The following is a 71,034-nucleotide window of genomic DNA, read 5'->3' as shown; positions in this document are numbered from 1 at the left end:
TCTCTCTCTCTCTCTCTCCTTTCCTATTTGAACACTGACTTTATCATGAAAGGTGATTCCAAATGCAAACACTCTGGGTAAAAGACCACTTAGAGGGCATTTAAGAAACATACTAATTTAGACCTCAGTAAGAGAGCACCTAAATACCAAGCATAATGATATATACCACAAATCAAATATTCACCATGTCTATTTTAAATCTGAGAGGAACCAGAACTCTGTATTCTTTTAAAATATATATATATAGGTTAGACACAATACCTTTATTTCGTTTACTTATTTATTTTTATATGATGTTGAGGATCTAACCCAGCGCTTCAGGCATGCTAGGCGAGTGTTCTACTGCTGAGCCACAACCCCAGCCCACCAGAACTCTGTATTCTAATCTTGCTGTAAAGACTTTGGTTCATGAACTATGAGATCTTGTTAAAGGATTAAGATGAATGCATCCTTTCCTTGGTATGTACTTAAAACTAAATAAACAACATGCTTATGACTGCAAACAAATAAATTAAGTGGAACAAGACAGACAGCATGGACTTGTCCATGTCTTTGTTTTTGAGAGCCTCTAATCCTGGAAAAAGGAAGGTACTGAGATGAGTAAACGGTCCTTGTATATGTGAGCTCCCAAGGGGTTCAGTCTGTGCTGAGTAGTGCTAAGAAACTCAGAAACTGGGACATCTGCAGACCTTGCAAGTGTCTAGAGGAGATCTCTCTCTTCCATTGTCTCCTCTATGTCCTGCTCATCTGAAAATCCACTATTGCTTTAGCATTTGGGACCCTTAAGTTGAGAAGGGAGGGGGTAGAGAAGAACAATTCTTCTCAGAGTCTTTTGCCGAATTGTCCCCTTCAACCACTGTCCCGGTTTAGCCTTCATCAGCTGTCACTGAAACTTTCACAAAAGACAAAACTCTTGAAGCTTTCCATGAAATCCCATCCAGTGACATTTTACCCAGGGGCCACACATGTGCCCTCTGTCTTCGTGGAATGCTGTGTGAGCCAAAGATGCCAGCAGTTCAACAGCCACAACCTGCCCCAAATATTTGTTTATTGGGAAGCAAAATGGGGAGTGGGCTACAAAACTGTGGCTAGGATTACTAAGACCAGATTGAAGAGTGCCATAGCTGCACTTGGGTGAACATCACTGGTGTAAAATAGTGAGAAGACTGGGGTGTCATCGACTGCCCTTCAGAACACACATGATTTAACCACAAGCAGTACTTTATGAAGTCTTAAACTGTAACCTGAAAAAAAGCTCACCAACCTCTTTAGCTTTTGAATTAAGCAGAAAATTGTACATTTTTCACAAATTTTCTTGCAATAGAATAGCACACAATAGATATGAATTGTTAAACTTCACTTCAAAAAAACATACATTAATTTTTTTATATTCTTTTTTTTTGTACCAGAAATTGAACCCAATAAGCCATATCACCAGCACCTCTTTATATTTAATTAGAGATAGGGCCTTAGTTGCTGAGGCTGGCTTTGAACTTGTGACTCTCCTGCCTATCCCCCCAAGCTGCTGGGAGTACAGGTGTGTGCCACTGGCCTTTGCACCCAGCAATGCTTTCATTTTATATATGTATTCTTTGAGATGGGGTGTCACTCACATGGTACATGATTCGCCTCAAAATCCTAGAATTGTGATCTTCCTGCTGAGCCTTCATCGCAGCTGGGAACATAGGTTACACCATGCCTGCCTGGCTCAAAACGTACTGCTTTTTATTAATTTTTTTTTGAGGAATAAATTATTTCTTTATATTTATATACTTCTACAAAGTATAAATGCTAATTCAGAAAGTAACTTTATGGAAAAAGACTCTCTTAAGTGATACACAATTTTATAAACACTAATTATTCTTCCAATTCTGGATATCCTGGAAGTCAGGTCACTCACAACTAGGCTTGTCTTCCACTTGAAGGTTGGCCTATTCCCCAAGTTGAATTTCAACTGGGGGAAATATATAGAACCCACCCCCAAAAAAAGAGAAAAGAGAAAAAGAAAAAATTGAAACCAGGGGTGCTCTACCATTGAGCTACATCTCTAGTCCTTTTCATGTTTTTTGTTGTTGTTGTTTTGTTGTTGTTGTTGTTATGAAACAGGATCTTGTTAAGTTGCCCAGGCTGGCCTCAAACTTACAATCTTCTTGCCCCCAAGTCACTGGGTTTACAGGTTAGTGTCACCACACAAGGCACAACACCAAAATTTGTCCAACATTCTGATAGTATTTTATTTCAAACTCTGATCTCTGCCCAGTGATTACAAAAAAAGTTGCCTATTAGCTCGCACAGTCTCTGCTGTGAAAAAAAACTATCAGATGTTTGTTCACTGAAACATATTTTCTCTCATCTAGACTCAGAAACTAGACATATGATTTTTTTGATAATTTTTTAATGTTTATTTTTTAGTATTTGGCGGACACAACATCTTTGTTTGTTTGTGGTGCTGAGGATCGATCCTGGGCAGCACGCATGCCAGGCCAGCGCGCTACCACTTAAGCCACATCTCCAGCCTTAGACATGTGATTTTAAAAAGAAAAAGGGTTCATGGCTATGCATACTAGCCAACCACCTGGGCCCAGCCATCAGACATGGTTGAACAATGAATCTGCTCAAAAGATCCAAGCAGGGCAGGAGGAAACAGGGGTGGTCTGAAAGAGATGGATGGCTTCACAACGTCCAGCCTCATCATCACCAGGGTTTTACCCCAAGAGTCATTTTTGTCATCAGGCTAGCTGCGACTTATGGTCTTCTCTTTGTGCCTCTTCACATTTTCCCCAAGGTTCCTGCTGGAGGCCAGGAATCCATCATCACCATCTTAAGGATGAGCTGCTTAGGGGGCGCCCACGGGGGAACAATCTTGCCATGCATTCTCCAGCTCCCGTAGGGTTCACCAGGTGTTTTTCAAACACAATATACCCCAAGACATCCTTGGCACATTCTTGTCCATACATCAACCGCCCCAACCGATCATAGATGGCTAGAGTCTGCCGTGTGTGCTTGGGGACCACACATGTTCCTCTGGTTCACCAAACTCTAGCAGTGAACCTGCACCACCTGGGCTGGCTCTAAAGATTCCAGAAAGCCCCAGTGGACAGTCTTATACTCCATGTCCCAGACCATAATCCAGAAAATAGTGTTCCGTTACCAAAGTGTGGTCTGAGTTGTTTGGACAAAGGTGAGCTTCTATGAAGAAATCCTTAGCTTTTTCAGGGAAGGCCTCTGTTTTAAATTAGCATCAAATTCTTTTATCTTCTGAATTGACAATTGTGGTGCTGCATTTTTCTTCAATTGTTCAGTTCTCTCTTTCAGTCCTTCAATTCAAACAGATGACATTGGAGCATCACCCTCAGGAGGAACATAAGCATCAAAGATACCAACTGTACAGGCCACATGTCTGGGCCAGTCCAAACGTTCTGGGGAATAACCAATCCTGCTTTCCAGGCATGTTCTATAAACTCCTTTTCTGTTTTGTATTTGGGTTCATAAGCAGGAGGTGTGAAACGTTCTTTAGTTCTTACTGGAATGACAGCTATAGACTGAGTCATCAAGAGGGACTGCTGAGACCACCATCCCTAAGCTTTGGATAAGCAAGACAACCTCTGAGGCATGGGGACTGCCGTTTTGTTCACGCAAAGGCCATTGGGATGGGGGCTCTGCAAGAAGTGTGTGAGGTAGGAGAGAAGGCGAAAAGGGTGGAGCTGGCTTAGTAGTCAAAACACACTGCTTTTAAATATGAGAAAGAAAACAAAAGCTCCATTGCACATGAAGAATCCTATCAAGCAGGCCATGGTGGAACAGGTTTATCATCCCAGCAATTTGAAAGGCTGAGGCAGGAGGATCACAAGTTTAAAGCCAATCTAGGGATCTTGGTGAGGCCCCCAGCAAATTAGAGAGACCCCATCTCTCAAAATAAAAAAAGAAGGGCTGGGGATATATCTCCTTGATAAAGCACCCCTGGGTTCAATCCCAAATACAAACAGCAATAACAAGAAAAATATGGAAATCCAATTGCCAAGTTTACTTCATAAAAGACACATGAAAATGATTACACAACCTTCCAACATGAATTTTTAAAACAACTGATGACACTTTATAAACAGTAGCAGTTATGAAGGAAAACTGTAAGTCAGGAATACCAGAATTCTCAAATGAAATGGCCAAACAAGAGGAGTAGTAGGATGTACATAATTCATGAGTAAGTTAGAAGAAATATAGATAAGACATGCTGGGCATGGTAGTGCATGCCTGTAATCTCAGAGATTCAGGAGGCAGAAGCAGAAGAATGGAAAATTCAAGACCAGCTTCAGAAATCTAGTGAGACTGTTCCTTCAAAAAAAGGGGGGTAGGGAGGGGGCTGTAAATGTAGAGCATTCCCAGGTTCAATCTCCAGTACCACAGAAAAGAAAGAATTGAAGGAAAGTAGGAAGGGAGGGAGGGAGAGAGGGAGGAAGGAAGCAAGAAACAAAGGAAGACATTTTCAGATAAGAAGCACAAGAAAGTGGATACCACAGTAGGTAATTAAGGAACAAAATTTTTAAATCAAAGAAAAAAAGGAATCATAAGGAAATGCAGCATTGTGTGTGTATCATTTGGGAGTAAATGATTCACATGCAAACAAAGTAGGAAAGACCCCCATACCCATACTTGGAATTTCCAAAGAAGGAAGCCAGACTTTGGCAAGTAGTTAATATTTTAAAATAGACCTACATACTTATGTGAAAAGAGGCTCAATATCATTAATCATCAGAGAAATACAAATCAAAACTACAATGAGAGAGCATCTCACATCGCCCATTAAAAATAACCAGATTATGTCAGGTTGCCTTTTTGTGGGAGGATTAAGGCTGAGGCACCTTCATCACCATGCCAATTGAAACTGGCCTCTTTGGTAATTTGGCATTCTCTCAAATCCTGATTACTGGGCAGGTCAGACAATCCACTGAGTATCAGCTTGGTGGCTTGGAACTTCTGCATGAAATTTCCTGTCACAGGAAAGCAGGGAGCTGAAACTCCAAACCTTGGATCTTGGGTTCTGACCAAAGAAACTTTAAAGTCAGACCCCAAAAGCCATGGCTGAGAACTTTATTATCAGTGAAAGTAAAGAGAAAGTGAGGTGAAAAAAGTAAAAGCTGGATGAGGCTCAAGCAGACAGCACTCTCAGGACAGGGGATGGGGGCATCTCTGAGCAGAGAACCAGACAGGAGCCAATGTTGTGTCCAAATTGAGTACTGTTTCATGGTTGACTTGAAAACTCGGGTCCCCCTCCAGCAACATTCTCCAACCAGGTTTTTAACTTCTTCACATTGGGTGGTGAAGTTTTGACTTAGTTGGTCCTCTCCAGAACTGTCATGGTGGCCATCCTATTTAGGAGGGCTTCATCTACAAGTCAATCCCATGTTAATGTGGACACTGGGGTCAGTAACCGGTCAGAAGTTACCTTACTTCGCCTGCACTACTAAAGGTGTCTTCTTTCCCAGACACTTGGAGACACTTATAGCCGAAATTTCTAACTTCACATCAACCTCAGTGGACCCTGTCTGTTAGTCCTATTAATGCTTTGCTCATGATGTGTTTTACAAATAGCTTTTTCCTTTTTTCTACAGATTAACTGCCACCATTTGATTTCTTAAGTGAGTCTAAAGAAGGACCCTAAAGTAATTTAAAAACCCTTTATGACCTTACCATGCATTTCACTGCTCATTGCTAGCCCCTACCTGAAACTCCATTTTGGTCTTCATCTCAGTCTCTGTAGGAGCTTAGTTCAAAACAATGGCCTCTTCTCATTTAACACAACCTATAGCATCTCCCAAGCATCGAAGAGCTCAGAATATTGTTTGTACACTTTCTGTTACAATTCATAGAAAGGCAGTCGTCTGAAAACGACTTTTGGAAGTGAAATTGTAACATCACATCATGTGACACTCAGGGGTGACATATGTGACAGAGGAGAAAAACTAGAAGAAGTGAAGCATTCTAGGCAAGAATGATCCTACTTAGAAGACACTTTCAGGTGTAACAATTTTTGCATGTGTCTACTTTATTTAACACAACTATGCACATAGTGGACAAACTTAAGTTCTTATTTCAAACATCTAGTCTTTCTAGATATGGACAAGTGCACAAAGTATGTTAAAAGTAGAAGTAGTAAGTAAGACATGTCCTAGATATCTTTTGGTTAAATTCATGAGGAAATATCTGTCTTGTGCCAATGGAATGATCCAAAGACTTCTCTGAGCAGGACATATTATGTCAGTGCTGGTTCAGGAAAGAAGCAGGAAAAGAAAATATAAAGGGCTTATACCAGTGTATTTTCTGTGAAGCACAATTGACCATTGTCCCTTCTATTTGTGAGTTTTGTTTTACTATTCTGTGTAAAGAGTGTATATAAAGGACAAATGAGTCCTAATTTACGTCTAGTCTATCTAGATGTTAAAGAGTTTGCCAGTGTAGGATAAGAGTAGAGTTGGTAAACTACCACACTGAGTACATGTTGTGTTAAATTCATAGAAAAGACTGTTCTTAAAATCACTTAGGAAGTGAAATTGTTAAAGTCATCTGTCAGCATTACAGATGCAAATATTGACCTGTGGGTTGATAAGACTAGAAAGGGAAGGCTTCTAGGCCAGAAATGTTACTGTTTGGAAGAAACTTTCAAATTCTCTTCTTTAAAAAAAGAGGGAGTTTTGCTTCAAAGTATAGCCTTTGTTAATTAAGTGCTGCTGTTTCTTCAGTGCTACTGTATGTATAGTTGGAAAGTTCAGTCCTTGTCGGAAACATCTAGTGTTTCTAGATGTTTAGAAGCTCACAAGACATGGTAAAAGTAGAGAGCTAAAGTAGTACCCCTTAAGTATGTGTTGTCACTACATAGGAATGGTTGCCATGTGGGGGAATGGAGTCGTTGAACTTGATGTCTTGGAGGGTAGGTTGAAAGTTCACTGGGTGGGGATGGGGAAAGAAGAAAGTATGCATAGAGAAGCATTCTGTGCCCCTTAGATTAGTTCAGATTATCTAGCCATTGTTACATGTGCATTTTAGTTAATCTTGCTGGGTATTAAAGGATAACTCCTAATCCCCAAATGTGTTAGAAGTATCAAAATGACCCTGTATCAAATCCTTTTGTTAATCTTGAGGAAGAACTGCCTTCTGAGAATGACCCTTATTAATCCACACTTTGGGGCTAGGGGTAGTCCTGAATTTAGTCCCTGGAATGGGGAAGCAGGAAAAGAGGAAGTGTGAGGGAAGTGCTCTTGGCTACTGTCTCCATATTTGGATACAGGTTTCCTTATAACCTAGATCAGCCATCTGTGTATTTTTGGGAAACTGTGTTCATTGTGCACAACGTTCCAACTTCATTTCACAACATCTAAGCTTTCTAGATGTCCTGAGGTGAAGTGAATCATAAAAAGGAGTGCTAGTGGGCTGGGACTATAGCTCAGTGGCAGAGCACTTGCCTAGCATGCATGAGGCACTGGGTTTGATCCTCAGCACCACATGAAAGTAAAAAAATAAAATAAAGGCATTCTATCTGTTGAGAGCCACAGCCAAAGGGGCCCCAGCAAACTTCCAGCTGCCGGCTGATGATTGGCTCACAGCGGCCCCAGCAACATCTAGCTGATTGGCTCCTCTTCAGTGATGTTCATTGGGCTGTTTCCCTGCCCTTCAGACTGCCAGCTGATGATTGGCTCACAGCGGCCCCAGCAACATCTAGCTGATTGGCTCCTTCTCGGAGCTGCTCATTGGTCTGTTTCCCTGCCCTTTTAGACGACGGAGCTGCTCATTGGGGGACTTCTTTGGCTCCACCCATGCGACTCAGCCAATCGGCCTCAAGAGCAGGAGGATTGTGGGAGGTGGTGAGGTTTGTGTGGGGGAGAGGCGTGTGGAAGCCGGTGGTGGCAGTTGGGCTCTGAGGGTTTTTTTCCTGAGGAGCTGTTTTGCTTGGTGTTTGTAGTTCTAAAAATAAAGATAGTTTCTTTTGACAAGTGGCTCCTGAATTGTGCCCAGCCAGACTGCGGCACTATCCATATACAACTGTAAAAAAATTAAAGAAAAAAAAAATCCTAGTGAATTAATCAACTTAAAAATTTTATTTTGTTATAATTGATAGAAAAGATCCCTCTTGGACCTGGAATTTCTTTAAATGAACTACAATACCCCAGAGGGGCATTGTGTATCAGGACTTGTTCTTTAGGCTGACAGCAGAGGGGCACAGGGAAACAGACAGGGAAATATGGAAGCAAGTGCTCAAAGATTTATGTTTTGATGTGAGCCACTGGTGTGTGTGTGTGTGTGTGTGTGTGTGTGTGTGTGTGTGTGTGTGTGTGTGTATTCTAGGAATACTTTAATTCACTGGGAACATGCATTCTTGCAAATATTTCACTAGTAGAAATCTAATAATTAAACAGCCTTGGTGTATTCTGTTGTGGTCTTATTTTAAATTGAGCATTGAGAATTGCATTATTTTAATTGTAACTCTGCCAATATGTCTACCTAGAGACTTGTGGCCATTTCGTCTTCAGTGAAATTTTTGTCTCCAAGAAAGGATAACAGATTGAGTTGGTGTAGTGCATTCTTTGTTACCAGAAAAATACCCATGTAGCTTTTTAGGATTTTGAATTGGTGAATATTCATGATGTGAGGAAAAGCTTGATACACACTACCATCTCAATCACCCAAATGGGATATTGTTTATATACGCTCACAATCTAGTGGACCAGTTCAACTAAGCTGCTTGAGACTAGGTGACTTTGTTCTTTGCTTGTGTTTTTATTTTCCTGTAATTACAATTAACTTTTTTTTTTTTTATTGTTGGTCGTTCAAAACATTACACAGTTCTTAATACATCATCTTTCACAGTTTGATTCAAGTGGGTTATGAACTCCCAACTTTACCCCGTATACAGATTGCTGTTTCACATCAGTTACCCTTCCATTGATTGACATATTGCCTTTCTAGTGTCTGATGTATTCTGCTGTCTGTCCTATTCTCTACTATCCCCCCTCCCCTCCCCTCCCCTCCCCTCCCCTTTTCTCATCCCTGTTTAATGATTGTTTAGGCTTCCCTCCACTTGACTGCACTGTCCCGCTTCTGTAACCTGGCTTGCTTGCAAAGGCTAGACCCCTAACATCCCTTTTGCGGTTTTCAGGCTTATAAGGAGTGCCCTTGCAATTTTTGGGGGCTGATCAGGGGAACAGCTTTATGTTCTGGTCAGGGGACACCGGTGTGCTTCAATAATTAATTGTGTTATTGAGTTCTATAGTTTCTTTATTTAACTTTTGTTTGTAAGATCTGTCCAGTGGTGAGAGAGGTGTGTTGAAGTCTCCCATGATTATTGTATGGTGGTCTATTAGACTCTTGAACTTGAGGAGAGTTTGCTTGATAAACACAGCCGCACCATTATTTGGGGCATATATATTTATGATTGTTATGTCTTGTTGGTGTATGGTTCCCTTGAGCAGTATGAAGTGTCCTTCTTTATCCCTTTTGATTAACTTTGGTTTGAAATCTATTTTATTAGATATGAGTATGGACACTCCTGCTTGTTTCCGCATTCCATATGAGTGGTATGATTTTTCCCAACCTTTCACCTTCAGTCTATGAATATCTTTTTCTATCAGATGCGTCTCCTGTAGGCAGCATATTGTTGGGTCTTCTTTTGTGATCCATTCTACTAGCCTGTGTCTCTTAATTGGTGAATTTAAGCCATTAACATTTAGGGTTATTATTGAGATATGATTTGTTCTTCTAGCCATATTTGTTTATTGATGTTTCTAAACCTGATTTGTTATCCTCTTTGACTATTTTTCCCCCTTTACTGTCCTATCTCCCATTGTTGGTTTTCAGTGTTATTTTCCATTTCCTCTTCCTGTAATGTTTTGCCAAGGATTTTTTGAAGAGATGGTTTTCTAGCTGCGAATTCTTTTAACTTTTGTTTATCATGGAAGGTTTTAATTTCATCTTCTATCCTGAAGCTTAATTTCGCCGGATACACGATTCTTGGTTGGAACCCATTTTCTTTCAGTGTTTGAAATATGTTATTCCAGGATCTTCTAGCTTTCAGGGTCTGTGTTGAGAGATCAGCTGTTATCCTGATTGGTTTGCCCCTAAATGTAATCTGCTTTCTTTCTCTTGCAGCTTTTAAAATTCTCTCCTTATTCTGTATGTTGGACATCTTCATTATAATGTGTCTAGGTGTGGATCTCTTATGATTTTGCACATTCGGCGTCCTGTAGGCTTCTAGGATTTGTGATTCTGTCTCATTCTTCAAGTCTGGGAAGTTTTCTTGTATAATCTCACTGAATAGTCTGTTTATTCCTTTAGTTTGGAGCTCTGTGCCTTCCTGTATCCCAATGACTCTTAAATTTGGTCTTTTGATATTGTCCCATAATTCTTGGATGTTCTGCTCATGGTTTCTTAGCAGACTTGCTGAGCTGTCTATGTTCTTTTCCAGTTGAAATACTTTGTCTTCATTGTCTGATGTTCTCTCTTCTAAGTGATCTAATCTGCTGTTAGTATTCTCAATTGAGTTTTTAAGTTGGTTTAATGATTCCTGCATTTCTAGGATTTCAATTTGTTTGTTTTTTATTACCTCTATCTCCCTGTGAAATTGATCTTTTACTTCCTGGATTTGTTTGTCAATGTGATCTTTCATTGTCTGATTTTGCTGTCTCATGTCTTCCTTGAGACTCCAGATCATCTGAAGCATATATATCCTGTACTCTTTATCTGACATTCCATCTGTTGCAGCTATTACCTCTTCTAAAGTTGAGTTGACCTGCATTGCTTGTGGTCCTTTCTTTCCTTGTCTTTTCATACTGCTCGCGTTTCTTTCTGCTTGGTGCAACTGTTGTGTTTTTGAAATTTACCTCCTATTTATTTATATTGCTCTTGTATAGTTGGGAAGTCTCCCTTGCAGGGCGGGTAGTGGCTGTGCTCCTCCCCTAATTAGGGTGGTCTGTCTACCACGCTAATTGGTCGCAGGTCTGCCCCCACTGCAGGCACTGGTGGCTGTTCTGCTCTGACCCCACTCCAATTGTGGTAACGTAACTACCACACCCTGGGGTCGTTGGTCCTGATCTGGATGTGGGTGGCGGCTCTGCTGTGCCCCCACTCCAATTGGTGTGACGTGTCTACCACGCTGGCAGACCTCTAGGCCGGTGGGTCGCAGTTCTGCACAGCCCCCACTCCCAATGGGGGTACCTGACTACCTCTCCAACGGGTCGCTGAGCCCCCTCCGGACCCGGGCGGCGACCCTGCTCCACCCCCACTCCAACCAGTGTGACGCGACTGCCTCAGTGTTACGTGACCACCACGTTGGCAACCTACCTGGCCTGTCTTGCCAGTGGGTCGCTGGTCCTATTCTAAGCGTGGGCGGCTTCTCTCTTCAGCACCAGCTGCATTTGGGGTTTCATGGTACCACGCCGGCGGGTCACTTGGCCTGCTCTGGGCGCAGGTGGAAGCTCCACTCTGCCCCCACAGCACCCAGCAGGACCCTGGCCGAGAAGCAGTCACCGCCGGTTCCCTAGCCTTGGGCCAAAGCAGCTTAGGTAGCAAGAACCCCGCCTTTCCGATCCTGATACACTCTCCGCTGGGAGCTGGCCCCAGTGAGGGACCCCTGGGGTTCCCCAGCCCCAGGCCAAAACTGTCTCGGGAGTCAGAACCCAGTCGCCCCAAGCTCAGCGCACGCTCCACTCGGAGCTCGCCTTCACAGGCAGTCTCCGCAGATTCCTCAGACCTGGGCCCGGTTAGCCCCGGAAACCCAAGTCCCGGGAACCCAAGTCCTGCTGCTCAGTGCCCGGCACACGCCTTGCCAGGCACGAGCCTTCAAGAGTATTCTCCACAGAATCCCTAGTCCCGATCCTGAGCAAGAAATCTGTCTGCTAGACGAAGGCAAATACCAGCCTGAATTCACCTGTTCCGTAGCTGAATGAGCTGAGATCAGCAGAACAATGGGATGATTACATCATCTCTCCAAGATGGAGGCCGCCGTCCTCCGTGGTCAGACCGGTGACTGGAACCGCCGCTTCTCTCCTCTGTCTCAAGCTGGAACTCCGCACCAAGCGCTGCCGATGTATCACTGGCAGGGGCCCCCCGAATCCGTATCGCTGTTCTCCCTCTCCTCGCTGTTCTCCCGCTCCGGCTCCCTGCCGATCCCCAGCGCGCGCCACAGACAACCCGCCGCGGAGCGATCAGGCTATGCGACCCTCCGTGCGGAGAAATGGAGCTCCCACTGCCGAACCTCGCACGATGGAAACCTGTCTATTAGATTCTGTAGCGCCTCAATTTCACTGGAAATTCCCAACAAGATATCCTTCAGCCGTTTCATATCTTCTTTCACTGGCTCAGTGATGCAGCGCACTGGGGTGATGCACTCCTTTCGCCGCCATCTTCTAAAAAATCCTTAAATTCATGTCCTTGAATATTTAGTTTTAGCATGGGGCGAGAATCTAAATTTAAAGAAAGCATAGCCCAATTTATACCTGTGGAGCCAAATCCCTTGGAACCTCTTTCTACAGCATGACTGGAAAATTTATCATGTAGGCTTGGTATTATTAGTAACTGTGCTATTCTATCTCCTGGTGAAATTATTGATATACCCTTTGGAGAACTGGCTATAATTTTTATTTCACCTTCATAATCAGGATCAATTACCCCAGGACTTATTAAAAGTCCTTTTAGAGTAGAAGAACTGCGTCCAAATAATAAGCCTACTGTTCCTTTGGGAAGAGGTCCTTTCACCCCTGTGGGAATGATTTGAACTCCCATCTCTGGAGTTAGTACTGATCTGGCAGAGGCGCAGCTGTCCAACCCTGCGCTCCCTCTGGTTTGTCTGATGAAGGATCTGATGTCCTGGGCACTACCTTGATGGTGCTGCTGGGTTCCTCCAGTGCTCCGTATATTTGTGGTTTGGGGCCCCGGAGCATTGGGGCCCCCTGTCCATTTTTTGGCAACGGAGCCCGATGCCTTTGTCCACGGTATTGTGGATAAACACCTTGTCCTTGTTCATTTTTTGATAATGGAGTACCCTCTATGGTGGCTTGAGAATGGCATTCATTAGCCCAATATAATGGAGTACCCTCTATGGTGGTTTGAGAACGGCATTCATTAGCCCAATGTCTCCCTCTACGGCATCATGGGCAAATACCCGGTATTCTACTCGTTTGACACCTAGTTTTGTTAAACCCTCCTCCTATGGGGCAATTCCTTTTAAAATGTCCTGTTTGTTGACAATTGCAGCATGTTCTTGGCCTGGCATATAAAGCCTGTTTTACTGCAGCTGCCACAATTTGCCCTTGTTCATTAATGTCTCTGGCATCTAAAGCCTGTTTTACTGCAGCTGCCATGACTTGCTCTTGTTCATTAATGTCTCTACATTATTTAATACATGTGTTTAAATCTTCCTGTTTCCATGGTCTAATGATATCTCTGCACCAACGATTCGCTTGGTCATAAGCCAGTTGTTTTATTAATGGCATTGCTTGTTCTGTATTCCCAAAAACTCTGGTAGCTGTTTGAATAAGCCTATCTACAAATTCAGCGTAAGGTTCATTAGCTCCTTGTATTATCTTAGATAATTGACCTTGTAAACCTCCATGTCCTTGTAAAGTCTTCCATGCCTTAACTGCATCTACAGCAATTTGTAAATATACACCAGGATCATATGCAATTTATTGCTGCCGATCCTCATAAGGTCCCTTTCCTAACAACATATCTAGATTTCTCTGAGGATAACCAGCTGCTGCATTTCGCCTAGCCGTCTACTTGCAAAATTCCTCATTGGCAACCTTCCATAACAGGTATTGTCCTCCAGTTAGCACAGCTTTACAAACATTAGCCCAATCTGCTGGCGTCATGTTTAAGTTGGTAATGGATTCGACCAAGCTTACAGTGAAGGGTGCTTGAGGACCATAGGTTGTTACAGCCTCTTTTAGCTCCTTCACTGATTTGAAATTTAAACCCTGGTGAATTCACTGCCCTCCTACCTCAAATACAGGGCATACTTGAGATCCTGTCTCAGGATCCCAACTATAAACTGCGGGGGTTGGGGGTCTCCTAGCATATCTACTTTTACCATGTCTTGTGCACTTTTAAACATCTAGAAACACTAGATGTTTCTGACAAGGACTGAAGTTTCCAACTATACATACAGTAGCACTGAAGAAACAGCAGCACTTACTTATCAATGGCTGTACTTTGAAGCAAAACTCCTCCTTTTTTTAAAGGAGAGAATTTGAAAGTTTCTTCCAAACAGTAACATTCTGGCCTAGAACCCTTCTCTTTCTAGTCTTATCAACCCACAGGTCAATATTTGCATCTGTAATGCTGACAGATGACTTTAACAATTTCACTTCCTAAGTGATTTTAAGAACAGTCTTTTCTATGAATTTAACACAACATGTACTCAGTGTGGTAGTTTACCAACTCTACTCTTATCCTACACTGGCAAACTCTTTAACATCTAGATAGACTAGACGTACAATAGGACTCATTTGTCCTTTATATACACTCTTTACACAGAATAGTAAAACAAAACTCACAAATAGAAGGGACAATGGTCAATTGTGCTTCACAGAAAATACACTGGTATAAAGCCCTTTATATTTTCTTTTCCTGCTTCTTTCCTGAACCAGCACTGACATAATATGTCCTGCTCAGAGAAGTCTTTGGATCATTCCATTGGCACAAGACAGATATTTCCTCATGAATTTAACCAAAAGATATCTAGGTCATGTCTTACTTACTACTTCTACTTTTAACATACTTTGTGCACTTCTCCATATCTAGAAAGACTAGATGTTTGAAATAAGAACTTAAGTTTGTCCACTATGTGCATAGTTGTGTTAAATAAAGTAAGACACATGCAAAAATTGTTACACCTGAAAGTGTCTTCTAAGTAGGATAATTCTTGCCTAGAATTCTTCACTTCTTCTAGTTTTTCTCCTCTGTCACATATGTCACCCCTGAGTGTCACATGATGTGATGTTACAATTTCACTTCCAAAAGTCGTTTTCAGAAGACTGCCTTTCTATGAATTGTAACAGAAAGTGTACAAACAATATTCTGAGCTCTTCGATGTTTGGGAGATGCTATAGGTTGTGTTAAATGAGAAGAGGCCATTGTTTTGAACTAAGCTCCTACAGAGACCGAGATGAAGACCAAAATGGAGTTTTAGGTAGGGGCTAGCAATGAGCAGTGAAATGCATGGTAAGGTCATAAAGGGTTTTTAAATCACTTTAGGGTCCTTCTTTAGACTCACTTAAGAAATCAAATGGTGGCAGTTAATCTGTAGAAAAAAGGAAGAAGCTATTTGTAAAACACATCATGAGCAGAGCATTAATGGGACTAACAGACAGGGTCCACTGAGGATGATGTGAAGTTAGAAATTTCGGCTATAAGTGTCTCCAAGTATCTGGGAAAGAAGACACTTTTAGTAGTGCAGGCGCAGTAAGGTAACTTCTGACCGGTTACTGACCCCAGTGTCCACATTAACATGAGATTGACTTGTAGATGAAGCCCTCCTAAATAGGATGGCCACCATGACAGTTCTGGAGAGGACCAACTAAGTCAAAAACCCCACCACCCGATGTGAAGAAGTTAAAAACCTGGTTGGAGAATGTTGCTGGAGGGGGACTCGAGTTTTCAAGTCAACCATAACACATTACTAAATTTGGAGACAGCATTGGCTCCTGTCTGGTTCTCTGCTCAGAGATGCCCCCATCCCCTGCCCTGAGAGTGCTCTCTGCTTGAGCCTCATCCAGCTTTTACTTTTTTCACCTCACTTTTTCTTTACTTTCACTGATAATAAAGTTCTCTGCCATGGCTTTTGGGGTCTGACTTCAAAGTTTCTTTTGTCAGAACCCAAGATCCAAGGTTTGGAGTTTCAGCTCCCTGCTTTCCTGTAAAAGGAAGCTTCATGCTGAAGTTCCAAGTCACCAAGCTGACACTCAGTGGATTGTCTGACCTGCCCAGCAATCAGGATTAGAGAGACTGCCAAATTACCAAAGAGGCCAGTTTCAATTGGCATGATGATGAACTTCCCTCAGCCTTAATCCTCCCACAAAAAGACAACCTGACATATTCTGGTTATTTTTAATGGGCGATGTGAGATGCTCTCTCATTGTAGTTTTGATTTGTATTTCTCTGATGATTAATGATATTGAGCCTCTTTTCACATAAGTATGTAGCTCTATTTTAAAATATTAACTACTTGCCAAAGTCTGGCTTCCTTCTTTGGAAATTCCAAGTATGGGTATGGGGGTCTTTCCTACTTTGTTTGCATGTGAATCATTTACTCCCAAATGATACACACACAATGCTGCATTTCCTTATGATTCCTTTTTTTCTTTGATTTAAAAATTTTGTTCCTTAATTACCTACTGTGGTATCCACTTTCTTGTGCTTCTTATCTGAAAATGTCTTCCTTTGTTTCTTGCTTCCTTCCTCCCTCTCTCCCTCCCTCCCTTCCTACTTTCCTTCAATTCTTTCTTTTCTGTGGTACTGGAGATTGAACCTGGGAATGCTCTACATTTGCAGCCCCTTCCCTACCCCCCCTTTTTTTTAAGGAACAGTCTCACTAGATTTCTGAAGCTGGTCTTGAATTTTCCATTCTTCTGCTTCTGCCTCCTGAATCTCTGAGATTACAGGCATGCACTACCATGCCCAGCATGTCTTATCTATATTTCTTCTAACTTACTCATGAATTATGTACATCCTACTACTCCTCTTGTTTGGCCATTTCATTTGAGAATTCTGGTATTCCTGACTTACAGTTTTCCTTCATAACTGCTCCTGTTTATAAAGTGTCTTCAGTTGTTTTAAAAATTCATGTTGGAAGGTTGTGTAATCATTTTCATGTGCCTTTTATGAAGTAAACTTGGCAATTGGATTTCCATATTTTTCTTGTTATTGCTGTTTGTATTTGGGAGTGAACCCAGGGGTGCTTTATCAAGGAGATATATCCCCAGCCCTTCTATTTTTATTTTGAGAGATGGGGTCTCTCTAATTTGCTGGGGGCCTCACCAAGATGCCTAGGTTGGCTTTAAACTTGTGATCCTCCTGCCTCAGCCTTTCAAATTGGTGGGATTATAAACCTGTGCCCCCATGGCCTGCTTGATAGGATTTCTTCATGTGCAATGGAGCTTTTGTTTTCTTTCTCATATTTAAAAGCAGTGTGTTTTGACTACTAAGCCAGCTCCACCCTTTGCGCCTTCTCTCCTACCTCACACACTTCTTGCAGAGCCCCCATCCCAATGGCCTTTGCGTGAACAAAACGGCAGGCCCCATGCCTCAGAGGTTGTCTTGCTTATACAAAGCTTAGGGATGGTGGGCTCAGCAGTCCCTCTTGATGACTCAGTCTATAGCTGTCGTTCCAGTAAGAAGTAAAGAACGTTTCACACCTCCTGCTTATGAACCCAAATACAAAACAGAAAAGGAGTTTATAGAACATGCCTGGAAAGCAGGATTGGTTATTCCCCAGAAGGTTTGGACCGGCCCAGACATGTGGCCTGTACAGCTGGTATCTTTGATGCTTATGTTCCTCCTGAGGGTGATGCTCCAATGTCATCTCTTTCAATTGAAGGACTGAAAGAGAGAACTGAGCGATTGAAGAAAAATGCAGCACCACAATTGTCAATGCAGAAGATAAAAGAATTTGATGCCAATTTAAAACAGAGGCCTTCCCTGAAAAAGCTAAGGATTTCTTCATAGAAGCTCACCTTTGTCCAAACAACTCAGACCACACTTTGGTAACGGAACACTATTTTCTGGATTATTCTGGGACATGGAGTATAAGACTGTCTGCTGGGGCTTCCTGGAATCTTTCGAGCCAGCCCAGGTGGTGCAGGTTTGCTGCTAGAGTTTGGTGAACCAGAGGAACATGTGTGGTCCGCAAGCACACACGGCAGACTCTAGCCATCTATGATCGGTTGGGGCGGTTGATGTATGGACAAGAATGTGCCAAGGATGTCTTGGGTTATATTGTGTTTGAAAAACACCTGGTGAACCCTACGGGAGCTGGAGAATGCATGGCAAGATTGTTCCCCCGTGGGCGCCCCCTAAGCAGCTCATCCTTAAGATGGTGATGATGGATTCCTGGCCTCCAGCAGGAACCTTGGGGAAAATGTGAAGAGGCACAAAGAGAAGACCATAAGTCGCAGCTAGCCTGATGACAAAAATGACTCTTGGGGTAAAACCCTGGTGATGATGAGGCTGGACGTTGTGAAGCCATCCATCTCTTTCAGACCACCCCTGTTTCCTCCTGCCCTGCTTGGATCTTTTGAGCAGATTCATTGTTCAACCATGTCTGATGGCTGGGCCCAGGTGGTTGGCTAGTATGCATAGCCATGAACCCTTTTTCTTTTTAAAATCACATGTCTAAGGCTGGAGATGTGGCTTAAGTGGTAGCGCGCTGGCCTGGCATGCGTGCTGCCCAGGATCGATCCTCAGCACCACAAACAAACAAAGATGTTGTGTCCGCCAAATACTAAAAAATAAACATTAAAAAATTATCAAAAAAATCATATGTCTAGTTTCTGAGTCTAGATGAGAGAAAATATGTTTCAGTGAACAAACATCTGATAGTTTTTTTTCACAGCAGAGACTGTGCGAGCTAATAGGCAACTTTTTTTGTAATCACTGGGCAGAGATCAGAGTTTGAAATAAAATACTATCAGAATGTTGGACAAATTTTGGTGTTGTGCCTTGTGTGGTGACACTAACCTGTAAACCCAGTGACTTGGGGGCAAGAAGATTGTAAGTTTGAGGCCAGCCTGGGCAACTTAACAAGATCCTGTTTCATAACAACAACAACAACAAAACAACAACAACAAAAAACATGAAAAGGACTAGAGATGTAGCTCAATGGTAGAGCACCCCTGGTTTCAATTTTTTCTTTTTCTCTTTTCTCTTTTTTTGGGGGTGGGTTCTATATATTTCCCCCAGTTGAAATTCAACTTGGGGAATAGGCCAACCTTCAAGTGGAAGACAAGCCTAGTTGTGAGTGACCTGACTTCCAGGATATCCAGAATTGGAAGAATAATTAGTGTTTATAAAATTGTGTATCACTTAAGAGAGTCTTTTTCCATAAAGTTACTTTCTGAATTAGCATTTATACTTTGTAGAAGTATATAAATATAAAGAAATAATTTATTCCTCAAAAAAAAATTAATAAAAAGCAGTACGTTTTGAGCCAGGCAGGCATGGTGTAACCTATGTTCCCAGCTGCGATGAAGGCTCAGCAGGAAGATCACAATTCTAGGATTTTGAGGCGAATCATGTACCATGTGAGTGACACCCCATCTCAAAGAATACATATATAAAATGAAAGCATTGCTGGGTGCAAAGGCCAGTGGCACACACCTGTACTCCCAGCAGCTTGGGGGGATAGGCAGGAGAGTCACAAGTTCAAAGCCAGCCTCAGCAACTAAGGCCCTATCTCTAATTAAATATAAAGAGGTGCTGGTGATATGGCTTATTGGGTTCAATTTCTGGTACAAAAAAAAAGAATATAAAAAAATTAATGTATGTTTTTTTGAAGTGAAGTTTAACAATTCATATCTATTGTGTGCTATTCTATTGCAAGAAAATTTGTGAAAAATGTACAATTTTCTGCTTAATTCAAAAGCTAAAGAGGTTGGTGAGCTTTTTTTCAGGTTACAGTTTAAGACTTCATAAAGTACTGCTTGTGGTTAAATCATGTGTGTTCTGAAGGGCAGTCGATGACACCCCAGTCTTCTCACTATTTTACACCAGTGATGTTCACCCAAGTGCAGCTATGGCACTCTTCAATCTGGTCTTAGTAATCCTAGCCACAGTTTTGTAGCCCACTCCCCATTTTGCTTCCCAATAAACAAATATTTGGGGCAGGTTGTGGCTGTTGAACTGCTGGCATCTTTGGCTCACACAGCATTCCACGAAGACAGAGGGCACATGTGTGGCCCCTGGGTAAAATGTCACTGGATGGGATTTCATGGAAAGCTTCAAGAGTTTTGTCTTTTGTGAAAGTTTCAGTGACAGCTGATGAAGGCTAAACCGGGACAGTGGTTGAAGGGGACAATTCGGCAAAAGACTCTGAGAAGAATTGTTCTTCTCTACCCCCTCCCTTCTCAACTTAAGGGTCCCAAATGCTAAAGGGTAAGTGGATTTTCAGATGAGCAGGATATAGAAGAGACAATGGAATGGAGAGATCTCCTTTAGACCCTTGCAAGGTCTGCAGATGCCCCAGTTTCTGAGTTTCTTAGCACTACTCAGCATAGACTGAACCCCTTGGGAGCTCACATATACAAAGACCATTTACTCATCTCAGTACCTTCCTTTTTCCAGGATTAGAGGCTGTCAAAAACAAAGACATGGACAAGTCCATGCTGTCTGTCTTGTTCCACTTAATTCATTTGTTTGCAGTCATAAGCATGTTGTTTATTTACTTGTAACTACATACCAAAGAAAGGATGCATTCATTTGAATCCTTTAACAAGATCTCATAGTTCATGAACCAAAGACTTTACAGCAAGATTAGAATACAGAGTTCTGGTCGGCTGGGGTTGTGGCTCAGCAGTAGAATGCTCGCCTAGCATGTGCGAGGCCCTGGGTTAGATCCTCAAAATCACATAAAAATAAATAAGTAAACGAAATAAAGGTATTGTGTCCAACCAAAATATATATATATATATATATATATATATATATATATATATATATATATATTTAAAAAAGAATACAGAGTTCTGTTTCCTCTCATATTTAAAATAGATATGGTGAATATTTGATTTTTGGTATATATCATTATGATTGGTATTTAGGTGCTCTCTTACAGAGGTCTAAATTAGTATGTTTCTTAAATGTCCTCTAAGTGGTCTTTTACCCAGAGTGTTTTCATTTGGAATCACCTTTCATGATAAAGTCAGTGTTCAAATAGGAAAGGAGAGAGAGAGAGGGAGAGAGAGAGAGAGAGAGAGATATGAGCTACAGAGGGGCAGGTAGAGAAGAGGTGGAAAGAACTCCTCAGTTCTGTTCTGGGGAGTTTTCTGAGAGTCCTCTCCTCCTGGGAGTATGTGGCTGGCAATAGGGGATACCTTCCCTCTGGTCCCTCCCCACTTCCTGTTCCTCCTCACTTCCCTGGCTTCCTGTACCTGTGCTGCTGGCCTCACCTGCCTCTGGGGTTTGCAATCTTCCTCTGTCCTCATTCTCCACAGTGAAGTGAGGATGTGGGGATGGTGGCCTTCCTTTGCTTCTTCTGGTTGCTCCCTAGAGTTGGAAGGAGACATGGGACCCTTTAGAATTTAACCACTGCCATGTTGCCACCAGACCTGGAAGTCTGGCAGGCGTTTTCCCTTTGCTCTGTCCACACACTGCTCCTCCCTGCCTGGCCCCCTCACCCTGACCCTGACTGGGATCAGCCCAGAGGGAACATCCTGGGAAAGTGGACAGGGGAGAAATAGTGATTCCCCAGGTACCTTCTTGCTGGGCATGGTTTGGGGGCAGCTTTGTTCCTCTAATCATGGTGGTGGTTCCTGTCTGCTGACCCTTTCTTTTATAGCCATGGCTCCTTTTGGAGGCTGTGAAGGCCTCTCTTGCCCCTGTGGACCCAGGACATAAAACTGCCACTACTGCTGCTCACTGGGTGCTTCACCATTGCGCATTGGTCCCTAAGCCTGTTCCCATCTCCATGAACAGTCCCTTTACTCAAGTTCTCTTTCAATGGGCCCTCTGATGGCCACCAGGAGCCTGCTTGTCTCATGGATGTATGAAGGTCATTATGCTCGGCATGTCTTCCCTTGGTGGCTAAAGAGCCAAGAGTCCAGTATCTGGATGAGAGAGGATCCCCTGTGGCAGGGAGGGGTCAGTGAGTGCAGGATCTGTGGGCAGAGCATATACTATGAGCTGAAATTCATGAAGCAGAAGTAGGAGGAGGCCTAGGCAGAATGGACCATCACAAAACTTTTGATGTTTGTGAGAGCTATAGTCCCAACCACACAAGAAAATGTTGTGCTTAGCCAGGCACTGCAGTGTATGCCTGTAATTCCAGGGATGTGGGTGGCTCAGTCAGGAGGATCGCAAGTTTAAAGCCAGCCTCAGCAATTAAGCAACACCCTAAGCAATTTAGAAAATCCCTGTCTCGAATTAAAAAATAGAAGAGGCTGGGGATGAGGCTCAGTTGTTAAGCATATTTGGGTTCAATGCTTGCTACCAAAAAAGTAATGAAAAATAAAACAATCAAACAACTAAAAGTCATGCTTTAGACATTTGGGATAGCCTCGCCTAATTGAGTATTTAAAATAAACATTAAAAAATTGATAGTTGCTAAGAGACAAATTGCTCTTAGAAAATTTGACTCTCTGTGACCTGATGATTTAGCCTGTTGTTCCTTTGCCAGACTGAGTTATTGGGGAAATTCCCCTTGAAGTCTACTCCTGTCAACTCCAGAGTCTTCTGTCTAAGAGGAGGTGGACTTGACCTTCTGACTCAGGATATACTAGCATGGGTGCCTATTCTTTAGACCCTTCTCTTGGGGCTCTCTTCTAAGATGAGGCAGTGGTGGGTGGGCTTCACCTGAGTTATCTTCAACTTGCTCCAGACACTTGAAATTTGTCTGTTGCAGGAGATGTCTGAGTCAGCCCCCCAAAACAGAATCCATTCCTGGTTAACAGGGTCTCTAGAGAAGGATTCAGCCTCTGGGGTGCAATGTAGGGGCACCTGTGTTGGGCTGGGAGCACAGGGGCTGGTTATTGATAGAGCTGGGAAACCAAGGGGGACTAGACAAAGGCCAGAGCAGAAGGGACTGGTGTCTGCATCCATTTTTGGAAGTTTGGTTTCTTGCCTTCTCTGTATCAGGCATTTGGAACCTGTCTCTAGGCAAAGGGCCATTGAGTGTCCTCACTGAAGTGGTCACCTTGAGGCAGTGTATTAAAGAGGGACAGGATCTCCTGGACAGGAGGGGATGTGGAGGGCCAGCAGTGTCTGAGAGGGAGGGAAAGGCAGCTGTTCAAAGAGGCTGCAGTGGGCAGGGCTCCAGGCAGGCTCCTGTGGACAGAGCCCTGCTGAGGGGCTGAGCTCTGAGGAGGGTCTGTCAGGGCTGGTGGGTCCTGAGAGGGGATCTCTGACAAGCACACTAGCTGGGGCTTGTGGGGTGGGGTCTGGAAGCTGGTGGGTATCACTTCTCAGGGGAGGGGCAGAGAGGACCACTGTGGAGGTGAGAGTCACACACAACCTCCAAGGAATCAGAGAAGGGTGTGATGGGTCCAGGGAGCATCCTCATGTGTCCCTCTGCCCCATTCCCATCAGCTTCCCTGGCTCCCGACCTCCACCACCTTTGCCCTGGGTGGCCTCTGGCGCTGGAACAAGGGCAGCATAGGCTCATCTGGACCTGATTAAGCTCCACAGTCCCCACCTCATGGTTCTTCCCAGGTCTCCGGGTCACAGGTATCTACTTGGATAACTGGCAAGTGGAGAATTATTGTAATCCCTTTGTTAACGAGGCCTCTTTCAAATTGTTTAAGCCTTGATCCACCTCTGCCCAAGGGAGGTGGCAGTGATACGTGTGGGGCGGAGGCCTCAGGATCCTGAGGTGCTGTTGCCCACAACATGCTCGACCCACCCCAGGGAGACTGGTCTTAGCTCAGAGCTCTCCCAGCAACTTGGCCTGTGCCATGTGTGACGTTTAAGGAGCAGTAAAGCTGCTTTCTGTGGAATTCCAGCTAGGTCCAGAGAACCTCCTGGGTCTACTCTAGGACCTGGAATGTGACTTTCTGACCTTGCAGAATCTTTCCTACAGACTGATCCCCAAATGCATAGAGGTTCCAGGATTCTTCCACATGCTGGCTGCCCCAGTACTGGGCCGCTCAGGAGCATGAGTGAATGATAGTCAGCTGACTGGAAAGTCAGGGTGACTACCTGGCTCAATGCAGTTACCTTCTCTATTTGCAGAGCCCAGGTCCTTAAGAATAGGAAGGGCGGTGCTGGGGATGTGGCTCAAGAGGTAGCACGCTCGCCTGGCATGCGTGCGGCCTAGGTTCGATCCTTAGCACCACATACCAACAAAGATGTTGTGTCCGCCGAGAACTAAAAAATAAATATTAAAAATTCTCTCTCTCTCTCTCTCTCCCCTCTCTCACTCTCTCTTTAAAAAAAATAAAAAAAGAAAAAAAAAGAATAGGAAGGGCATTGGTGACGACTCCTTATTTTTTAAATATTTTTTGTACTTGCTGATGGACTTTTGTTTTTATTGGTTTCTATGTGGTGCTGAGAATTGAGCTCAGTACCTCACACATGCTAGGCTAGTGCTATACCTGTGACTACAACCCCAGCCAGCCCACCACTCTTGTGTGCCTATCCTCAGGGGATACCTGAGTCCCCACAGCCCTAGAATCTCCAAAATCCTGGCTAGGTTACACTGGGAACCTTGAATAGCAGACTGGGCAGCCTGGGCAGTTTCACCAGCTGCATACCAGGGGCTGAGCTGGTAGGTCCTTGTCTCCGAGCACTCAGGGCCCTGGCTAGGCTGACATCTCTTACTCAGCTTCAGCCCTGACCCCTGTCCTTCTGCTGCACAGGGTTGCTAGGACATGGGTGGGGGTACTGTGGGGTGTCTCACTGCAAGAGGTGCTTGACTAGCACTGGCATGCCCCACCCAGCCTCTTCCTCTAGCTGCCCTCTCCAGTGACTCATCTGCCCAGCCTCCTACAGGTCAGGTGAGGGTTTGGTGCTTAGTGAGACATCAGAGGCCTGTATAAAAGCACACTGGTTCAGTCCCCAGCATCCGTCTGTCACTGCCTGCTGTTGCACAATGCTGGGACTCCTGGGGCAAATAGCGGCTGACAACCTGGCCCGTCGCACTGAAAAGGCCACTGAGGAAGCCGGTAAGGACCTAGGGCTTCTTTCCCCCAGTGTGGGGTCAGGGCAGGTTTGACTGGGCCTGTCACAAGCTGATCCCAGGAATCAGGCCAGGCCTTGCGGCCCACTGAGGGCCCATTGGGAACCCTGGCCTATCACCCCACCAGGAGAGATGGAGCTATGGGGTGCAGATGCTGGGGAGGGCAGTTTAGGGTGAAGCCCCCAGAGCCACACTGCCCCAAGCAGCCCTCTCTACCTGTGGGGTGTAATCCAGGATTCGTGGTAGAAGAGAGGCCAGGCCAGATGAGGCTCCTGGGGACAGGTGAGGAACACAGGTGCTGAGTGGTCAGCTGGCAGTTTAGATGTTTTTCTCTGAAGACCTGGGAGACCTTCTGCGTCACAACTGCCTGTTCTCAGTCCCTGCCAGACTGAGGAGCATGGAGGGCCCTGTGTCCTCATCGGGCTTCCTCAGCTCCTTTTCAGAAGCCAGGCCCTTCTGTGCCAGCCTGAATTGGATGGGGGTGGCATCCTGGAGCTCCACCCTGGGTGTCCAGAGGTGCTGGGAAGGGAAGCAGGCTTGCATGGTGGCCCCACTCTGAACTGGTCTCCTTTTTTCAGTTGATGCTGTGGGGGAAGTGGTGAAGGACGTGGTGGAGCACACCACTGAGGATGGAGAGCAAGGTACTGAGGGCTGGGGTTGGGGATGGGGCAGAGGGAAGGGTGGAAGAAAGGAAGGAAAGGAAGGAAAGAGGAGAAAAAAGAGAGAAAGTGGGAAGGAGAGAAGGACAGAAGGAAGGGCTGGGAATGTAGCTCAGGGGTAGAGAGCATGGAGGGCTCCTTGTCCTCAACGGGCTTCCTCAGCTCCCTTTCAGCAGCCAGGCCCTTCTGTGCCATCCTGAATTGGCTGGGAGTGGCATCCTCGAGATCCACCGTGGGTGTCCAGAGGTGCTGGGAAGGGAAGCAGGCTTGTATGGTGACTTTGTCTCTGAATTTGTCTGAACTGGTCTCCTTTTATCAGTTGATGCTGTGGGGGAAGTGGTGGAGGACGTGGAGGAGCACACCAATGAGGATGAAGATCCAGGTACTGAGGGCTGGGGTTGGGGATGGGGCAGAGTGAAGGAGGGAAGGAAGGAAGGAAGGAAGGTAAGAGGAGAAGAAAGAAAGTTGGAAGGAGAGAAAGACAGAATGAAGGGCTGGGGAATGTAGCTCAGGGCTAGAGAGCTTGCCTAGCCTGCATGAGGTCTGGGATGCAATTTTCAGCATTCAGGATGAAACCAAAAAAGAACAAGTCCAGCATATAGTGGCGTATACCTACCATCCCAGCCACTGAGACTGAAGCAAGATGATTGTCAATTTGAGGCTAGCCTAGGCAACTTATGGAGATCCTATCACAACATCAAAGTACAAGGGGTTGAAGATGTAGCTCAGCTATAGAACATCCCAGGGTTCAATTCCTATTTCTGTGAGAACAACAACAACAACAAACTCCTAAAAGTTGAAGAGATGGAGGACAGGATGAAGAAGAAAAGCTAGGTGGGGCCAACACTTCCTTGCCCAACAAGGTCACCATCCCAACCCCCTTTTTGCATCCTTTCTGTTGGTGTGCAATTATCTCTGAGTTTGATCATCAGTTCAGACTAATCCTTGTGTTAAGATTCCACCCAGATAGTCTTCTCTGTAGAATATTAACACCAGGTCACAAAAGACCATGTGGCAGCACACTGGGACAAAACATTTAAGATATAAAATGATAAGCCCTGTGCAGTGGTGCTCATCTATACTCCCAGCCACTTGGGAAGCTAAGGCACAAGGATTGTAAATCCAAGGCCAGCCTGGGAAACTTCGTGAGACTGTCTCAAAATAAAACAAACAGGACTGGGGGTGTAGTTCAGTGGTAGGGCACTTGCCCAGCATGCAGTATGCCCTGGGTGCAATCCACAGTACCACATACACACAAAAGCCACAGACAGAGGCAAAATATTTATAATAGAAATGATAATCTGGCCTAACAACCCAATATAAAAAAGAGGAAAAGATACAAACACAAAAATGAAGAATAAATAGCCAGTATACCCATGAGCAGATACTCAGTCTCATTCAAACTGAACAAAGGCAGGTTGTTGGGGATATAAACCAAATTTGTTTTGTGGTACTGAGGACTGAATCCAGGGCTTTGTGCATGCTGGGTCAGCATCTACCCCTGAGATACAACCCCAGCCCCAGGAGGACCAGGTTTGAATTTATTCTGCCTCTGCCCCATGGGATGTGTCCAGGGTTGCTCCTGTCAGACTGCCACATCCCCCTGCCTCTCCAGGTGACATGCTGAGCACAGCAAGGGGTTCACTCTAACCTTTTCTCTGTTTTTCTTCCTGATAGCCCTTGATGAAGCCATAGCGGTTATCCTAGAGAGGAGAGAGAAAGTGTTGAAGGAAGCCCTTGAGAAAGTGCTCAAGCCTGTCACAGATGCTGTCACCACACAATAGAGGGCCTGGGCACACCAGGACAGTGAGCCTGTTGGCTATCCTCTCTGAATCTCAATAAAAAGCCATGCAATGTGCACCCTGAGTTCTTGATTTGTTGCTCTTTGAATGGGAACACTAGGCAAAGTTTTTGTTTGGGTGCTGGATCCTGAACCCAGGGCCTCACACTTGCTGAGCATGCACCCTAGCACTGCAGGGCACCTCCAGTCTCTGACAAGGTATTTTTAGGCTTTCTTGTAAGTCCACTAGAGAACACACCAGCATGGCAAGCACCTGCCAGTGGGTCAGGTCGTTTTGTAGGATGAGTCACATTATGCATCAGATACTTCTCTGGTTTCTCCTGTCAGTTGGCAGCTTTCCTGGCCCTCTCCCTGGTACTGGGGAGTGAATTCAGTGGAGCTTTGCCACTGAACTACATCCCCAAACCTTTACATCTTTTACTTTTAGTAAAGATCTTAAATGCCAGGCTGGACTTGGACTGTGATCCCCCTCTTCCAGGAGCATCGGGAGTAGATTTGATGACAGGCATGTGCCACCACTGTGCCTGAGCAGCAAGCTGTTCCATTGTTATCTGTGCTCTCTCCCTCCTTCCTTCTGCACCTCCTCACTCATGCTAACCTGTGTTCTACCACGAGCTCCCCTTCCATCCTAGGCTCTGAGAAAACACTGTTTCCCCAGAAACTACAGTTTTCAGATACCTGGATGCTTCAAATACCCCTAGAGGGATGACCTGTATTTGTCTTGCATGTTGTCTGGGTCTTGTTCTTGCAGGACTCAAGGAGAACAACAGACCAATCAGATTAAAATGTAGGCAGGGCAGACTCCCCACTCTGCTCCTTCATGATCTACAAGAGTCTCCGACAAGCATTCTTGTTGTTTAGTTGTGGAACCAGGTCAAAAAGGCCCTGAGTCCACTGTTGATTGGCCCTAGCAGCTGCTTGTGAATCTCCAGTGGGGCCTTGTGTGAGGTCCATTTGTCGATAGCAGTCAGTACTGCACATGTGTAAAAGCATGGAGCTTGAAGTTTTGGCCTACAAAAGAGGAAAAGATGTGTAAAAATGGAGCTGGGAGCAGTTTGTTCTTTGGAAGTAGAAGAAAGTGTGCTATGATCCAAGAAGGAATTAGTTGCTTACTATATTTCTGGTCTTTTCTAGAGTGGGCCTCACAAATTTCTGAATGGCCCTGGAATGTCCAAAGTTTCAGCATTGGAACTTTCCAGCTAGAGTTGGGCATTATATCTCAGTTTGGTTCCTGATGACGTCCCCTTTGTAAAACCTAAGCTGAGACGGCCATAATTCTTGTGGTGGCAGCGTAAACTGGAACACCTTCTGTGAATGGCGGTAGGTTTTTAGGACTTTTTCTTTCAGGTTTGCATGGGTACCCACAGTGCCCAAAAGGGCTCACACAGATTTCCTAGAGCATGTTTGTAATAGTGAGAGGTTGTTGGCCCCTAAAATACTAGTCAGCTATCACATGGATGGCCAGTGATGCTGTTTATTTGGTGTGTCACACATAACATGGAGTTTAATTCTACTGTATTAAAAATTCCTTAGCTTAAAACATGGGACCCAGGTCCACATGTCCATCAACTGGGATTGGACAACAAATACTGCATAGGTTTGAAATGGAATACTCTGTGACTACAAAAATGAGGGATAATACATATATATCATGAGTCAGTGTCCAAGTATCAAGAAGTGTTAAATATATATGTAGAATAAGTTCATTTTGATAAAGCAAAAATAATTGTATAAGGAAAAGCTGATAGCATTTATAGTGCAATGTTTTGTTTTACTTCCATCTCTCATTTTCTTTTTGATGTTTGTGGTCTGCAATGAGGGGGCATGAAATCAACTTCCATCAAACTATGCATGGTATAAAAAGCAATATAAAAGAGAGAGTGATGTCAGAAAAAATGGTGGAATAAGGACCGCTAAAAGTTTTCTCCTTTAGAAAAGCAATGAAAAAACTATTGTGTATGCAGAGGTCAGCAGCAACCAATGCCTTGGACCCCAACATTCTGACTGTTTGAAGAGTCTGCTTAACTATAACCTTCCATCTCCTTGAAAAACCTGAGAAAATGTTATACCCTTGCAATTGGCTCTCCAGACAAATTGAAAGTGGTGTGGGGCGGTGGGGATGAGGCTCAGTGCTAGAGCACTTGACAGGAATTTGTGAGGCCTTAGGTTTGATCCCCAGTACGACAAAAAGAAAATACCAAAAAGGAAAAAATACCCTCTGGCATTACGAGAATGGGAGGTGGTCACTTGATTTTGTGAAAGTAGGAGCAAATGTGACTCCATTTTGTTTTATGACTTCATCCTGTAAAACAACCATGCCAAGTAGAAGGGTCATGACTGGGGCAACATATTCTTTTCCTTTTGCTATAGAAATCTTTAAGAATACAAAACTACCTAATGGGGCATTGTTTCTGAAACTAGGGTAACGGGGCTCTGTTTCTGTAACTGGGGTGACTGGGCTAACTGTGATTGGTTAGGCTTCCCTCCACTTGACTGCACTGTCCCGCTTCTGTAACCTGGCTTGCTTGCAATGGCTAGACCCCTAACATCCCTTTTGCGGTTTTCAGGCTTATAAGGAGTGCCCTTGCCATTTTGGGGGGCTGATCAGGGGAACAGCTTTATGTTCTGGTCAGGGGACACCTGTGTGCTTCAATAAAGGCTTGATTTGATTATATGTGAGTGGTGTGGAAGTCAGTTCATGAAATCCTGGGACAAAGCTTTAACTATAACAATATGGTCACCTCTCCTTTCTCCTACTTTGGAACTTATGGATTGAACTCTTTAATTATCTGTCATGTAAACACCTGATGTTAAAAGGTAGAAAGCATATAAACACTGTCTGTAGCTACCTGTGGGTTAAATTTTAGTATATTACCTTCCAGAGGCTTCATCTTCCTTTTTTGTTATCATGGATTGATATCATGTTCTCTATCAGAACAATTTTGGGATTAAATTAATCAGTATTTATGGTTCTCATGACAATGCAGCAAGGTAGGACTCTGAACTAGTTTTCCGTCATCATACTTAAACACCTGAGATAATGAACTTACATAAGGAGGGAGATGTTGCTCTGGCTCCTGATTTCAGTTCCTGGTAACTTGCCCCAGTGCCTTTGGGCCTGTGGTGAGACAGGACATCATGGTGAGTGCAGGCAGTGGGGGAACTGTCACTGCAATGCAGCCTGGAGACAAAGAGCAAAGGGCTGGGGGCCAGTGCTCCCCAGTGACACACTTCCTTGTCCCACCATGTCTCAAGAGTGCCATAGGCTGGGGATCAAGCCTTCACTCTATAGTCCTATGGGGACATTCATCATTCTAAATGTAGCTCACTCTCAAGTTCAGAGTCAGCTCAGTAGAGCTCTAAAGTGCTTTCTTCTTCTGCCTGTGAACCCTTTTTAATGTTGTTTTATTGTGGTGGATGTATATTTCTCCAAGGCTCACATCTGAACCTGTGAAAACTCAACAACAAAAAAAAAACAATGGATGGGGATATAGCTCCCTTGGTAGAATGCTTATCTCACATGCATAAAAACCTGGGTTCAATTTCTAGCACTCAAACACACACAGACACACAGAACCACATACACACACACACAAAAAAAAAAAAAGAAAAGAAAAGAAAAAGAAAGAAACTTACCAAAACAAAACAAAACAAAAGAAAAAACCCTAGGCCTATATCCCTAGTTTAATAACTCGTAGAAGAAATCAGGGAAAAGCTTCATGATACTTAATTTGACAATCATTTTTCGGATCTGACACCAAAAACACAGGCAATAAAGTGAAAATAGATAAACTGAAGTGTATCAAATTTAAAACTTCTTTGTATCAAATAACACAATCAATAAAGTGAAAACATAAGCTAAGAAAATATTTGCAAATTGTACATTTGATAAAAAGTTATTATTCATAATATATAAACAGCTCCAACAATTCAAAAATAAAGTAACCCAATTACAAACAAGTCAAGTCACCAGGCGTGGTGGTGCATGTCTTTAATCCCAGAGGCTATTGAGGCTGAGGCAGGAGGATCCCACTTCCACAACTTTGCACTGTAATTCCGCCCACTCATCATCTATCCTTCCTTGCTGCATGTGCACTAGGACTTTTAAGTAAAATGAAAAAAACAAAACAAGTGACTATGCAACACTTCCCAGTTCTGGGATGATTTGGAGGAAAATAGAGTTCATCCTTTGTCCAGAGACTGGAGGCCACCCCACTCACCTCCTCCCCAGGGTCTTCCCCTGCCTGGAAGCAGATGGCAGTGTTTCCTTCCTGGCTCCAACCTTGTTCTACTGTGGGAGGCCATCTGTCTCCTGACTTTGACCTCTACCATCCTCAAAACTGGGTCCTGCCCAATTCCACGCTCAGGTCCCTGTGGCTGAGTGTCCCCCAGAGGAGTACTTTGCAAGCCTGCAAAATGAGCCAGGTTTGATTTCTTCCAGTTCAGAGAAAGGTCTGTGAAGAGACACCTGGGACAGTCTGAAGATGGTAAGGAATCCTCCCTCCTTCCAAATAGCAGAGTGGGAGAGAAGGGTGTGCAAAGTGTATTTAGAGTCGGTGTAGACACTAAGGGAGGCTCCCTTTGCCAAAGTGAAGGCTCTGAGGAGGGCACAAGCTCAGCCTTCTGATTATTGGGTAGGGGAGCTGCTTCCACAACTGAAGTTAGAGAGACTACAGCATACCCTGCCCCAGGAACTCCCTCCTGAAGGAAGGAGGAGCCATCTGTGGATCAAGTGTATGTTGCCTGGAGCAAGGGGCCTTCCTGTATGTGAGAGGGACATGAGCGAAGCTCCTCCAGAGTTTCAGTGCATGAATGGGTAAGAGGAGACGAGGTGGAAGTGTTCACATTGACATGGGATTGACTTGTGGATGAAGCCCTCCTAAATAGGATGGCCACCATGACAGGGCTGGAGAGGACCACCTAAGTCAAAACCCCACCACCCCACAGGAAGGATTGAACACTTGATTGGAGCAAGTTGCTGAAGGAGCACCCAGTTTTCAAGCCAACCATAAAACAGTACTAAATTTGGAGACAGCATTGGCTCCTTTCTGGTTTTCTGCTTGGAGATGGCTCTCTCTCTCTCTCTCTCTCTCTCTCTCTCTCTCTCTCTCTCTGTCTGTCTGCTTGAGCCTCATTTAGCTTTTCTTTCTTTTCACCTCACTTTCTCTTTTCGTTCACTGATAATAAAGTTCTCTGCCATGGCTTTTAATGTCTGACTTTAAAGTTTCTTTTGTCAGAATCCAAGATCCAAGGTTTGGAGTTTCAGCTCCCTGCTTTCCTGTGACAGGAAGCTTCATGCTGAACTTCCAAGTCACCAAGCTGACACTCAGTGTATTGTCTGACCTGCCCAGCAATCAGGGTTAGAGAGACTGCCAAGTTACCAAAGAGGCCAGTTTGAATTGGCATGATGGTGAAGGTCCCTCAGCCTTAATCCTCTCACAAAAAGGCAACCTGAAATAATCTGATGTGAACCAACATATTTGTATTGTTCTATGTCCTGTTCAATCCTAGCAAGGAAAGTTAACTTTGAAATGGCCAATCTGCTTTTTGCTCTTTGTTTCTTTCTTCAAATTCTCTGTTTGTAAAATAAAACTCAAGTCCTCAGCTCATTTTGTGAGTGTTACTCTAATCTAGAATGGACAATAAAACCACTTCAGATCATTAAGATGAGTTGTTGTGATTTTGTTCTTGACAATCTATAGCTTTTCTACATCATCCCTGTCTGGGTTAGAAATCTCTGGCTCACAGTTCTATTCTTGAGTTTGGGAGGGTTGGAACTCTGCCTTCTGGTGCAGGAGGGTTAGAGTAGGCACTAGCTAGAGCAAAGAAGATAGGGAAAGGAAGTTCAGGCTATGTCCCTGGGTGGCACCCAACTGGCCATTTCACTTCCCAGGTGCCACTTTTTTGTGGTCAGACAGCTCCCTGTCCACCTGGAGAAAATGGATCCAGTCTATGCTGGGGAAGTTGCCAAATGGTGAAATTGACAGAGGCGCACTTAACTGAGGTGGGAAATGGCTGTAACCTCTCCAAATGCATAACCCACAAGGTGGGAAGATGCCAAGCAGGCCATAAAAGCCCAGGATGAAGAAACAAGAGCTTGCCTCCTCTCTTGGCACAGCCTGCTACACGTTCTCTGAAGCATAATTTCATTTCACCAAATGAGCTCTTTATGCCACTTCTGTCTGAGTCTCAACTGAAATCTTTCTTTTGGGAAGGAAGACGAGAGCTGAGTAACATCATCCTGTCACATAGAGTCCAAGAGTTCAAGATGTCTGACCCCCTTTGGAATTTCTAAGTGACCTGATCTGTGGTGAGCCGTTCCTGTGGACTGTGGTCGCCATTACATGATGGCGCTTGCTCCGTTGTGGTCTGTGAAGGACAACTCCATATCAAAGAGAGTTGGCATATTCCCAGCTCCTTATCAGAGAAAGTTGGCGTGTCATTTTCTAGCACCCTGTGAGAAGGGTACACGTGGCAGCTTTGCATTGGGGTTCGCGGTGCTTTATTAAGGCTGGGAGGGGCATCCGAGGTTTAGTAGAAGGAGTAGTAGAAGAATTATTAGAAATATATCAAGGGCCTGAATAAACTGCTGAAAGAAGATTCCTGAGTCGCGTCTTCCTTGCGGGCAAGGGGGTCGTGACACTGATCTTTCTGGCTGGGCATCTTTTTTTCATCTTTGAAATGCAATAACGTTTTTAGAGTTGATTTTAATGACACTTGTTTGCGTTCAGTGTTCCCTGGTGTGTGCTTTGCCCTTTCAGTATGGATTCTAGATTTATTTGGGGATGTTGTTATTATTTTTTATGTTAAAATTTTTATATTTTAAAAATAAATTGTATTTGTAATTGGAAAACTATTATTATTTCTATATTTTTATTTTAGGACACACTACATTTTATTTATTTATTTTTATGTGGTGCTGAGGCTTGAACCCAGAGCCTCACTTGTGCTAGGCAAATTCTGTATAACTGAGCCATACCCCAGCCCCTGAGGACTTTATTTTTAATTGTAATTTTCCTTCTTACTTTAGTACAACCACTGGTCATATTCTTTTCTACATCTATGTGATTTCTTGCATATTAACATAAAATCATTTTAAAATTTGGGCTGGGGTTGTAGCTCAATGGTAGAGCACTTGCCTTGCCTTCGTGAGGCACTGGGTTCGATCCTCAGCACCATGTAAAAATAAATAAAAATAAAGATATTTTAAAAAATTAAAATTATATAAATTTAAGGTATATATTGTGAGGTGTCGTTGTTTCAGTACTGAGGATTAAAGCCTGGGGTGCTGTACCACTGAGCTCTATTGCCATTCCTTTTTATTTTATTTTAAAGGCTCTTGGTATATTGCCAGGGCTGGCCTGAAACTTGAGATCCTCCGGCCTCAGCCACCTGAGTGACTGGGATTACAGGTATGAACCAGCATGCCTGCTTTTTTGTTTTCCAAACACAGAGCCTCATGCATGCTAGGGAAGTGCTCTACCACAGAGCTACAACCCTCAGACTGCTGTGATGTTTGGATGTGTACTTACACAGTGGACTAACTATTACAATTGAGCTAATTAGCATATCCATCCCTTTACTTAAAATCCTCTCTGTGTGATAGGAAGATTTAAGATCTATGCTGGGCATAGTTGACCACATCTATAATCCCAGTTATTTGGCCAGACTGGGCAACTTAGTGCAGATACTATCTCAAAATAAAAACATTATAAAGGGTGGGGATGCAGCTCAGAAGTAGAGGGACCCTGGGTTTAGTTCTTAGCACTACAAAAATAAATAGCAGGGCACAGTGTTTAAAAAGGGTCTTCAATTCTTTTAAAAATTCATGTTGGAAGGTTGCATAATCATTTTCATGTGCCTTTCTGAAGTAAACTTTATGCCTGTAATCCAAGACTTCGAAGGCTGAAACAGGAGGATTGCAAGTTCAAGGCCAGCCTCAGCATTTTAGAAAGACCCTCAGCAATGTAATGAGACCTTGTCTCAAAAAGGTGTTAAAACGGGCTGGGGATATAGCTCAGTGGTAAAGTACTTCTGGATTGGATAAATTAATAATAAATAAATAGTGAATATTGTTTCATTGTGCTATATACCACATTATGGTTACCTGCTCCTTTGTTGATGGATGTTTGGATCGTTTTCATCTTGGCAATTGTGACCAATGCTGCAAGAAACACAGGAGTATAGATATTCCTTCCAGGTGCTGATTTCATTTACTTTGGGTGTACACCCAGAAGAATTTTTCTGGGTCCTCTGGTAGCTCCAGTTTTAATATTTTAAGAATTCTCCATAGTATTTTTCATATTGGAGTACATCCTGCCACAGTGTACAAGGGTTCCCATTTCTTCCTATTCTCAATCTCTTGGTTTTTAAAAAGAAAACCCAATATTTTGAATGGAAGATGTGAGATGCTATCCCCTTGTGGTTTTGATTTCCATTTCTCTGATGATGAATGATATTGAACATTCACCCCCAGACTGCTGTGATGTTTGGATGTGTACTTACACAGTGGACAGACTATTACAATTGAGCTAGCTCCTGTTGCCTGGCCATCTCATCTCAGAATTCTAATATTTCTGAATTCCTATTTCCATCATGACTACTATTGATAATAAAGAGTCTTCGATTCCTTTAAAAATTCATGTACTTAATCTTTTCATATATGTACTGAACTCTCTTTTAAAATATTAACTATGTGCCAGTGCCAGGCTTTCTTCTTTGGGAATTCCAAGTATGTGTAGGGGGATCTTTCTCTCCCTCCTTCCTTTCCTTCCTCCCTTCATCTCTTTCTTTTTTGTGATACTGGGGAATGAACCTGGGAATGCTCTATGTTTCTAGCCCTTTTTATTTGTATTTTAAGGGAGAGTCTCACTAAATTTCTGAGTCTGGTCTTGAATTTGCCACCCTCCTGCTTCTGCCTCCTGAATCTCTGAGATTACAGGCATGCACTACCATGCCCAGCATGCCTTATCTGTTTTTTTTTCTATTTTCCTCATGAATTATGTATGTCCTGCTACTCCTGTTGTCTGGCCATCTCATCTCAGAATTCTAATATTTCTGAATTCATATTTCTATCATAACTACTATTATTTATTAAAGGGTCTTTGATTCCTTTAAAAATTCATGTTGGAAGGTTGTATAATCATTTTCATGTGTCTTTCTGAAGTAAACTTTCCTAGTAGGATTTCCAGGTTTGTTGTTGTTGTTGTTGTTATTTGCACTGGGGATTGAACCCAGGGGTTCTTTATCACTGAGATGCATCCCAGCACTTTTTGTTTTTTATTTTGAGAGACAGGGTCTCCCCAAGTTGCTTAGGACCTCACTAAGTTGCCTAGGTTGGCTTCCAACTTGTGATCCTCCTGCCTCAGCCTTTCAAAATGCTGGTATTATAAGCCTGTACCACCATGTCCTGCTTGGTAGGATTTCTTCATGTGCAATGTAGCTTTGGGTTTCTTTTCTCATATTTAAAAGCAGTGTGTTTTGAGCCAGGAAGCCATGGAGTAACCTATATTCCCAACTACGCTGGAGGCTGAGCGGGAAGATCACAATTCCCGGATTTTGAGGCCAATCATGCAGCATTGCAAGACCCCATCTCAAAGAATACAAATATAAAATGAAAGCATGGCTGGGTGCCATGGCCAGAGTCACACACCTATATTCCCAGCAGCTTGGGAGGCTGAGGCAGGAGAATCACGAGTTCAAAGCCAGCCTCACAACTAAGGTCCTATCTCTAAAGAAAATATAAAAAGGCACTAGGGATATGGCTCACTGGTGAAGTACCACTGGGTTCAATCTCTGTTAAAAAACAAACAAACAAAGAAAAAACACATAACGAAAGAAAACAAAAAGAAGAAAAATTAAAGTATGTTTTATTGAAGTGAAGTTCAAAAATTCATATCTATGGAGTGCTATCCTTGTTGCAATAAATAAAGAGGTCGTAAAAAATATGTACAGGTCTGCTTATTTCAAACGCTAAAGAGATTGGTGACCTCTCTTCGGGTTACAGTTTAAGACTTCATGAAGTCCTGCTTGTGGTTAAATCATGTGTGTCAGTTCTGAAGGGCAGCTGATGACTTCCCAATCTTCTCACTATTGTACCCCAGTAATGTTTACCCAAGCATGGCCCCGGCACTCTTCAATCTGGTCTTAATAATCCTACCCCCAGTTTTGTAGGCCACTACCCATTTGTGTCCCAATAAACAAATGTTTGTGGTGTGATTGTGGTTGTTGAACTGCTGGCATATTTGGCTTCCATGAAGAGAGAGGGCATATCTGTGGCCACTGGGGTAAAAGTCACTGGATGGGATTCCTTGGAAAGCCCTTTTTGTCATTTGAGAATGGTTCAGTGACAGCTGATGAAGACTCAACCAGGACAGTGGTTGAAGGAGACACTCTTCAAAAGAATCTGAGGAAGAATTTTTCTTCTCTACCCCCTCCCTTCTCCACTTAAGGGTCCAAAATGCTAAAGGGTTAGTGGATTTTCAGATGAGCAGGAAATAGAGGAGACAATGGAAGGGAGAGATCTCCTTTAGACACCTGCAAGGTCTGCAGATGCCCCAGTTTCTGAGTTTCTTAGTACTACTCAGCACAGACTGAACCCCTTGGGAGCTCACTTATACAAAGACCGTATACTCGTCTTACTATCTGCCTTTTCCCTGTATTAGAGGCTGTCAAAAAAAATGACATTGACAAGTCCATGCTGTCTGTCTTGTTCCACTGAATTCATTTGTTTGCAGTCATAGGCATGTTGTTTATTTAGTTTTAAGTACATACCAATGAAATGTTGCATTCGTTTTAATCCTTTAACAAGATCACATAGTTCATGAAGCCAAAGTCTTTACAGCAAGATTAGAATACAGAGTTCTGTTTCCTCTCAGATTAACATAGATATGGTGAATATTTGATTTGTAATATATATATCATTATGTTTGCTATCTAGGTGCTCTTGCTGAGGTCTAAATTAGTATGCTTATTGAATTCCCCCTAAGTGGCCTTTTACCCAGCATGTTTACATTTAGAATCATCTTTCATGATAAAGTTGGTCACTAAATAGGAAAACTGAAAGAGGGAGAAAGAGCAAGCGAGCAATAGAAATAGACATTGGTGGTCTACAGTGGAGCACATAGAGAAGAGGTGGAAAGAAGGGGCAAATGGGAACAGGGTACCACAGATAAGAAGTGACACTTCTCTGAGCATATCTTTGTTTGTTGGTTGGTTGGTTTTTGGTAGTTCTGACTTATAAAATCGTAGAAATGTTTTCATTTTCCCAAATAAACAGAACCAATTAGAATGTGAGGTGGGGCATACCCAAATGGAGTCCAAACCCTAACAAATCAACCTCATTTGACTATAAATGGAGGAAAGGGGGGAGAAAACACAGTAATCCAGGGAAAGAGCATTGTCTGTATTCCATAGGTATAAAGGTAAAAAGCACTATGTGTAAATTTGGTCATGTAGTCAGAAAAATGTGCATTTCTCATAGGATATGGGTGAGCAATTCTGGAATAACTTTCCTGCATTTCCTCTGTTTGCTGAGAGTACCTAGACATATTGACTCCTGGGAACGATAAATATGTCTAGCAGTCTTATACTGGTGGCCAAGTACCATTTTCTAATAAATGGGACCAGGACTTCAAGAAGAAGTGCTTTTGTTTTGTTTTATGCTAGGAATTGAACCCAGGGCCTCCTGCATACTAAGCATGTTTTTCAAAGATCAGTAGTTGAGGGTTGGGCCAGGGCAGAGGAAATGTAAGAAGAATCTCAAACAACTTGTAGTGTCATTAAGGCAGGAAACAGTAAAACAAATGAACAAATAACATAGATTTATTATTATTTTTAAGTTTTTGCTGAGTTGGGGATTGAACCCAGGGCCTTGCACATGCTATATAAGCTGTATTCTCAGCCAAATAAATAATTTTTGAAAGGTTTATGCTTGTTGAAAGAATATGAGCAACCCTTTAGAACCAGAGTTGAAATACTTTGGGCAAAAGAAGTCCACAATGATAGTATTTCTTTCAGTCAGCATTCCATTGCTATGACAAATACTTGAGACAATTACCTTATAAGGAAAAAAAAAAGGTTTACTTTGACTCACAGTTTTAGAGGTTGTAGTCCATGATTGCTTTTAGGCCTGTGGGGAATTCTGGATGGCAGTGGCAGGGAGCACATGGCAGATCAAAACCAACCACCTAAGGCCAGGATGCAAAAGTGAGAAAGAGAAATGGGTCAGTGTCCCACAGTCCTCTTCAAGATCATGCCTCCAATGACCTGAAGACCTCTTATGTGACCTAATGTCTTACAAGCTCCACTCCCTCCCCATAGTGCCACCCTGGGGACAAAGGCCACATGATAATGGGGGACACTCATCCAAACCATAGCAGTACTGGATTATAATCCACAAAATAAAATTAATATTTATGAATCCAAACTAATATAAACAGGGAGTGGGTTGAATAAATATGAAGAAGGAGCAGCTCTTACAGCAGAATTCCAACTTGTAATTGTGGAAGGGCAGAGAGCAAAAGTGAATGACCAGGCTGGGGTTGGGACTCAGCAGTAGAGCTCTCATCTAGCATGTGCGAGGTGCTGGGTTCAATCCTAAGGAACACATAAAAATAAATAAATTAAATGAAGGTATTGTGTCCAACTAGAACTAATATATATCTAATATATATATATATGAGAGAGAGAATACGACCACTAGAAAAATAAGAGAAATAATTAGTGTAAATTAAGACTCATTGATGGTTTTTAAACTCAGTGTTCAAAATTTGAGGTACAGCAAATGGGTTTTAAGGAGGGTGTCCAGACTGCTCAGTGTGAACGACAAATTCTAGCCCTCTGATTGGGTCCTCTGATTGGCACCAGGACCTGCTTGTCTCATGGATGTATGTAGTCGTTATGCTAGGCACGTCTTCCCTTGGTGACTAAAGAGCCAAGTGTCCAGCATCTGGATGTGAGAGGATCCCCTGTGGCAGGGAGGGGTCAGTGTGTGCAGGATCTGTGGGCACAGCAAATACTATGAGCTCAAATTCATGAAGCAGAAGTAGGAGGAGGCCTATGCAAAATGGACCATCACAAAATTTTGATGTTTGTGAGAGCTATAGCCCAAACCACACCACAAAATGTTGTGCTTAGCCAGGTACTGCGCTGTATGCCTATAATCCAAGGGACTTTGTGGACAAGGCAGAATTGCAAGTTCAAATCCAGACTCGGCCATTTAGTAGGACCCTTAGCACTTTAGTTAGCCCCTGTCTCAAAATAAAACAGAAGGGGCTAGGGATGTGGTTCACTGGTTAAGCACTTCTGGGTTCAATCCCTTTATCCAAAAAATAAACAAACAAGTGAAAGTCATGCTTCAGACATTTGGGAGAGCCTCACATATTTGAAAACATAAAATAAACATTAAAAAGGGAACCAGTTATAGCTAAGTTGCAAATTGCTGTTAGAAAAGTTGGCTCTCTTTCACGTGATGATTTAGCCTGCTGTTTCTTTGCCTGACTGAGTTATTGTAGAAATTCCCCTTGAAGAATTAGTCTACTCGGGCTGGGGATGTGGCTCAAGTGGTAGCGTGCTCTCCTGGCATGCGTGCGGCCCGGGTTCGATCCTCAGCACCATATACCAACAAAGATGTTGTGTCCGCCGAGAACTAAAAAATAAATATAAAAAAAAAAAAAAAAAAAAGAATTAGTCTACTCCTGTCAACACCAGATTTCGTCTGTCTAAGGGGCAGTGGACTTGACCTTCTGACTCAGGATATGCTAGCATGGGTGCCTGGGCTCAAGGCCTTTCTGTTGGGGCCCTCTTCCAAGATGAGGTGGTGGAGGGTGGGCCCCACCTGAGTCATCTTCAACTTGCTCCAGACACTTGAAATTGTTCTCTTGCAGGAATTGTTTGAGCTCAGCCCCTCAGACCAGAATCCATTCCTGATTAGGAGGGTGGCTGGTGAGGTTATGCAGCCTCTGGGGTGGAATGTAGAGGGTCTGCTGGGGCTTGTGGGTTGGGCTGGGAGGACAGGGGCTGGTTATAGCTGGAGCTGGGAACCCAAGCAGGACTAGACCCAGGCCAGAGCAGAAGAGTCTGGTGTCCATGTCCATTCCTGGAAGTGTGGTCCCTTGTCTTGTCTGTATCAGGCATTTGGAACCTGTCTCTAGGCAAAGGGCCATTGAGTGTCCTCACTGAAGTGGTCACCTTGAGGCAGTGTATTAAAGAGGGACAGGATCTCCTGGACAGGAGGGGATGTGGAGGGCCAGCAGTGTCTGAGAGGGAGGGGAAAGGCAGCTGTTCAAAGAGGCTGCAGTGGGCAGGGCTCCAGGCAGGCTCCTGTGGACAGAGCCCTGCTGAGGGGCTGAGCTCTGAGGAGGGTCTGTCAGGGCTGGTGGGTCCTGAGAGGGGATCTCTGACAAGCACACTAGCTGGGGCTTGTGGGGTGGGGTCTGGAAGCGGGTGGGTATCACTTCTCAGGGGAGGGGCAGAGAGGACCACTGTGGAGGTGAGAGTCACACAACCTCCAAGGAATCAGAGAAGGGTGTGATGGGTCCAGGGAGCATCCTCATGTGTCCCTCTGCCCCATTCCCATCAGCTTCCCTGGCTCCCGACCTCCACCACCCTTGCCCTGGGTGGCCTCTGGAGCTGTAAGAAGGGCAGCATAGGGTCATCTGGACCTGCTTAAGCTCCACAGTCCCCACCTCATGGTTCTTCCCAGGTCCCCTGGTCACAGGTATCTACTTGGATAACTTGCAAGTGGAGAATTATTGTAATCCTTTTGTTAAAGAGGCCTCCTCCAAATTATTTAAGCCTTGATCCACCTCTGCCCAAGGGACGTGGCAGTGATACGTGTGGGGCTGTGGCCTCAGGATTCTGAGTTGCTACTGCCCCCAGCGTACTTGACCCACCCCAGGGAGGCTGGACTTAGCTCAGAGCTCTCCCAGCCACTTGGCCTGTGCCATGTGTGATGTGTAAGGGCCAGTAAAGCTGCTTCCTGTGGAATTCCAGCTAGGTCCAGAGAACCTCCTGGGTCTACTCTAGGACCTGGAATGTGACCTTCTGACCTTGCAGAACCTCCCCTACAGGCTGATCCCCAAAGTGCAGAGAGGGGCAAGGATTCTTCCACATGTTGGCCACTCAGGAGCACGAGTGAATGATAGTCAACTGACTTGAAAGTCAGAGTGACTACCTGGCTCAAGGCTGTGACCTCCTGTGTTTTGCAGAGCCAAGGTCCTTAAGAATGGAAAGGGCATTGGTGACTACTATGCCTACCATCCCAGCCACTGAGACTGAAGCAAGAAGATTGTCAATTTGAGGCTAACATAGGCAAATTAGGGAGATCCTGTCTCAAAATAAAAGTAAAAAGGGTTGAAGATGTAGCTCAGCAGTAGAATCACCCCAGGGTTCAATTCCTATTTCTGTAAGAAAAAGAACAGAAGTTGAAGAGATGCAGGAAGGGGAGAAGAAAGTATTGATAAGTGAGGCCAAAGGATTCTTTGCCCAACCAGGTCAGAACTCACCCCCCATCCACCCCCATCCTCAGTGTTGCATCCTTTCCATTGCTGTGCAATTATCTGTGGATCCAGTTGTCAGTTCAGACTAATTCTTGTGTTAAGGTTCCATCCAGGTAGTCCTCTCTGAGGAATATGAACACAAGGTCACAAAAGACCATGTGGCAGCACACTGGGACAAAACATTTAAAATATAAAATGGTAAGCCCCGTGCTGTGGTGCTCATCTGTATTCCCAACCACTTGGGAAGCTGAGGCAGAAGGATTGTAAATCCAAGGCCAGCCTGGGAAACTTCGTGAGACTGTCTCAAAATAAAACAAACAGGGCTGGGGGTGTAGTTCAGTGGTAGGGCACTTTCCCAGCATGCAGTAAGCCCTGGGTGCAATCCACAGTACCACATACACACAAAAGCCACAGACGGAGGCAAAATATTTATAATAGAAGTGACAATCTGATCTAACAACCCAATATAAAAGAGAGTAAAAGATATAAACACAAAAATGAAAATAAGTAGCCAGTGAATCCGTGAGCAGATACTCAGTCTCATTCATAACTGAAGAAAGGCAAGTTGTTGTGGCTATAAAACCAAATTTGTTTTGTGGTACTGAGGACTGAATCCAGGGCCGTGTGCATGTTGTAAGCATTCTACCCCTGAGCTACAACCCCAGTCCTAGGAGAACAAGGTTCAATTTATTCTGCCTCTGCCCCATGGGATGTGTCCACGGTTAGTCCTGTCAGACTGCTCCAGCCCCCTGCCTCTCAAGGTGACATGCTGAGCACAGCGAGGGGTTCACCCTGACTTTTTCTCTGTTTTTCTTCCTGATAGCCCTTGCTGAAGCCTTAAAGAATGCCCAAGAGTCGGGAGAGAAAGTGGCGAAGGAAGTCACTGAGAGTGTGACCAACACTGTCACAGATGCTGTCACCCATGCCATAGAGGGCCTGGGCACACCAGGACAGTGAGCCTTTTGGCTTCCACAGCCGACCTTCTCTAAATCTCAATAAAAAGCTGTGAAATGTGCACACTGACTCCGTGACTTATTCTTCTTGCAAAGGAAACACTAGGCAAAGTTTTTGTTTGGGTGCTGGGGACTGAACTCAGGGCCTCACACTTGCTGAACATGCACACTCCCACTGCAGGGCACCTCCAGTCCCTGAGAAGGTATTTTTAAGCTCAGTTGTACCTCGACTAGAGAACCCACCAGCATGGCAAGCACCTGCCAGTGGGTCAGGTCGTTTTCTAGGATGAGTCACATGATGAACCAGATGCTTCTGTGGTTTCTCCTGGCAGAAGGCAGCTTCCCTGCTCTCGACCTGGTACTGGGGATTGAACCCAGTGAAGCTTTGCCCCTGAGCTACATCCCAATCCTTTATATCCAAATCTTAACATCTTTTATTTTGAGAAAGGGTCTAAATTGCCAGGCTGGACTTGAACTTATGATCCCCCTCTTCCAGGAGCCTCTGGAGTAGCTGCGATCACAGGCATGTGTCACCTCTGTGCCTGAGCACATTGTTATCTTCTGCTCTCTCCCTCCTTCCTTCTTACTGCATCACCTCATTCATACTAAACCTGTGTTCTACCACGAGCTCTCCTTCCATCCTGGGCTCCGTGAAAAGACTGTTCCCCAGAATCTACCGTTTTCAGATACTTTGATGCTTGGAGCACAAGAGGGAGTACCTGAATTCGTCTTGCATATTCTTTGGGTCTTTCCTGAAACGTTCTGGCAGGACTCAGGAAGGTAACAGACAACTCTGATGAGAAGTTTGGCAGGGCAGGCTCCCACTAAGCTTCTTCACGTTCTGCAAGAGACTCCGACAAGCATTTCTGCTGTATAGTTGTGGAAGAAGGGTCAAGGAGGAACTGAGTCCACTGCTGATTGGCCCTAGCAGCTGCCCTTACATCTCCATTGGGGCCTTATGTCAGGGCCATTTGTCGATAGCAAGTCAGTACTGTACAGGTTACACATGTGTAAGCAGCACTGAGCTTAAAAGTTTTGGAATACAAAAAAGGAAATGAAGTGTGACAATAGAGCTGGGAGCTGTTTTCTTAAGAATTAGAAGGAAGGTGCTATGATTAAAGAAGTAATTAGTTGCTTACTATATTTCCAGTCTTTTCTAGAGTTAAACTTATAAATTTGTGAATGGCCCTAGAATATCCAAAGTTTCATCTTCAGAACACCTGCCACTGTCCAGCTAGAGTGGGGCATTGTATCTCAGTTTGGCTCCTGATGACTTTGATCTTCCCCTTTCTATAACCTAAGCTCAGAGGGCTAAAATAATTGTGGTGGCCGAGTAAACTGGAACACCTTCTTTGAATGCCTGTTGGTTTTAGGGCTTTCTTTTTCTGGTCAGCACAGATGCACACAGGGGCCTAAAGTGCCCACACAGATTTATTGGAGCCTGTCTTAAGAGTGACAGGTTGTTAGTCCCTAAAATGCTAGTCAGATATCAAATGGATGGCAAGTTGTGGTGTTTATTAGGCATGTGACACACAAGATGGAGTTGGTACCTATTAATTCCACTGTATTATAAATTCCTTAGCTTAAAAAATGGGATTCAGATCCAGATGTCCTTTAAGTGGGATTGGCCAAGAAATATTGCATATATTTGAAATGGAATACTCCATGCCTATTAAAAACAAGAGGAAATTTACATATATCATGAGGCTGTATCAAAGTGTCAACCAGTTGTAAAATACATAGGTAGAATAATTTCAATTTCATACTGCAAAAATAATTGTAAAGGGAAACAACTGATACCATTCAAAGAACAATTTTTGTTTTCCTTCCATCTCACATTTTGTTTTGCTGTGTGTGCTCTGCAATGAGGAGGCATGAAATCAACTTCCATCAAACTATGCAAGGTATAAAGACAATATAAAAAGCGAGAGTGATGTCAGCAAAAATGGTGGAATAAGGACCGCTAACAATTTTCTTCTCTAGGAAAGCAATGAGAAAACTGCTGTGTATGCAGAGGTCAGCAGCAACCAATGTCAAGACCAGAATGGACCCCAACATTCATGACTGCTTGAAGAGTCTGCCTAACTATAGCCTTCCATCTTGTTCAAAAACCTGAAGAAACCTTATACCCTTGTAGTTGGTCTCCAGACAAATTGAAAGTGGTGTGGGGAGGTGGAAATGAGGTTCAGTGTTAGAGCACTTGCCAGGCATGCGTGAGGCCCTGGGTTTGATCCAACAAGGAAAAAAAAACCTATCTGGCATTATGAGAATGGGAGGTGGTCACTTGATATGGTCACCTCTCCTTTCTCCTAGTTTGGAAGTTATGGATTGAACTCTTTGACCATCTGTCTTATAAACACCTGATGTGAAATGGTGGAAGTCTAATAAACACTGTCTGTAGCTACCTGTGGGTAAAGTTTTAGTATAGAAGCTTCCAGAGGCCTTCATCTTCCTGTTTTTGTTATCATGATTTGATATCATGTTCTCTAATGGAAAATTTTAGGATTAAATTAATCAGTATTTATGGTTCTCATGATAATGCAGTAAGGTGGGACTCTGAACTCGGTTGCTCTCACCTTACTCAAACACCTGAGATAATGAACTTACATAAGGAGGGAGATGTTGCTCTGACTCATGATTTCAGTTCATGGTAACTTGCCCCAGTGCGTTTGGGCCTATGATGAGGCAGGACATCCTGGTGAGTGCAGGCAGTGGGGGAACTGTCACTGCTATGCAGCCTGGAGGCAAAGAGCAAAGGGCTGGGGGCCAGTGCTCCCCAGTGACCTACCTTCCTTCCTCTAGTCCCCATTGCCTAATGTCCCACCTTGTCCCAAGAGTGTCATAGGCTGGGGACCAAGTCTTCACCCTATAGGCCTCTGGGGACATTCATCATCCTAAATATACAACACTCACAAGTTCAGGATCAGCACAGTGGAGCTCTAAAGTGCTTATTTCTTCTGTCCATGAAGCTTTTTTAATGTCATTTTATTGTGGTGGATGTATATTTATCCAAAGCACACTACTGAAATCTGTGAAAACTCAACAAATAAATAAATAAAAATTAAGGGCTGGCGATATAGCTCAGTAGTTATAATACTTGTCTCACATAGAAAAGCCCATGGGTTCAGTTCCAGGATTATAACACACTTAGAAGAAAATAGGGAAAAATTTCATGATGCTTGATTTGACAATCATTACTTGCATCTGACACCAAAAGCACAGCTAACAAAGTGAATATACGTAAACTGCATCAAATTTAAAAACTTCTTTGCATCAAATAACACAATCATCAAAGTGAAAACATAAGCTGAGAAAATATTTGCAAGTTGTATATTTGATAAGAGGTGAACATTCATCATGTATAAAGAGCTCCTAGAATTCCACAATAAAGTAACCCAATTACAAACAAGACAAGTCACTAGGCATGGTGGTGCATGCCTGTAATCCCAGAGCCTAATGAAGCTGAGGCAGGAAGATCCCACTTCCACAACTTTGCACTGTAATTCCGTCCACCCATCATCCATCCTTTCTTGCTGCATGCACACTAGGACTTTTGTTTTAATTTAAAAAACAAAGCAAGTGAATATGAAACACTTTCCAGTTCTGGGAAGATTCGGTGGAGAACTGGAGGTCACCCCACGCACCTCCTCGTCAGGCCTTCTCCTGCCTGTCAGCAGGTGGCAGTGTTTCCTTCCTGACTCCCTCCTTTATCTAGCTGTGGGTGGCCACTTTTCTCCAGGCTTTGACCTCTGCCATCCCCACCCCAGGGTGGCGCCCAGTTGCATACTGATGTCCTTGTGTCTGACTGTCCCCAAAAGGAGTCCTTTGCAAGCCTGCAAAATGAGCCAACACTGGTTCCCTCCAGCTCAAAGAAAGGTCCATGAACAGACACCTGGGGCAGTTTGAAGGCAGCGCCAGCATCCCCATGGGGACCACACCTGTGAAAAGTGACGCCTGATCAGAAGAGATGGCAGGGAGACACACAGGAAGGCTGGGTGGGGGGTGGTCCAAAAGAGCCCCAGAGACATTCTGGTGCACATCCTTGCCCTGTGTGACTCAAGGTTAAATTCCAGTGGGCCTCACACTGGCTGATCCCCTGTTCTTCTGAGTGAGTGCCTTCAGCATGGTGCAGGGCCTAGCTCTGACCAGGAGAGGAGAGGTTGGCTCAGAGGGAGCCAGGAGGCTTCTAGGAACGTTTTTGGTGACCATAAATAAGTAAACAAAATAAATAAGACAAGGAAAGAAGCAGTTCCTCCTCTTTTCCTGGAGAAAGGTTAAGATAGAGACACACACACACACACACACACACAGAGAGAGAGAGAGAGAGAGAGAGAGAGAGAGAGAGAGAGAGAGAGAGAAAGAGAGAGAGAGACAGAAAGAAAGAGATTATATGTGTTCCACTTGTGACCTGCACTTCAATCTGATTTTCTGGGGCGGTGCTGACCAGGGGATTGAACTGAGTGGCACTCTACCATGGAGCTACAGTCCCCACTGTTTTCACTTTTTTAAAAAAATAATTTTATTTTTTAAATGTTAATTGTAATTACAGGAAAATAAAAACACAAGCGAAGAACAAAGTCACCTAGTCTCAAGCAGCTTAGTTGAACTGGTCCACTAGATTGTGAGCGTATATAAACAATATCCCATTTGGGTGATTGAGATGGTAGTGTGTATAAAGCTTTTCCTCACATCATGAATATTCACCAATTCAAAATCCTAAAAAGCTACATGCGTATTTTTCTGGTAACAAAGAATGCACTACACCAACTCAATCTGTTATCCTTTCTTGGAGACAAAAATTTCACTGAAGACGAAATGGCCACAAGTCTCTAGGTAGACATATTGGCAGAGTTACAATTAAAATAATGCAATTCTCAATGCTCAATTTAAAATAAGACCACAACAGAATACACCAAGGCTGTTTAATTATTAGATTTCTACTAGTGAAATATTTGCAAGAATGCATGTTCCCAGTGAATTAAAGTATTCCTAGAACACGCACACACACACACACACACACACACACACACACACCAGTGGCTCACATCAAAACATAAATCTTTGAGCACTTGCTTCCATCTTTCCCTGTGTGTTTCCCTGTGCCCCTCTGCTGCCAGCCTAAAGAACAAGTCCTGATACACAATGCCCCTCTGGGGTATTGTAGTTCATTTAAAGAAATTCCAAGTCCAAGAGAAATCTTTTCTATCAATTATAACAAAATAAAATTTTTAAGTTGACCAATTCACTAGGATTCTTTTTTTTCTTTAATTTTTTTACAGTTGTATATGGATAGTGCCACAGTCTGGCTGGGCACAATTCAGGAGCCACTTGTCAAAAGAAACTATCTTTATTTTTAGAACTACAAACGCCAAGCAAAACAGCTCCTCAGGAAAAAAACCCTCAGAGCCCAACTGCCACCACCGGCTTCCACAGCTCCGTCGTCTAAAAGGGCAGGGAAACAGCCCAATGAGCAGCTCCGAGAAGGAGCCAATCAGCTAGATGTTGCTGGGGCCGCTGTGAGCCAATCATCAGCCGGCAGCTGGAAGTTTGCTGGGGCCCCTTTGGCTGTGGCTCTCAACAGATAGAATGCCTTTATTTTATTTTTTTACTTTCATGTGGTGCTGAGGATCAAACCCAGTGCCTCACGCATGCTAGGCAAGTGTTCTGCCACTGAGCTATAGTCCCAGCCCACTAGCACTCCTTTTTATGATTCACTTCACCTCAGGACATCTAGAAAGCTTAGATGTTGTGAAATGAAGTCGGAACGTTGTGCACAATGAACACAGTTTCCCAAAAATACACAGATGGCTGATCTAGGTTATAAGGAAACCTGTATCCAGATATGGAGACAGTAGCCAAGAGCACTTCCCTCACACTTCCTCTTTTCCTGCTTCCCCATTCCAGGGACTAAATTCAGGACTACCCCTAGCTCCAAAGTGTGGATTAACAAGGGTCATTCTCAGAAGGCAGTTCTTCCTCAAGATTAACAAAAGGATTTGATACAGGGTCATTTTGATACTTCTAACACATTTGGGGATTAGGAGTTATCCTTTAATACCCAGCAAGATTAACTAAAATGCACATGTAACAATGGCTGGATAATCTGAACTAATCTAAGGGGCACAGAATGCTTCTCTATGCATACTTTCTTCTTTCCCCATCCCCATCCAGTGAACTTTCAACCCACCCTCCAAGACATCAAGTTCAACAACTCCATTCCCCCACATGGCAACCATTCCTATGTAGTAACAACACATACTTAAGGGGTATTACTTTAGCTCTCTACTTTTACCATGTCTTGTGCACTTTTAAACATCTAGAAACACTAGATGTTTCCGACAAGGACTGAACTTTCCAACTATACATACAGTAGCACTGAAGAAACAGCAGCACTTAATTAACAAAGGCTATACTTTGAAGCAAAACTCCCTCTTTTTTTAAAGAAGAGAATTTGAAAGTTTCTTCCAAACAGTAACATTTCTGGCCTAGAAGCCTTCCCTTTCTAGTCTTATCAACCCACAGGTCAATATTTGCATCTGTAATGCTGACAGATGACTTTAACAATTTCACTTCCTAAGTGATTTTAAGAACAGTCTTTTCTATGAATTTAACACAACATGTACTCAGTGTGGTAGTTTACCAACTCTACTCTTATCCTACACTGGCAAACTCTTTAACATCTAGATAGACTAGACGTAAATTAGGACTCATTTGTCCTTTATATACACTCTTTACACAGAATAGTAAAACAAAACTCACAAATAGAAGGGACAATGGTCAATTGTGCTTCACAGAAAATACACTGGTATAAAGCCCTTTATATTTTCTTTTCCTGCTTCTTTCCTGAACCAGCACTGACATAATATGTCCTGCTCAGAGAAGTCTTTGGATCATTCCATTGGCACAAGACAGATATTTCCTCATGAATTTAACCAAAAGATATCTAGGACATGTCTTACTTACTACTTCTACTTTTAACATACTTTGTGCACTTCTCCATATCTAGAAAGACTAGATGTTTGAAATAAGAACTTAAGTTTGTCCACTATGTGCATAGTTGTGTTAAATAAAGTAGACACATGCAAAAATTGTTACACCTGAAAGTGTCTTCTAAGTAGGATCATTCTTGCCTAGAATGCTTCACTTCTTCTAGTTTTTCTCCTCTGTCACATATGTCACCCCTGAGTGTCACATGATGTGATGTTACAATTTCACTTCCAAAAGTCGTTTTCAGAAGACTGCCTTTCTATGAATTGTAACAGAAAGTGTACAAACAATATTCTGAGCTCTTCGATGTTTGGGAGATGCTATAGGTTGTGTTAAATGAGAAGAGGCCATTGTTTTGAACTAAGCTCCTACAGAGACTGAGATGAAGACCAAAATGGAGTTTCAGGTAGGGGCTAGCAATGAGCAGTGAAATGCATGGTAAGGTCATAAAGGGTTTTTAAATTACTTTAGGATCCTTCTTTAGACTCACTTAAGAAATCAAATGGTGGCAGTTAATCTGTAGAAAAAAGGAAAAAGCTATTTGTAAAACACATCATGAGCAAAGCATTAATAGGACTAACAGACAGGGTCCACTGAGGTTGATGTGAAGTTAGAAATTTCGGCTATAAGTGTCTCCAAGTGTCTGGGAAAGAAGACACCATTAGTAGTGCAGGCGAAGTAAGGTAACTTCTGACCGGTTACTGACCCCAGTGTCCACATTAACATGGGATTGACTTGTAGATGAAGCCCTCCTAAATAGGATGGCCACCATGACAGTTCTGGAGAGGACCAACTAAGTCAAAACTTCACCACCCAATGTGAAGAAGTTAAAAACCTGGTTGGAGAATGTTGCTGGAGGGGGACCCGAGTTTTCAAGTCAACCATGAAACAGTACTCAATTTGGACACAACATTGGCTCCTGTCTGGTTCTCTGCTCAGAGATGCCCCCATCCCCTGTCCTGAGAGTGCTCTCTGCTTGAGCCTCATCCAGCTTTTACTTTTTTCACCTCACTTTCTCTTTACTTTCACTGATAATAAAGTTCTCAGCCATGGCTTTTGGTGTCTGACTTTAAAGTTTCTTTGGTCAGAACCCAAGATCCAAGGTTTGGAGTTTCAGCTCCCTGCTTTCCTGTGACAGGAAATTTCATGCAGAAGTTCCAAGCCACCAAGCTGATACTCAGTGGATTGTCTGACCTGCCCAGTAATCAGGATTAGAGAGACTGTCAAATTACCAAAGAGGCCAGTTTCAATTGGCATGGTGATGAAGGTGCCTCAGCCTGAATCCTCCCACAACAAGGCAACCTGACATAATCTGGTTATTTTTAATGGGCGATGTGAGATGCTCTCTCATTGTAGTTTTGATTTGTATTTCTCTGATGATTAATGATATTGAGCCTCTTTTCACATAAGTATGTAGCTCTATTTTAAAATATTAACTACTTGCCAAAGTCTGGCTTCCTTCTTTGGAAATTCCAAGTATGGGTATGGGGGTCTTTCCTACTTTGTTTGCATGTGAATCATTTACTCCCAAATGATACACACACAATGCTGCATTTCCTTATGATTCCTTTTTTTCTTTGATTTAAAAATTTTGTTCCTTAATTACCTACTGTGGTATCCACTTTCTTGTGCTTCTTATCTGAAAATGTCTTCCTTTGTTTCTTGCTTCCTTCCTCCCTCTCTCCCTCCCTCCCTTCCTACTTTCCTTCAATTCTTTCTTTTCTGTGGTACTGGAGATTGAACCTGGGAATGCTCTACATTTGCAGCCCCTTCCCTACCCCCCCTTTTTTTGAAGGAACATTCTCACTAGATTTCTGAAGCTGGTCTTGAATTTTCCAACCTTCTGCTTCTGCCTCCTGAATCTCTGAGATTACAGGCATGCACTACCATGCCCAGCATGTCTTATCTATATTTCTTCTAACTTACTCATGAATTATGTACATCCTACTACTCCTCTTGTTTGGCCATTTCATTTGAGAATTCTGGTATTCCTGACTTACAGTTTTCCTTCATAACTGCTCCTGTTTATAAAGTGTCTTCAGTTGTTTTAAAAATTCATGTTGGAAGGTTGTGTAATCATTTTCATGTGCCTTTTATGAAGTAAACTTGGCAATTGGATTTCCATATTTTTCTTGTTATTGCTGTTTGTATTTGGGATTGAACCCAGGAGTGCTTTATCAATGGGATATATCCCCAGCCCTTCTTTTTTTATTTTGAGAGATGGGGTCTCTCTAATTTGCTGGGGGCCTCACCAAGATCCCTAGATTGGCTTTAAACTTGTGATCCTCCTGACTCAGCCTTTCAAATTGCTGGGATGATAAACCTGTTCCACCATGGCCTGCTTGATAGAATATCTTCATGTGCAATGGAGCTTTTGTTTTCTTTCTCATATTTAAAAGCAGTGTGTTTTGACTACTAAGCCAGCTCCACCCTTTGCGCCTTCTCTCCTACCTCACACACTTCTTGCAGAGCCCCCATCCCAATGGCCTTTGCGTGAACAAAACAGCAGTCCCCATGCCTCAGAGGTTGTCTTGCTTATCCAAAGCTTAGGGATGGTGGTCTCAGCAGTCCCTCTTGATGACTCAGTCTATAGCTGTCATTCCAGTAAAAACTAAAGAACGTTTCACACCTCCTGCTTATGAACCCAAATACAAAACAGAAAAGGAGTTTATAGAACATGCCTGGAAAGCAGGATTGGTTATTCCCCAGAACGTTTGGACCAGCCCAGACATGTGGCCTGTACAGCTGGTATCTTTGATGCTTATGTTCCTCCTGAGGGTGATGCTCCAATGTCATCTCTTTCAATTGAAGGACTGAAAGGGAGAACTGAGCGATTGAAGAAAAATGCAGCACCACAATTGTCAATGCAGAAGATAAAAGAATTTGATGTCAATTTAAAACAGAGGCCTTCCCTGAAAAAGCTAAGGATTTCTTCATAGAAGCTCACCTTTGTCCAAACAACTCAGACCACACTTTGGTAACGGAACACTATTTTCTGGATTATGGTCTGGGACATGGAGTATAAGACTGTCTGCTGGGGCTTCCTGGAATCTTTAGAGCCAGCCCAGGTGGTGCAGGTTTGCTGCTAGAGTTTGGTGAACCAGAGCAACATGTGTGGTCCTCACTCACACACGGCAGACTCTAGCCATCTATGATCGGTTGGGGCGGTTGATGTATGGACAAGAATGTGCCAAGGATGTCTTGGGGTATATTGTGTTTGAAAAACACCTGCTGAACCCTATGGGAGCTGGAGAATGCATGGCAAGATTGTTCCCCCGTGGGCGCCCCCTAAGCAGCTCATCCTTAAGATGGTGATGATGGATTCCTGGCCTCCAGCAGGAACCTTGGAGAAAATGTGAAGAGGCTCAAAGAGAGGACCATAAGTCTCAGCTAGCCTGATGAAAAAAATGACTCTTGGGGTAAAACCCTGGTGATGATGATGCTGGACGTTGTGAAGCCATCCATCTCTTTCAGACCACCCCTGTTTCCTCCTGCCCTGCTTGGATCTTTTGAGCAGATTCATTGTTCAACCATGTCTGATGGCTGGGCCCAGGTGGTTGGCAAGTATGCATAGCCATGAACCCTTTTTCTTTTTAAAATCACATGTCTAAGGCTGGAGATGTGGCTTAAGAGGTAGCGCGCTGGCCTGGCATGCGTGCTGCCCAGGATCGATCCTCAGCACCACAAACAAACAAAGATGTTGTGTCCGCCAAATACTAAAAAATAAACATTAAAAAATTATCAAAAAAATCATATGTCTATTTTCTGAGTCTAGATGAGAGAAAATATGTTCCAGTGAACAAACAGCTGATAGTTTTTTTTCACAGCAGAGACTGTGCGAGCTAATAGGCAACTTTCTTTTGTAATCACTGGGCAGAGATCAGAGTTTGAAATAAAATACTATCAGAATGTTGGACAAATTTTGGTGTTGTGCCTTGTGTGGTGACACTCACCTGTAAACCCAGTGACTTGGGGGCAAGAAGATTGTAAGTTTGAGGCCAGCCTGGGCAACTTAACAAGATCCTGTTTCATAACAACAACAACAACAATAACAAAAAAAAAAAACATGAAAAGGACTAGAGATGTAGCTCAATGGTAGAGTACCCCTGGTTTCAATTTTTTCTTTTTCTCTTTTCTCTTTTTTTGGGGGTGGGTTCTATATAATTTCTCCAGTTGAAATTCAACTTGGGGAATAGGCCAACCTTCAAGTGGAAGACAAGCCTAGTTGTGAGTGACCTGACTTCTAGGATATCCAGACTTGGAAGAATAATTAGTGTTTATAAAATTGTGTATCACTTAAGAGAGTCTTTTTCTCATAGAGTTACTTTCTGAATTAGCATTTATACTTTGTAGAAGTATATAAATATAAAGAAATAATTTATTCCTCAAAAAAAATTAATAAAAAGCAGTAGGTTTTGAGCCAGGCAGGCATGGTGTAACCTATGTTCCCAGCTGCGATGAAGGCTCAGCAGGAAGATCACAATTCTAGGATTTTGAGGCGAATCATGTACCATGTGAGTGACCCCCCATCTCAAAGAATACATATATAAAATGAAAGCATTGCTGGGTGCAAAGGCCAGTGGCACACACCTGTACTCCCAGCAGCTTGGGAGGCTAGGCAGGAGAGTCACAAGTTCAAAGCCAGCCTCAGCAACTAAGGCCCTATCTCTAAATAAATATAAAGAGGTGCTGGTGATATGGCTTATTGGGTTCAATTTCTGGTACAAAAAAAAAAGAATATAAAAAAATTAATGTATGTTTTTTTGAAGTGAAGTTTAACAATTCATATCTATTGTGTGCTATACTATTGCAAGAAAATTTGTGAAAAATGTACAATTTTCTGCTTAATTCAAAAGCTAAAGAGATTGGTGAGCTTTTTTTCAGGTTACAGTTTAAGACTTCATAAAGTACTGCTTGTGGTTAAACCATGTGTGTTCTGAAGGGCAGTCGATGACACCCCAATCTTCTCACTATTTTACACCAGTGATGTTCACCCAAGTGCAGCTATGGCACTCTTCAATCTGGTCTTAGTAATCCTAGGCACAGTTTTGTAGCCCACTCCCCATTTTGCTTCCCAATAAACAAATATTTGGGGCAGGTTGTGGCTGTTGAACTGCTGGCATATTTGGCTCACACAGCATTCCACGAAGACAGAGGGCACATGTGTGGCCCCTGGGTAAAATGTCACTGGATGAGATTTCATGGAAAGCTTCAAGAATTTTGTCTTTTGTGAAAGTTTCAGTGACAGCTGATGAAGGCTAAACCGGGACAGTGGTTGAAGGGGACAATTCTGCAAAAGACTCTGAGAAGAATTGTTCTTCTCTACCTCCTCCCTTCTCAACTTAAGGGTCCCAAATGCTAAAGCAATAGTGGATTTTCAGATGAGCAGGACATAGAGGAGACAATGGAAGAGAGAGATCTCCTCTAGACACTTGCAAGGTCTATAGATGTCCCAGTTTCTGAGTTTCTTAGCACTACTCAGCACAGACTGAAACTCTTGGGAGCTCACATAGACAAGGACCGTTTACTCATCTCAGTACCTTCCTTTTTCCAGGATTAGAGGCTGTCAAAAACAAAGACATGGACAAGTCCATGCTGTCTGTCTTGTTCCACTTAATTTATTTGTTTGCAGTCATAAGCATGTTGTTTATTTAATTTTAAGTACATACCAAAGAAACGATGCATTCATCTTAATCCTTTAACAAGATCTCATAGTTCATGAACCAAAGTCTTTACAGCAAGATTAGAATACAGAGTTCTGGTGGGCTGGGGTTGTGGCTCAGCAGTAGAACGCTCGCCTAGCATGCCTGAGGCCCTGGGTTAGATCCTCAACATCATATAAAAATAAATAAGTAAACAAAATAAAGGTATTGTGTCTAACCAATATATTTATATATATATATATATATATATATATATATATATATATATATATATATATTTTAAAGAATACAGAGTTCTGTTTTTTCTCAGATTTAAAATCGACATGGTGAATATTTGATTTGTGGTATATATCATTATGCTTGGTATTTAGGTGCTCTCTTACTGAGGTCTAAATTAGTATGTTTCTTAAATGCCCTCTAAGTGGTCTTTTACCCAGGGTGTTTGCATTTGGAATCACCTTTCATGCTTTCATGATAAAGTCAGTGTTCAAATAGGAAGAGAGAGAGAGAGAGAGAGAGAGAGAGAGAGAGAGAGAGAGAGAGAGAGAGAGAGAGATGAGCTACAGAGGGGCAGGTAGAGAAGAGGTGGAAAGAACTCCTCAGCTCCTCAGTTCTGTTCTGGGGAGTTTTCTGAGAGTCCTCTCCTCCTGGGAGTATGTGGCTGGCAACAGGGGAGACCCTCCCTCTGGTCCCTCCCCACTTCATGTTCCTCCTCACTTCCCTGGCTTCCTGCACCTCTGCTGCTGGCCTCACCTGCCTCTGGGGTTTGCAATCTTCCTCTGTCCTCCTTCTTCACAGTGAAGTGAGGATGTGGGGATGGTGGCCTTCCTTTGCTTCTTCTGGTTGCTCCCTAGAGTTGGAAGGAGACATGGGACCCTTTAGAATTTAACCACTGCCATGATGCCACCAGACCTGGAAGTCTGGCAGGCGTTTTCCCTTTGCTCTGTTCACACACACTGTCCACAAACTGCTCCTCCCTGCCTGGCCCCCTCACCCTGACTGTGACTGGGATCAGCCCAGAGGGAACATCCTGGGAAAGTGGACAGGGGAGAAATAGTGATTCCCCAGGTACCTTCTTGCTGGGCATGGTTTGGGGGCAGCTTTGTTCCTCTAATCATGGTGGTGGTTCCTGTCTGCTGACCCTTTCTTTTATAGCTCCTTTTAGAGGCTGTGAAGGCCTCTCTTGCCCCTGTGGACCCAGGACATAAAACTGCCACTACTGCTGCTCACTTGGTGCTTCACCATTGCGCATTGGTCCCTAAGCCTGTTCCCATCTCCATGAACAGTCCCTTTACTCAAATTCTCTTTCAATGGGCCCTCTGATGGCCACCAGGAGCCTGCTTGTCTCATGGATGAATGAAGGTCATTATGCTGGGCATGTCTTCCCTTGGTGACTAAAGAGCCAAGAGTCCAGTATCTGGATGAGAGAGGATCCCCTGTGGCAGGGAGGGGTCAGTGAGTGCAGGATCTGTGGGCACAGCATATACTATGAGCTGAAATTCATGAAGCAGAAGTAGGAGGAGGCCTAGGCAGAATGGACCATCACAAAACTTTTGATGTTTGTGAGAGCTATAGTCCCAACCACACAAGAAAATGGTGTGCTTAGCCAGGCACTGCATTGTATGCCTGTAATTCCAGGGATGTGGGTGGCTCAGTCAGGAGGATTGCAAGTTCAAAGCCAGCCTCAGCAATTAAGCAACACCCTAAGCAATTTAGAAAATCCCTGTCTCGAATTAAAAAATAGAAGAGGCTGGGGATGAGGCTCAGTTGTTAAGCATATTTAGGTTCAATGCTTGCTACCAAAAAAAGTAATGAAAAATAAAACAATCAAACAACTAAAAGTCATGCTTTAGACATTTGGGATAGCCTCGCCTAATTGAGTATTTAAAATAAACATTAAAAAATTGATAGTTGCTAAGGGACAAATTGCTCTTAGAAAATTTGACTCTCTGTGACCTGATGATTTAGCCTGTTCTTCCTTTGCCAGACTGAGTTATTGGGGAAATTCCCCTTGAAGTCTACTCCTGTCAACTCCAGAGTCTTCTGTCCAAGAGGAGGTGGACTTGACCTTCTGACTCAGGATATACTAGCATGGGTGCCTATTCTTTAGACCCTTCTCTTGGGGCTCTCTTCTAAGATGAGGCAGTGGTGGGTGGGCTTCACCTGAGTTATCTTCAACTTGCTCCAGACACTTGAAATTTGTCTGTTGCAGGAGATGTCTGAGTCAGCCCCTCAGAAAAGAATCCATTCCAGGTTAACAGGGTCTCTAGTGAAGGATTCAGCCTCTGGGGTGCAATGTAGGGGCACCTGTGTTGGGCTGGGAGCACAGGGGCTGGTTATTGATAGAGCTAGGAAACCAAGGGGGACTAGACCCAGGCCAGAGCAGAAGGGACTGGTGTCCGCATCCATCTTTGGAAGTTTGGTTTCTTGCCTTTTCTCCATCAGGCATTTGGAACCTGTCTCTAGGGAAAGGGCGATTGAGTGTCCTCACTGAATTTGTCACCTTGAGGCAGTGTATTAAAGAGGGACAGGATCTCCTGGACAGGAGGGGATGTGGAGGGCCAGCAGTATCCGAGAGGGAGGGGAAAGGCAGCTGTTCAAAGAGGCTGCAGTGGGCAGGGCTCCAGGCAGGCTCCTGTGGACAGAGCCCTGCTGAGGGGCTGAGCTCTGAGGAGGGTCTGTCAGGGCTGGTGGGTCCTGAGAGGGGATCTCTGCCAAGCACACTAGCTGGGGCTTGTGGGGTGGGGTCTGGAAGCGGGTGGGTATCAATTCTCAGGGGAGGGGCAGAGAGGACCACTGTGGAGGTGAGAGTCACACAACCTCCAAGGAATCAGAGAAGGGTGTGATGGGTCCAGGGAGCATCCTCATGTGTCCCTCTGCCCCATTCCCATCAGCTTCCCTGGCTCCCGACCTCCACCACCTTTGCCCTGGGTGGCCTCTGGCGCTGGAACAAGGGCAGCATAGGGTCATCTGGACCTGCTTAAGCTCCACAGTCCCCACCTCATGGTTCTTCCCAGGTCTCCGGGTCACAGGTATCTACTTGGATAACTGGCAAGTGGAGAATTATTGTAATCCTTTTGTTAACGAGGCCTCTTTCAAATTGTTTAAGCCTTGATCCACCTCTGCCCAAGGGACGTGGCAGTGATACGTGTGGGGCGGAGGCCTCAGGATCCTGAGGTGCTGTTGCCCACAACATGCTCGACCCACCCCAGGGAGACTGGTCTTAGCTCAGAGCTCTCCCAGCAACTTGGCCTGTGCCATGTGTGATGTTTAAGGAGCAGTAAAGCTGCTTTCTGTGGAATTCCAGCTAGGTCCAGAGAACCTCCTGGGTCTACTCTAGGACCTGGAATGTGACTTTCTGACCTTGCAGAATCTTTCCTACAGACTGATCCCCAAATGCATAGAGGTTCCAGGATTCTTCCACATGCTGGCTGCCCCAGTACTGGGCCAATCAGGAGCATGAATGAATGATAGTCAGCTGACTGGAAAGTCAGGGTGACTACCTGGCTCAATGCAGTTACCTTCTCTATTTGCAGAGCCCAGGTCCTTAAGAATAGGAAGGGCGGTGCTGGGGATGTGGCTCAAGTGGTAGCACGCTCGCCTGGCATGCGTGCGGCCTAGGTTCGATCCTTAGCACCACATACCAACAAAGATGTTGTGTCCGCCGAGAACTAAAAAATAAATATTAAAAATTCTCTCTCTCTCTCTCTCCCCTCTCTCACTCTCTCTTTAAAAAAAAGAAAAAAAGAAAAAAAAAAGAATAGGAAGGGCATTGGTGACGACTCCTTATTTTTTAAATATTTTTTGTACTTGCTGATGGACTTTTGTTTTTATTGGTTTCTATGTGGTGCTGAGAATTGAGCTCAGTACCTCACACATGCTAGGCTAGTGCTATACCTGTGACTACAACCCCAGCCAGCCCACCACCCTTGTGTGCCTATCCTCAGGGGATACCTGAGTCCCCACAGCCCTAGAATCTCCAAAATCCTGGCTAGGTTACACTGGGAACCTTGAATAGCAGACTGGGCAGCCTGGGCAGTTTCACCAGCTGCATACCAGGGGCTGAGCTGGTAGGTCCTTGTCTCCGAGCACTCAGGGCCCTGGCTAGGCTGACATCTCTTACTCAGCTTCAGCCCTGACCCCTGTCCTTCTGCTGCACAGGGTTGCTAGGACATGGGTGGGGGCACTGTGGGGTGTCTCACTGCAAGAGGTGCTTGACTAGCACTGGCATGCCCCACCCAGCCTCTTCCTCTAGCTGCCCTCTCCAGTGACTCATCTGCCCAGCCTCCTACAGGTCAGGTGAGGGTTTGGTGCTTAGTGAGACATCAGAGGCCTGTATAAAAGCACACTGGTTCAGTCCCCAGCATCCGTCTGTCACTGCCTGCTGTTGCACAATGCTGGGACTCCTGGGGCAAATAGCGGCTGACAACCTGGTCCGTCGCACTGAAAAGGCCACTGAGGAAGCCGGTAAGGACCTAGGGCTTCTTTCCCCCAGTGTGGGGTCAGGGCAGGTTTGACTGGGCCTGTCACAAGCTGATCCCAGGAATCAGGCCAGGCCTTGCGGCCCACTGAGGGCCCATTGGGAACCCTGGCCTATCACCCCACCAGGAGAGATGGAGCTATGGGGTGCAGATGCTGGGGCGGGTAGTTTAGGGTGAAGCCCCCAGAGCCTCACTGCCCCAAGCAGCCCTCTCTACCTGTGGGGCCTAATCCAGGATTCGTGGTAGAAGAGAGGCCAGGCCAGATGAGGCTCCTGGGGACAGGTGAGGAACACAGGTGCTGAGTGGTCAGCTGGCAGTTTAGATGTTTTTCTCTGAAGACCTGGGAGACCTTCTGCGTCACAACTGCCTGTTCTCAGTCCCTGCCAGACTGAGGAGCATGGAGGGCCCTGTGTCCTCATCGGGCTTCCTCAGCTCCCTTTCAGAAGCCAGGCCCTTCTGTGCCAGCCTGAATTGGATGGGGGTGGCATCCTGGAGCTCCACCCTGGGTGTCCAGAGGTGCTGGGAAGGGAAGCAGGCTTGCATGGTGGCCCCACTCTGAACTGGTCTCCTTTTTTCAGTTGATGCTGTGGGGGAAGTGGTGAAGGACGTGGTGGAGCACACCACTGAGGATGGAGAGCAAGGTACTGAGGGCTGGGGTTGGGGGGTGGGGCAGAGGGAAGGAGGGAAGGAGAGAAGGAAGGAAAGGAAGGAAAGAGGAGAAAAAAGAGAGAAAGTGGGAAGGAGAGAAGGACAGAAGGAAGGGCTGGGAATGTAGCTCAGGGGTAGAGAGCATGAAGGGCCCTGTGTCCTCAACGGGCTTCCTCAGCTTCCTTTCAGCAGCAAGGGCCTTCTGTGCCAGCCTGAATTGGCTGGGGGTGGCATCCTGGAGATCCACCCTGGGTGTCCAGAGGTGCTGGGAAGGGAAGCAGGCTTGTATGGTGACTTTGTCTCTGAATTTGTCTGAACTGGTCTCCTTTTATCAGTTGATGCTGTGGGGGAAGTGGTGGAGGACGTGGAGGAGCACACCAATGAGGATGAAGATCCAGGTACTGAGGGCTGGGGTTGGGGATGGGGCAGAGGGAAGGAGGGAAGGAAGGAAGGAAGGAAGGTAAGAGGAGAAGAAAGAAAGTTGGAAGGAGAGAAAGACAGAATGAAGGGCTGGGGAATGTAGCTCAGGGCTAGAGAGCTTGCCTAGCCTGCATGAGGTCTGGGATGCAATTTTCAGCATTCAGGATGAAACCAAAAAAGAACAAGTCCAGCATATAGTGGCGTATACCTACCATCCCAGCCACTGAGACTGAAGCAAGATGATTGTCAATTTGAGGCTAGCCTAGGCAACTTATGGAGATCCTATCACAACATCAAAGTACAAGGGGTTGAAGATGTAGCTCAGCTATAGAACATCCCAGGGTTCAATTCCTATTTCTGTGAGAACAACAACAACAACAACAACAAACCCCTAAAAGTTGAAGAGATGGAGGACAGGATGAAGAAGAAAAGCTAGGTGGGGCCAATCACTTCCTTGCCCAACAAGGTCACCATCCCAACCCCCTTTTTGCATCTTTTCTGTTGGTGTGCAATTATCTCTGAGTTAGATCATCAGTTCAGACTAATCCTTGTGTTAAGATTCCACCCAGATAGTCTTCTCTGTAGAATATTAACACCAGGTCACAAAAGACCATGTGGCAGCACACTGGGACAAAACATTTAAGATATAAAATGATAAGCCCTGTGCAGTGGTGCTCATCTATACTCCCAGCCACTTGCGAAGCTGAGGCACAAGGATTGTAAATCCAAGGCCAGCCTGGGAAACTTCGTGAGACTGTCTCAAAATAAAACAAACAGGACTGGGGGTGTAGTTCAGTGGTAGGGCACTTGCCCAGCATGCAGTAAGCCCTGGGTGCAATCCACAGTACCACATACACACAAAAGCCACAGACAGAGGCAAAATATTTATAATAGAAATGATGATCTGGCCTAACAACCCAATATAAAAAAGAGGAAAAAATACAAACACAAAAATGAAGAATAAATAGCCAGTATACCCATGAGCAGATACTCAGTCTCATTCAAACTGAACAAAGGCAGGTTGTTGGGGATATAAACCAAATTTGTTTTGTGGTACTGAGGACTGAATCCAGGGCCTTGTGCATGCTGGGTCAGCATCTACCCCTGAGCTACAACCCCAGCCCCAGGAGGACCAGGTTTGAATTTATTCTGCCTCTGCCCCATGGGATGTGTCCAGGGTTGCTCCTGTCAGACTGCCACATCCCCCTGCCTCTCCAGGTGACATGCTGAGCACAGCAAGGGGTTCACTCTAACCTTTTCTCTGTTTTTCTTCCTGATAGCCCTTGATGAAGCCATAGCGGTTATCCTAGAGAGGAGAGAGAAAGTGTTGAAGGAAGCCCTTGAGAAGGTGCTCAAGCCTGTCACAGATGCTGTCACCACACAATAGAGGGCCTGGGCACACCAGGACAGTGAGCCTGTTGGCTATCCTCTCTGAATCTCAATAAAAAGCCATGCAATGTGCACCCTGAGTTCTTGATTTGTTGCTCTTTGAATGGGAACACTATGCAAAGTTTTTGTTTGGGTGCTGGATCCTGAACCCAGGGCCTCACACTTGCTGAGCATGCACCCTAGCACTGCAGGGCACCTCCAGTCTCTGACAAGGTATTTTTAGGCTTTCTTGTAAGTCCACTAGAGAACACACCAGCATGGAAACCACCTGCCAGTGGGTCAGGTCGTTTTGTAGGATGAGTCACATTATGCATCAGATACTTCTCTGGTTTCTCCTGTCAGTTGGCAACTTTCCTGGCCCTCTCCCTGGTACTGGGGAGTGAACTCAGTGGAGCTTTGCCACTGAACTACATCCCCAAACCTTTGCATCTTTTATTTTTAGTAAAGATCTTAAATGCCAGGCTGGACTTGGACTGTGATCCCCCTCTTCCAGGAGCATCAGGAGTAGATTTGATGACAGGCATGTGCCACCATTGTGCCTGAGCAGCAAGCTGTTCCATTGTTATCTGTGCTCTCTCCCTCCTTCCTTCTGCACCACCTCACTCATGCTAACCTGTGTTCTACCACGAGCTCCCCTTCCATCCTAGGCTCTGAGAAAACACTGTTTCCCCAGAAACTACAGTTTTCAGATACCTGGATGCTTCAAATACCCCTAGAGGGATGACCTGTATTTGTCTTGCATGTTGTCTGGGTCTTGTTCTTGCAGGACTCAAGGAGAACAACAGACCAATCAGATTAAAATGTAGGCAGGGCAGACTCCCCACTCTGCTCCTTCATGATCTGCAAGAGTCTCGACAAGCATTCTTGTTGTTTAGTTGTGGAACCAGGTCAAGGAGGCCCTGAGTCCACTGTTGATTGGCCCTAGCAGCTGCTTGTGAATCTCCAGTGGGGCCTTGTGTGAGGTCCATTTGTCGATAGCAGTCAGTACTGCACATGTGTAAAAGCATGGAGCTTGAAGTTTTGGCCTACAAAAGAGGAAATGATGTGTAAAAATGGAGCTGGGAGCAGTTTGTTCTTTGGAAGTAGAAGAAAGTGTGCTATGATCCAAGAAGGAATTAGTTGCTTACTATATTTCTGGTCTTTTCTAGAGTGGGCCTCACAAATTTCTGAATGGCCCTGGAATATCCAAAGTTTCAGCATTGGAACTGTCCAGCTAGAGTTGGGCATTATATCTCAGTTTGGTTCCTGATGACGTCCCCTTTGTAAAACCTAAGCTGAGACGGCCATAATTCTTGTGGTGGCAGCGTAAACTGGAACACCTTCTGTGAATGGAGGTCGGTTTTTAGGACTTTTTCTTTCAGGTTTGCATAGGTACCCACAGTGCCCAAAAGGGCTCACACAGATTTACTGGAGCATGTTTGTAATAGTGAGAGGTTGTTGGCCTCTAAAATGCTAGTCAGCTATCACATGGATGGCCAGTGATGCTGTTTATTAGGTGTGTCACACATAACATGGAGTTTAATTCTACTGTATTAAAAATTCCTTAGCTTAAAACATGGGACCCAGGTCCACATGGCCATCAACTGGGATTGGACAACAAATACTGCATATGTTTGAAATGGAATACTCTGTGACTAACAAAAATGAGGGATAATACATATATACCATGAGTCTGTGTCCAAGTATCAAGAAGTGTTAAATATATATGTAGAATAAGTTCATTTTGATAAAGCAAAAATAATTGTATAAGGAAAAACTGATAGTATTTATAGAGCAATTTTTTGTTTTACTTCCGTCTCTCATTTTCTTTTTGATGTCTGTGTTCTGCAATGAGGGGGCATGAAATCAACTTCCATCAAACTATGCATGGTATAAAAAGCAATATAAAAGAGAGAGTGATGTCAGAAAAAATGGTGGAATAAGGACCGCTAAAAGTTTTCTCCTTTAGAAAAGCAATGAAAAAACTATTGTGTATGCAGAGGTCAGCAGCAACCAATGTCCAGACCAGAGTGGTGCCTTGGACCCCAACATTCTGACTGTTTGAAGAGTCTGCTTAACTATAACCTTCCATCTCCTTGAAAAACCTGAGAAAATGTTATACCCTTGCAATTGGCTCTCCAGACAAATTGAAAGTGGTGTGGGGCGGTGGGGATGAGGCTCAGTGCTAGAGCACTTGACAGGAATTTGTGAGGCCTTAGGTTTGATCCCCAGTACGACAAAAAGAAAATATCAAAAAGGAAAAAATACCCTCTGGCATTACCAGAATGGGAGGTGGTCACTTGATTTTGTGAAAGTAGGAGCAAATGTGACTCCATTTTGTTTTATGACTTCATCCTGTAAAGCAACCATGCCAAGTAGAAGGGTCATGACTGGGGCAAGATATTCTTTTCCTTTTGCTATAGAAATCTTTAAGAATACAAAACTACCTAATGGGGCATTGTTTCTGAAACTAGGGTAACGGGGCTCTGTTTCTGTAACTGGGGTGACTGGGCTAACTGTGATTGGTTAGGCTTCCCTCCACTTGACTGCACTGTCCCGCTTCTGTAACCTGGCTTGCTTGCAATGGCTAGACCCCTAACATCCCTTTTGCGGTTTTCAGGCTTATAAGGAGTGCCCTTGCAATTTTTGGGGGCTGATCAGGGGAACAGCTTTATGTTCTGGTCAGGGGACATCGGTGTGCTTCAATAAAGGCTTGATTTGATTATATGTGAGTGGTGTGGAAGTCAGTTCATGAAATCCTGGGACAAAGCTTTAACTATAACAATATGGTCACCTCTCCTTTCTCCTACTTTGGAACTTATGGATTGAACTCTTTAATCATCTGTCCTGTAAACACCTGATGTTAAAAGGTAGAAATCATATAAACACTGTCTGTAGCTACCTGTGGGTTAAATTTTAGTATATTACCTTCCAGAGGCTTCATCTTCCTTTTTTGTTATCATGGATTGATATCATGTTCTCTATCAGAACAATTTTAGGATTAAATTAATCAGTATTTATGGTTCTCATGACAATGCAGCAAGGTGGGACTCTGAACTAGTTTTCTGTCATCATACCTAAACACCTGAGATAATGAACTTACATAAGGAGGGAGATGTTGCTCTGACTCCTGATTTCAGTTCATGGTAACTTGCCCCAGTGCCTTTGGGCCTGTGGTGAGGCAGGACATCATGGTGAGTGCAGGCAGTGGGGGAACTGTCACTGCAATGCAGCCGGGAGGCAAAGAGCAAAGGTCTGGGGGCCAGTGCTCCCCAGTGACCTACCTTCCTTCCACTAGGCCCCATTGCCTAATGTCCCACCATGTCCCAAGGATGCCATAGTCTGGGGACCAAGCCTTCACCCTATAGCCCTCTGGGGACATTCAGCATCCTAAGTGTGGCACACTCTCAAGTTCAGATTCAGCTCAGTGGAGCTCTAGAGTGCTTTCTTCTTCTGTCCGTGAAGCTTTTTTAATGATGTGTTATTGAGGTGGATGTATATTTGTCCAAGGCACACTTCTGAAATCTGTGAAAACTCAATAAATAAATAGCTCAGTAGTTATAATGCTTCCCGCCCATGTACAAAGCCCTGGGTGAAGTCCTAGGGAGCACTGAAACACCTCCTACTCCACACAAACACGGAATAAAGACCCATCAACCAACCAACCAACAAACTAAGACCCTAGGACTCTAACACTATTAGAAGGAAACAGGGAAAAGGTTCATGATGCTTGTTTTGACAATTATTTCTTTGGTCTGACACCAAAAGCACAGGCAACAAATTGAATATAGGTAAACAGCAGTGCATCAAATTTAAAAACTTCATGCATCAAATAACTCAATCATCAAAGTGAAAACATAAGCTGAGAAAATATTTGCAAGTTGAATATTTGATAAGAGGTGAACATTCATAATATAAAAATAGTCCACAATAAAGTAACCCAATTACAAACAAGACAAGTCACTAGGCCTGATGGTGCATGCCTGTAATCCCAGAGACTCATGAGGCTGAGGCAGGAGGATCCCACTTCCACAACTTTGCACTGTAATTCCGTCCACTCATCTTCTAGCCTTTCTTGCTGCATGCACAAATGTTTTAATTTAAAAAACAAAGCAAGTAACTATGAAACACTTTCCAGTTCTTGGAAGATTTGGAGGAAAACAGACTCCTTCTTTTATCCAGGAACTGGAGGCCTCCTCACCACCTCCTCCCTAGGCCTTCCCCTGCCTGTCAGCAGGTGGCAGTGTTTCCTTCCTGACTCCCTCCGTTATCTAGCTGTGGGTGGCCACCTTTAGGTCTTGACCTCAGCCATTCTCACCCCAGGGTGGTGCCCAGTTACGTGCTTTGGTCCTTGTGGCTGACTGTTCCCAAAAGGAGTCCTTTCCAAGCCTGCAAAATGAGCCAAGAGTGGTTTCCTCCAGCTGAAAGAATGGTCCATGAAGAGACACCTGGGGCAGTCCGCAGGCAGCACCAGCATCCCCATGGGGACCACACCTGCCTGTGAAAGGTGATGCCTTTTGCATCTTTCCAGGCCATCAGAGAGATGGTATGGAGACACACTGAAAGGCTGGGTAGTGGGCGGTCCAAAGAGCCCCAGAATCTTTCTGGTGCACATCCTTGCCCTGTGTGACTCAAGGATAAATTCCCGTGGGCCTCACACTGGCTGATCCCCTGTTCTTCTGAGTGAGTGCCTTCAGCATGGTGCAGGGCCTAGCTCTGACCAGGAGAGGAGAGGTTGGCTCAGAGGGAGCCAGGAAGCTTCTAGGAACGTTTTTGGTGACCATAAGTAAGTAAATAAAATAAATAAGACAAGGAAAGAAGGAATTCCTCCTCTTCCCCTGGAAAAAGGTAGAGATAGAGACAGAGAGAGACAGAGAGAGAAAGAGAGAGAGAATATATGTTCCACTTGTGACCTGCACTTCAATCTGAATTTTTGGGGGGTGCAGACCAGGGGATTGAACTGAGTGGCACTCTACCATGGAGCTAGAGCCTCCCTGCTTTCACTTTTTTAATAGTTTTATTTTTTAAAAGTTAATTGCACATTACAGGAAAAACAAAAACACAAGCCAAGAACAAAGTCATGTAGCCTCCAGCAGCTTCATTGGATTTGATCCCTAGGTTGTGTGTGCATATACACAATATCCCAGTTTGGGTGATTGCGAAGGTAGTGTGTATCAAGCTTTTCCACACATCATGAATATTCACCAATTCACAATCCTAAAGCTACATGGGTATATTCTGATAATCAAGAATGCACAACACCAACTCAATCTGTCATCTTTTCTTGGGGACAAAGTTTCACTGAAGATAGAGATGGCCACAGGCCTCTAGGTAGACATATTGGCTGAGTTACAACTAAAATAATGCATTATGTTAATGCTCAATTTAAAATGAGACCACAACAGAATACACCAAGCTTGTTTCATTACCAGATTTCTACTAAAATTAGCAAGAATGCATGTTCCCAGTGAATTAAAGTATTTCTATAGTATAGACAGAACACACACACACACACACACACACACACACACACACACACACCAGTGGCTCACATCAAAATGTAAATCTTTGAGCACTTGCTCCCATATTTCCCTGTGTGTTTCCCTGTGCCCCTCTTCTGCCAGCCTAAGGAACAAGTCCTGATACACAATGCCCCTCTGAGGCATTATAGTTTACTTAAAGCAATTCCAGGTCCAAGATGCATCTTCTCTATCAATTATAACAAAAAGGTATTTTCAAATTGGCTAATTCATTAGGATTCCTTTTTTTCTTTAATTTTTTTATAGTTGTAGATGGATAGAATGTCATTATTTTATTTTATTTTTTTTACTTTCAGGTGGTACTGAGGATCAAACCCAGTGCCTCACACATGCTAGGCAAGTGCTCTGCCAGGGAGCTATAGTCCCAGCCCACTAGTACTCCTTTTTATGATTCACTTCACCTCAGGACATCTAGAAAGCTTAGATGTTGTGAAATGAAGTCGGAACTTTGTGCACAATGAACACAGTTTCCCAAAAATGCACGGATGAATGATCTATGGTTAAAGGAAAGGAAAGAGGAAAAGAAACAGAAAAGGTTGGAAGGAGAGAAGGACAGAAGGAAGGGCCAAGGAATGTAGCTCAGGGCTAGAGAGCTTGCCCAGCCTGCATGAGGTCTGGGATTCAATTTTCAGTACTGAGCATGAAAATAAAAAAAGAACAAGTCCAGCATATAGAGGCGTATACCTACCATCCCAGCCACTGAGACTGAAGCAAGAAGATTGTGAATTTGAGGCTGGCATAGGCAACTTAGGGATATCCTGTCTCAAAAGTAAAAAGGGTGGAAGATGTAGCTCAGCAGTAGAATCACCCCAGGGTTCAATTCCTATTTCTGTAAGAAAAAGAACAGAAGTTGAAGAGATGCAGGAAGGGGAGAAGAAAGTATTGATAAGCGGGGCCAAAGGATTCTTTGACCAACCAGGTCAGAACCCACCACGCACCCACCCCCATCCCCAGTGATGCATCCTTTCCATTGGTGTGCAATTATCTGTGGATGCAATTGTCAGTTCAGACTAATCCTCCTGCTAAGGTTCCATCCAGGTAGTCCTCTCTGAGGAATATGAACACAAGGTCACAAAAGACCATGTGGCAGCACACTGGAACAAAACATTGAAAATATAAAATGATAAGCCCCGCGCTGTGGTGCTCATCTGTGTTCCCAACCACTTGGGAAGCTGAGTCACAAGGATTGTAAATCCAAGACCAGCCTGGGGAACTTAGTGAGACTGTCTCAAAATAAAATAAACAGGACTGGGGGTGTAGTTCAGTGGTTGGGCCTAGCATGCATTAAGCCCTGGGTGCAATCCACAGTACCGCATACACACAAAAGCCACAGATGGAGGCAAAATATTTATACTAGAAATGATAATCTGATCTAACAATCCAATATAACAAAGAGCAAAAGATATAGACACAAAAATAAAAATAAGTAGCCAGTGAACCCATGAGCAGATACTCAGTCTCATTTATAATGGAACAAAGGCAGGTTGTTGGGGATATAAACCATATTTGTTTTGTGGTACTGAGGACCGAACCCAGGGCCTTGTGCATGCTGGGTCAGCATCTATCCCTGAGCTACAACCCCAGCCCCAGGAGGACCAGGTTTGAATTTATTCTGCCTCTGCCCCATGGGATGTGTCCAGGGTTGGTCCTGTCAGACTGCCACATCCCCCTGCCTCTCAAGGTGACATGCTGAGCAGAGTGAGGGGTTCACCCTGACTTTTTCTCTGTTTTTCTTCCTGATAGCCCTTGCTGAAGCCTTAAAGAATGCCCAAGAGTCGGGAGAGAAAGTGGCGAAGGAAGTCACTGAGAGTGTGACCAACACTGTCACAGATGCTGTCACCCATGCCATAGAGGGCCTGGGCACACCAGGACAGTGAGCCTTCTGGCTTCCACAGCCGACCTTCTCTAAATCTCAAACAGGCCATGCAGGCCCCCCCTATCTTGGCACACGGCATGAGCATTGAGCCTTCTGGCTTCCACAAAAGTTTTTGTTTGGGTGCTCGGGACTGAACTGAGGGCCTCACACTTGCTGAGCATGCACACTCCCACTGCAGGGCACCTCCAGTCCCTGAGAAGGTATTTTTAAGCTCAGTTGTACCTCGACTGGAGAACCCACCAGCATGGCAAGCACCTGCCAGTGGGTCAG

The 71,034-nt window shown here is 44.1% G+C and overlaps 2 protein-coding genes and 3 pseudogenes across 3 annotated transcripts; 4 read left to right on the top strand and 1 right to left on the bottom strand.

Moving 5' to 3' along the window:
• Window positions 1-2,729: 2,729 nt before the first annotated feature.
• On the bottom strand, window positions 2,730-3,614 carry LOC144366238 (large ribosomal subunit protein mL45 pseudogene; annotated as a pseudogene).
• A 13,670-nt stretch (window positions 3,615-17,284) lies between these two features.
• LOC144366236 (large ribosomal subunit protein mL45 pseudogene) lies at window positions 17,285-18,167 on the top strand (annotated as a pseudogene).
• A 6,511-nt stretch (window positions 18,168-24,678) lies between these two features.
• On the top strand, window positions 24,679-27,387 carry LOC144366233 (protein FAM25A-like). Its single transcript, XM_078020108.1, has 4 exons — window positions 24,679-24,854; window positions 25,447-25,509; window positions 25,847-25,909; window positions 27,205-27,387. The coding sequence occupies exons 1-4, from the start codon at window positions 24,782-24,784 to the stop codon at window positions 27,309-27,311; spliced, it is 306 nt and encodes a 101-aa protein (XP_077876234.1). The 5' UTR covers window positions 24,679-24,781; the 3' UTR covers window positions 27,312-27,387.
• A 25,895-nt stretch (window positions 27,388-53,282) lies between these two features.
• LOC144366232 (large ribosomal subunit protein mL45-like) lies at window positions 53,283-54,167 on the top strand (annotated as a pseudogene).
• A 6,530-nt stretch (window positions 54,168-60,697) lies between these two features.
• On the top strand, window positions 60,698-70,765 carry LOC144366230 (protein FAM25A-like). 2 transcript variants are annotated; one of them, XM_078020085.1, is made up of 4 exons: window positions 60,701-60,898; window positions 61,491-61,553; window positions 61,896-61,958; window positions 63,261-63,441. In XM_078020085.1, the coding sequence occupies exons 1-4, from the start codon at window positions 60,826-60,828 to the stop codon at window positions 63,365-63,367; spliced, it is 306 nt and encodes a 101-aa protein (XP_077876211.1). In that variant the 5' UTR covers window positions 60,701-60,825; the 3' UTR covers window positions 63,368-63,441. The 2 variants fall into 2 exon arrangements, with proteins under 2 accessions (XP_077876214.1, XP_077876211.1); XM_078020088.1 differs by lacking the exons at window positions 61,896-61,958; window positions 63,261-63,441 and adding an exon at window positions 70,632-70,765 and having other exon boundaries at window positions 60,698-60,898.
• The last annotated feature ends 269 nt before the right edge of the window (window positions 70,766-71,034 follow it).

This window comes from Ictidomys tridecemlineatus, chromosome 1, assembly GCF_052094955.1.
Source record: "Ictidomys tridecemlineatus isolate mIctTri1 chromosome 1, mIctTri1.hap1, whole genome shotgun sequence".
In the NCBI taxonomy this organism is placed as follows: Eukaryota; Metazoa; Chordata; class Mammalia; order Rodentia; family Sciuridae; genus Ictidomys; species Ictidomys tridecemlineatus.
This window is presented reverse-complemented; position numbering and strand designations above follow the sequence as displayed.

Coding starts and splice junctions, on each gene's coding strand:
- LOC144366233 (XM_078020108.1), top strand. CDS start 24,782: ATGCTGGGACTCCTGGGGCAAATAGCGGCTGACAACCTGGCCCGTCGC. Junction 25,510..25,846: donor CACTGAGGATGGAGAGCAAG/GTACTGAGGGCT, acceptor TCCTTTTATCAG/TTGATGCTGTGGGGGAAGTG. Junction 25,910..27,204: donor CAATGAGGATGAAGATCCAG/GTACTGAGGGCT, acceptor TCTTCCTGATAG/CCCTTGATGAAGCCATAGCG.
- LOC144366230 (XM_078020085.1), top strand. CDS start 60,826: ATGCTGGGACTCCTGGGGCAAATAGCGGCTGACAACCTGGTCCGTCGC. Junction 61,554..61,895: donor CACTGAGGATGGAGAGCAAG/GTACTGAGGGCT, acceptor TCCTTTTATCAG/TTGATGCTGTGGGGGAAGTG. Junction 61,959..63,260: donor CAATGAGGATGAAGATCCAG/GTACTGAGGGCT, acceptor TCTTCCTGATAG/CCCTTGATGAAGCCATAGCG.